We start from the raw sequence: 72089 nt of genomic DNA, 5'->3' as shown, positions 1-72089 counted from the left end.
TATGTAGTACACATGCAAAATTTGACATCATATTTACCTTACAATCTTCACCAATGGCAATACACTTGTAAAAACACACAGGCTTGAAGCCAGGGTTGCTAAGACGTACTCACAGCCATAAATGGCGTACTTACAGTATTTTACGCTTTATTTACAATACAGCCTTGTCCGATGGCAACACACTTTTACAGCCACACAGGGTTGAAATAAAGGTTGCAGGAAAGTCCTCATCACAGCATTTACAGTCATATATGGTACACTTATACATTTTGGAAAAGGTCGCAAAAACAGTATGGTTAGACAAACTCTACATTTCGAGCATACACTCTAAACAAGCGAGAGTGAGCCTCACCTTTCCCTATCCAGTTGTTGGGGAAGGCAACAGTAGGAAATGTAGAAGTGCTGAAATCAGCTGTCCTGCCATAATCATTCACTCCCAATGCCATTATTTCTTTAGCGTGCATTTCTTGTGCATTTCTTTAAGGGGGGACGTGGGGATCGGAGTAAACGTTTTTTTGGCGTAGAGTAATGAAATTCGGCAAGCACATTAGAAAGCACTCCTTATGGTGAAATTTAAATGTTCATGATGATACCTTCAGTAGTTCTTGTGTTATAGGGGTTTACATGTTGCCCGCTCGTGAAAACCCTAGCAAGGTATTGACACATGCTAGGAAGTTCTGAATACTCAATTGTAGTCAAAAGAACACTACAGGGCAAGATAGTGTTCAAATTTTTTACACCCTTCATTTCTTACAGAAAAGAATAATTTCACTTGTAACCTATAGGACATAATTGACCTAGCCATAAATTCCACATTAAAAATAACGAGGCCCTAAAAGGAAAATCCAAGACTGTCTCGCAGTGCAGAACTCTTCAAGGATCAAAATAAAACAGACAGGGTCAAAATCCGCCCCGTGATTGGCATGCTGGAATGCCAATCCTGGGATGCCTTCCTGGTTCATTGAAGGTTTCTATGTGCGGGCCTTAAGATTGCAGAAGCACCAGTTTTACGCAGAGTGTACCAAAAACTTTACTGTGGGCTACTAGGGTACCTATATTTTACTTCATGTATGCCTAATGCATAGCTGTCTCCAAAATGAAGAGTAAGGCATGGTTTTTTTATTAATGTGCCAGGAGACCAGCAGACTTTTAGCTTATTTCTGGGTGTCATAACCTTGATGAAGCTACAGGATAGTACATGAGGCTGTTCAGTGTCAAAAATTATATCAGGGGAATGCATGCATAAGATGAGCTATTTGAAGGCAGAATATACATTTGTTTTACATAATTACAACATTTATTATTAAAGAATACCATGCTCTTCTTCAGGCGAAAAACGCATTGCAAAATGGACATCACAATTGCAAACATTGCAAAAATAGAAAAACATTAGTGACAATAATTTTTCTTTAAACGCTGCAACATTACGGCATCTTCTCTGAATTATTTAACACTGAAGCTATAATTTTGCAATCCCAGACTTCATTGTAGGAACTAGTTTAGAGCCACGGCAAAAGTTCCCCAAATACTTGGGTGACGTGGTTCATTGCACTCCCCCTTTCCTACAATCCCCGACGCGCACGTTCACCACGATCGTAATTTAGGTAACCTTACTATGTTTAGCAACTTTACTTTTGCCATGAAATTACACTTTGCGTACATCAATTATTATTACTCGCGCGCAATAGCAACCGATCCCGCTATCGGCCGCTGCCCGAACACGTCGCGCCAATGCAGCGCGCGCCCAAACTTCTAGCGAGCCGGTCATTCCATTCCTGAAGCTCGCAAGGTCGCTGTCAAACACAGCAATAACTAAGCGTTTTATAACACGGCAATGCGTCGAAAAGTTCACTTTACGAACAGCAATTGTACACAGACTCACCAAGTTTCAAACTCAAGGACGCACCACAGCGAGGTCGCGGGCACGTTTTCGATGCGTCTTTCAGCCGCGCACTTCCCTATCTGGCGAACGATCTCAAGCATTATCTCAAGCATTATCGCTGCGACAACCATAGCGTAACTTTACAGAATCGCAAAGCATGAAACCACAGAAAGAGAACCGAGCCGAGCGCGAAACCTAGGAAAACATTAGCGACAGTGAGTGCGTGCGAACTGCGGGTCAGCCTAGTCGCCCAGCGGCCATCTTGTTGTGGCCATGGCAGCACCCAATCCGGAGAGCCGTCCTAGCTAACGCGGCCGGAGGGCCAATCGCGTGTTAGATTCTATCGGTTGCTTCGTTTCACCGTCTCTCCTTTTCCGCCGTTTGTGCGTTTGTGAGTGAGCGACAATGACAGCAGCTACAGGAAATCGGAAGTTGAAGACTCTGCCGATCTAACGCGACGAAGATGGCGGCGCCTGGTGCCGTCGTTCCGGAGATTCCGGAGCACTGCGAAAACTGCTGGTTTTTTTGTCATTTGGCGGAAATAATTTGTCACCTCAGCTGACATAAATATTTTTCTTTGGCACTTCGCGATCGTTTTCGAAGGGGAAACTTTGTAGACGCATAGAATATAAAACGTGCAATCCAAAAATGTGACTTCCGAAAAAACGATTTTTGGTCACTTTTCGCCATCTGATCCCCGCGTCCTTCCTTAAGTAAAAAAAATCACTCAACTCAATATGATTGGGAAAACATCAGGTGGTGTGATTATTTTGCCACTGAGGAAATTGAAAAAATCTGTCCACTAATTTCAAGAGCTCAATAAAAAAATTAAAGCCGTTCCACCCAACATGAAAGCTGTTGGAAGTGCAGAACAGGGATTTGCCACACAGGCGGTGGCGTCGTTCTTTGCATTCTGCTATTACCATTCACGCTTTTCCGCTGTCTATCTCACCGCAATTCAATTTTCCCGCAATCACATTTCTCGCGTTCCTTCTCCACGAATAGCTCGCATTCTCTTCTTTATGATTTCTTTCTTGTTCTGTCTAGAACAGCAGTACCGGCAGTTCTGTTCTTTTTGTGCTTGCGGTGATGTCGCATGTGCTAGAGCATTTCTGCACCATTTTGAACGTTCCTTTTTTTGTTTGTGGTGACACCATTTTTTCACTTAGTAAACACTAACCCAACGAACATTCCTAACTAAATGAATCCGGCGAATGCCAGGTAATTACATATATGTTGCCTCAAATCTGCCAGCAGTTTTCTTTGCGCTAAATAATGGGAGGAGGAGGAGGAGGCAAAACGTTTTATTGAGCAAAAAAAAGAAAGAAAGAAGGTTGGTGGCGTCCTCAGTTCAGGAAGCCGCGCGCTTCCGCAGCCCGTGTGGCCCGGTTGATCAGGCGTTGCTGGTCCTCCGGGTGCAGGCTGGTCAACGCGCGTTCCCACCGCTCAGGGGATGGGGAAGGGAGGGGATCGGGATGGTGCGGGCAGAACCATACAAGATGGGCTGTTGTGGCGGGGAGGTTTCAGGAATGGCAGAAGTAGGAGAATGTGGTAGGGGAGATGTGCGACAGTACGGTACAGTTGAAGTATGTGCCTGTCTGTAGCCGGCGCCACGTCCGGGCCTCTGCTGTAGTGAGCGACGGGTGGGGAGGGGGGAAGTGGAAACGAGTGTGGCGGTAGTGGGCAAGCAGGTCGGTGTATCTGAGCGGCAGAGGGTGGAGGGATGGGGCGGATGCCAAGTCGTCTGTCTTTGGACGGGAATCCCGGAAAATGAGCTCACGGGCAGCGGCATGTGCCGCCTCATTCCCTGGTAGGAAGGCATGCCCAGGTGTCCACACTATCTGGATGGTTGGGGGAGTCTTGAGGGATTGAAGTATCTTGAGAGCCTGGTAGGGAATGCGGCCTAGAAGGTAGTAGCGGCAGGCCTGCTGAGAGTCTGTTAAGATGGTGAGGTGGCCCGTACTTGTAGTGGTGGTGGCTGCCAGGGCTATGGCGGTTGCTTCTGCTGTTGCGGTTGTGGTGTTAGGTAAGGTGGCCGAGGTGATAAAAAAATTTCCCCGCATTTCCCCGAGGGGAAGAATGTGAAAGTGCGAATGCACGAGTTGATTTTGCGCGGTTCGGTAATGTTCGCGAAAGAGAGATCACACACACACACAACTACAAAGAAAGAAAGATACATTTATTCACAGACACCTATTTGTGTTGTCCTTGTACTTGATTGCTAGAGCGGATCTCAGCTTTGAAATTTCGTGTCAGTACTCCTTTAAGCGGGTGCATTAGCCCTTCTCACGCCCGATTCCTGGCCAATCCCCCACGTGGGTATGTGCCATGTCAGCGGCCAGGCAGCGCGCGCCCATCTCCCCCCGTTGCAAAGGAAGACGAGGAGATTCCTGGCCAATCCCCCACGTGGGTATGTGCCATGTCAGCGGCCAGGCAGCGCGCGCCCATCTCCCCCCGTTGCCAAGGAAGACGAGGAGCGCGCGCACCCGTAGCTGTTGCTATTTGGACGGACGGCGGTCGCCGGAATTCAGGGTCGCTTATAAAGTGCATTCGCACTTAATATGACAAGTGCTAGCGGTTCAAGGAGCTTCAATAGTCTCTACATATGTAAGCCTTTTGTTCAAGTATTCTTTAAACTTTTGGCCGGAAGGCTGAATCCAGGGACAAGCGGGTACCTTTTCAAAGGCTCTGTTTGGGTGCATGACACTGCAGGGCTCTGTTTCGGCGCGTACCGCCGCGTGACTGCAGTGGGCAGATAGCGTGACCCCAGATAAGCTATGACAACAAGCTGGGTCTCTGAAGGGCTCTGCACATAAAATAAAGTATTATAAGAACAACAACAAGCGAAACAACAACAAAGAAAATGAACTGATGTGCATCTAATCCATTTGAAACACAGCTTTTCAACACATCCTGTGGTGGTAAGATTGTGAGCACACCCGAAACATAGAAGAAACATGACCTAATGTGGTTTGGAAATGACGCAGTTTTCAAAAACAGAACTTGTCGGCATAAGAGCAAGCATTTGTCCCCTCCCATAAACGATGGTCGAAACAATTTTTCGATGTGGAAAAAAACCTTGGGATGCTTCCAGAAAAGTGGTCTCCCTTTCTTGGCCTTTTATATAAGGCACTATGATAACTTGGTCGTCAAAGATGTATCTGTCATAGCACCCTATGTCACCATAGCCCACCCCCTTCAATGCGTTCCCTTCAGCAACAGTAAGCGTCGCATGCATGTATCGTCACAACAGTGTAGCCCCCTCATGAATTGCATTAGAGACATGAGCATGGCTAAAAAAGTTTGTGCGTGGTTCTTTCGGTGATGTCTCCAGCTGAAACAAAATTCTCCAGACACTGTCCCACAACCACACGCTCAACATTTTGATGAGGTCGTTCGTTAGCTACTGTGATAGACTTCACAAACTTTTTATTCCCACCCTTAAATAGAAACATGGAATTCGCCCTGAGAGGACTAAAGTCTCGAACATTTGCCGCCAAATGCAGCAAAGAGTGCACAATGAACACTGGGGCTGCATGGCCGTAGAGCACTCCGCAGCGTTCAACAAACGACAGCAGTGGCCGATCTGAAATGAATAAAAAGGAATGTTTCAGAGACATGGGTATGCAAAAAGGGGGTGTGGCCCCCTTCTGAATTTTCACGAGGGGGAAGGAGGCAAGGAGAGAGTCATAAAAGGGTGTCGATCAAGGCCGCCGACCCTGCCGATCATCAGAGAAATGTTATTGGTGGCTATGTTTTCATCTAAAGCCACGCAGGTAACTTATACCACTTCTACGTTCGCACTTGTTTACGGCTACATCGTATTTGCACCTCTTTCTTCGCTTTTGTTTCTTTGCAGTTCTGCATTCAGTATTTCGAGTGGCTTTTTTTCTACTCGTGTGCAATTTGAGGTGTGACACTACCCGCACTATTCTACAACTTTTACATTTCCTGTTCATAGTGTTGTGAAATTTATAAAGTGGGCATAACAGCCCCTCAAGGCAAGCTCCAGAATCCCCGCCAATGGTAAAGTGAGAACACGCAAAAAAACAAGAGATAATGATAACTTTTGTTTTATTGCAAACGTGCCGAGATAATACACTGGTAACACATTGGGCTGATATGCACTGCTACCGTGGAGACCCCAATAAAATGCCACCGCATCACACACATTTTTTAATTTTTTTAACCCTTTTCAGTGGCAGAACATTTCTTTGACTGGACATAAAGACTTTTTTTCACACTTTGGCACACTTAAGGCTTTCACATTTCAAAAAAGGGGTCGTGAAGAAATTACAAAAAAAAAACATGTGTGTGTATTTAGAACTGTGGAACCTTGATAAACAAACTCTGCATAGCCGTTACGCTGGACGATGTCGGCCAACAGGTAGAAAAACGCAGTTACGGTTTCCCCGAGGCTTTGTTCTTTGAGTCGGGAGGTGAAGTCATGTTAGGAACTTAAGCGGCCAATCATAGCTTCCCTCGTCTGCACATATCGGCGTACAGCAGGCTTGCAAAGAGTCTGGAATGGCTACCACATCGAGGCCACCAAAAAATTTTGCCACAATTCAACGGGCAATGTGTAATCTCTGATACGACTGATCAACATGGTCGAACTCTCAGTCAACAATGCGGGCGAGTGGCGCAGGCAGAGGCAACCAGTAAACTGGGTATTTGTAAAGTGTTTACACTGTTTCCCCCTAGTCTAATCTGTAAGCCAGTATTCTTGCTCAAGCTTGGTGATGTCCATCTCACATAACCTCTCATGTGAGTCACGCAAACGTGAGCTTCCTGACGTTAGGAGCGAAATTACCTAAAGCTAAATTTTGATGTATATGTGCGTCTCATACCCAGCATATTTTTTGTTTGCTTGCATTCCTCGTTGTTCAACGTCTGAGCGTATTCTCCCATGTAATAAAAAATGAGAACCCTGCATCTGTGGTCTAGTGAGTAAAGTGTTCGACTTCGATGCAGAATGGCCCAGTGGCCGCACGTTCGAATCACACACGAGGCACCTGTTTTTTCTGTTTCTTTTTGCTCGAGTGGCTTTGCGCCGTTTGACACGAAAAAGGTAATGTTTGGAAGAGAATTCCTTTAAATATGTTGAGCTACGGCAGGGAAACTGAGTACAATAAGCCAGTAGGTCTGATTTCTGCTAGAACAGTTGCAGACAACTGAAGCAGTCCCGCCGCTGGTCGCTTGGATAGAAAAGTATATCGGGCAACCAACAAAAAGATGCAATATTTTTAAAATATCGAGTTTATAGCTTTACAAAATATTATACTCAAAAAGCGTTTGTCTCTCAAATGTTATTAACAAGACGCCTCTGCTAATTTCGCTGCCGACAGACGATGCACACATGGTCGCTTGCGATGCGCCTGAAAATGAGCATTACAAAGGCGTGTCCAAAATTCCAAAAGCAATGAATTGTGAAACCATTTCGTATTGATGTTCTTAAAAGATTGTTCCTGCAGATAAAATTAAGCAAAGGGAAATGTACGTTCTGTTTGCCACCACATTAAGAGCAATCATTGATTGATTGATTGTAGGGCTTAACGAGCTGATGATCCCAGGCGATGAGGCACGCCGTTCTGGAGGGCTCCGGCTTAATTTTGACCACCTGGGGATTTTTAACGTGTGCCAAAATCTCGTACACATAGGCGTTTTTGCTTTTCCCCTCCATCAGAAAAGCAGCCACGGCGGCTTGGAATCGAACCCACATCCTCGTGCTCAGCAGCACAACGCCTTAGCCACTGAGCCACCGTGTAAGAGTATCAAGTAGGCTAGCTATTTAAAACAGGGCCCAACTGCAGCATTCAGTACATTTGTTTTGTTTAATTCAAATTTTTTTTGTTCTTTTTATTATGCTCTAACAGATATTTTCTTCCGTGCGTGTAGTCCAGACCTATCTAAAATAAATCTTGCGTACACGACTGGTTTCAGATCACAATTCTGACAATGCACCTCAGAGGCTGAAGGTCCTAATAAAGTGCTGAATGACATGTGCAGATAAGAATTTTCACCCTAGCATGGAATCGTTCAGAACAAGTCTTCTAACATTATCACCATACACATACTTTCTGAAGAATGGCTGTGTGTAAACTCTTAAAGATGGGATGAGCTACAGTACACGCCCTATAATGGTATTCAGATTCAGATTCACTTTATTTCATGTACAAGTACATAAGAGGATTGGAGAAAAGCTGCAGTACTGCAGCTTGACAGAGCTCCAACCCGGTGGACCTGGACAACAGTGTGTACAACGCAAATACAGCAGCAAATATTTGCATGTTCAACATTTGATTCCAATTTGTGTAAGTAGTATATTCTGGATATAGAAAACGTAATATCGCAGTGAAATAAACAAAGAAACAATCGCCATACCAAAAAATGGCACGACGGTATACATATATAACCAGAGAAAAAACAGTACTCTATAAAATACAGTGCAGGGGCATTGCAAGTAACAAAAATGCATTAGGCTGAACATCACTAAAGAAACACTGCTAACAAGTTCTTTGGGGTTACATTTGCTATGTCGACAGAATTTTTAGATAGAGTGTTGAGTAATCTTGGTGTTATGGAGCTGAGCATATTATTCCCATAGTTAGACCGGCTGGTAGGTACCAACCAGCGTTCAAGGTTTCTCACGCTGTACAAGAATTATTTCGAGTCAAGTTGGCCAAGTTAAGTAATGTATTTGTGTTATGGATTCGCTCGTTTATTATTGCTTTACAGAGGCGATAGTCGAACAGTTTTTGTAACCTCAATTAATTCGAATTGTTTCAGTAAAATACCAACCGAGTAATCCATTGGAGTATTGGTTATTATTTTGATTACTTTATTCTTCAGTCGGGAAAGTTTAGAGATGTTTGACATTGTAGTGGCACCCCTTACTAAAAAAAATAGCTAAAACATGACTGAAAGTGTACATGGTATATTGCCGCGAACCATACATTGGGTTTGTTTATTTGTGTTTTGCTTTTACCGCCCGGCTGGGCCGGTCTGCGTTATGTCTGCGCCAAGGGAAGCGCGTGTTCCATTCTTTCTTTCTGTGCCACATGTGTTATCTGTTGGGATAGGGAGAGCATTCCGATCTAACGTGAACAGCCCAGAATAATCTTCTTGGATCTACTATGTTCTCGATGCGAATCGACGTTTCGAGAACCACGCACGCCGAAAGCCTGCAGTGCGGACGCCGGGGCATTCGATTCGACGAGGCTCGCCTGTGCAAGTCACTTTGTTGACCGCTGCTTCGCCGCCTCTGTATTCTTTTGAGTTGTTAGGGGAGCACAAGTTCGCTCCAATAAACGTATTTCTCATTCAAGACAACTGCTTCGTCCTTGTCTTCGTGACATCTGGTGGAGGTGCGGGGTACGCACCCTTCATGCCCACTACAACCTCTGGAAGCCGCCAAGCCAGTCCAACAAGAGCCAGCCTCCGCGTGCAAGATTTACCACCCGAGTTCGGTCTACTACCGGAGAAGACGAAGAAGAAAGACGTCGCAACCAGCACCATGCTCAACCAAGCCAATCCTCCTGTCGTTCTGCAGCAGCCACGGGAACCGCCATCATTCCGAGGAGCCCCCGCAGAAGACCCAGAAGAATGGTTGGAAAAACTAGAGCGCGTCCGGAAATTCAACAGGTGGGACGACGCAGAAACGTTCCGGCACGTTTTCTTTTACTTGGAAGATTCGGCTCGCACTTGGTTCGAGAACCACGAGAGCTCCTTGAGAAACTGGGCTCAGTTCAAATGCGAGTTCACTAAGACCTTCACTACCGTGGTCAGAAAAGAACGCGCAGCGCTTTTACTCGAAACTCGAACGCAGCACCCCAACGAAGGGGTAGTGATCTTTGTTGAGGAGATGAAGAGGTTGTTTCGACGTGCGGATCCGGAGATGACAGAAGAAAAGAAACTAAGGTTTCTCATGCGAGGGGTAAAGCAGGAGCTTTTTGCTTGCCTTGTCCTCAATCCTCCCAAGACGGTGGCCGAATTCGCGTCTGAGGCGGCCGCGATGGAGAAGACGCTGGAAGCTCGAACGAGGCAGTACGATCGCACGGTCAACGTGATGGTTTCCGAGACGATCGGTGCCGGGGCTACAAGCTCCGACACACTGCGTGAGACCATCCGAGCAGTGGTCAGGGCGGAGCTTCGGAAGCTTTTTCCGACGACGCCGCAACCTCAAGTCGCTTCCCTGACTGACGTCATCCGCGAAGAGGTTCAACACGCTTTGGGCACTTCTATGCCATCCGAGGCACCCCGCGAGCCACAGGCGATGACCTATTCTGCGGCTGTTCGTCGACCCCGCCCTGCTCCAACCCGTCTACAAGAAGCTCCACCGTATCGCCGTCCACTCTCGCCGCCGTCCCCACTCTCGCCACCGTCGACCGTACCGCCGTACACAGCCCAAACCCAGACGCCGAGGAAGACTGACGTTTGGCGAACGCCAGATCATCGTCCGCTGTGCTACCATTGCGGGGAGGCCGATCACATCTATCGTCGCTGCCCGTACAGGAGACTCGGACTGCGTGGTTTCTCCGTCGACGCCCCACGCCCCCGACCCGGCCAGCGCCCTACTGAGATCGACGAATACCTGTCCAACACCAACCGAGGACCAGCCCGCTCACACCGATCGCCATCGCCTTACCCATACCAGTCGCCTAACCGCCGTAGCAATGCTGATTTCGCACGCGGAAGGTCCCCCAGCCCACGCGGGGGAAACTAAAAGCAGCAACTTCTGGAGGTGAAGTTGCTCTACGGCGAAATACTGGAAATCCTCCAACGACGCAAGGACGCACCGAAGACAGTGATTCACGACATGCCCTCATCCCGACGACCCGACCCAGCCCTGACGAGACTCCTGCACACGACGACAGCTACACGGCGCGACGCGTACCCGACCTGACCGAGACGTCCGTTGAGAAGACGACGACAACGACGATGCCCACTGCCCGACCGTCAACACGTACAAGCAGAGATACGACGCCCCGACGAACCCGGAACTCGAGGAAGACTGCATCTGACGTCAAGGTGTCCATCGACGGCTTTGACGTAGTCGCCCTCGTAGACACGGGAGCTGACTATTCGGTAATGAGCGGACCATTTGCGTCTAAACTGAAGAAAGTTATTACCACATGGGACGGTCCGCATATACGCACAGCAGGAGGCCACCTCGTGACGCCAAGTGGAACGTGCACATCGCGCGTCACCATAGACGGCACGGCGTACCCTGCCGCGTTCGTCATCTTGCCTAACTGCTCCCGCGACGTAATTCTCGGAATGGACTTTTTGACGGACAACGGCGCAATAATTGGTCTGCAGACCAAGTCGATAACTTTTTCCTCCGATCACTCCATGACGCCGGAACCGAACCCCGAACACCGTGCAGCTGTAAGGATAGCCGATGATCATGTCACCCTGCCACCCCGCGCAAGTTTGATGATCACCGTCTACAGTGAAGGTGCTGCTCCTGACGTTGACGCTATCGTGGAGAGTGGCCAAAGGTTGCTTCTCGACCGCGGTGTGTCTGTCGCAAGAGGCATTGCGCGCTTCAAGGAACACCAATCCCACATTTTGGTTACTAATTTCACCGAGGAGTACCAGCATTTAAACAAGGGCGCGGCAATTGCATTCCTCGAAGAAACGCAAGAAGCAAGTGACGTGATCGCGGTCGCCGACTTTGAACGCACCCCCGTAGAAACCTTCAAGCTCCCGCAGCCCTTCGACGTGAATCCGGGGCTACCGCAAGAACAACGGAACAAATTATTGGCTTTGCTGCGTCGCTATAGCGAATGTTTTTCGTCGAGCGCAAAACTACGTCAGACCCCTCTAGCGAAGCACCGAATAATAACCGAAGATGGAGCCCGACCTACCCGACAGTCACCGTACCGCGTCTCTTCACACGAACGGGAAGCCATCCGGACTCAAGTCGACGACATGCTCAGCGACGACATTATACAGCCATCGAAAAGCCCCTGGGCTGCGGCCGTCGTACTCGTAAAGAAAAAAGACGACACATAAGGTTTTGTGTTGACTACCGACGACTGAACAAAATCACGAAAAAGGACGTGTACACCCTCCCCCGAATCGACGACGGCCTCGACCACCTCTGCCACGTGAAGTACTTCTCATCGATCGACCTGAAGACCGGCTACTGGCAAATTGAAGTGGACGAGAGAGACCGAGAGAAGACTGCATTTATAACCCCAGACGGCCTATACGAGTTCAAGGTGATGCCGTTTGGGCTGTGCACAGCACCAGCGACGTTTCAAAGAGTCATGGACACTGTGCTAGCTGGCCTGAAGTGGCACACCTGCCTCGTATACCTCGACGACGTAGTGGTATTCGCCCGGACTTTCGACGAACACCTTGCAAGGTTGGAGTCTGTACTCGAGGCCATTCGTACGTCGGGGTTGACGCTGAAGCCTGAAAAGTGCGTTTCGCATACGAGGAACTCAAGTTCTTGGGCCACGTCGTCAACGCCGCGGGAGTCCTACCTGACCCGGCAAAAACTTCAGCTATCGCGAACTTCCCTAGGCCGAAAGACAAGAAGGGCGTGCGAAGATTTCTCGGGCTGTGCGCATACTACCGGCGCTTCGTCGCAAACTTCGCACGCATTGCAGAGCCACTCACGCGCTTGACGAAAGACAGCACCCCTTTCAGCTAGGAAAACGACCAAGAAAAAGCATTCTGCAAGCTGCAAAAACGCCTGCAAAGCCCGCCCGTGCTCGCTCATTTCGACGTAAATGCCGAAACGGAAATGCACACGGACGCCAGTGATATAGGCTTGGGTGCCGTCCTTGTCCAAAAGCAAAGCGGCTGCGAAAGGGTAATCGCCTATGCCAGCAGTGGTCTGTCGAAGGAGGAGAAAAACTATTCTGCCTCTGAGAAAGAGTGCCTGGCTATTATATGGGCGATTTCAAAATTTCGCCCATATGTGTATGGAAGGCCATTCAAGGTTGTAACAGGCCACCATGCGCTGTGTTGGCTCGCCAATTTGAAGGACCCCCCTGGCCGTCTTGGGCGGTGGAGCTTGCGCCTGCAGGAGTTCGACGTTACAGTCGTTTATAAATCCGGCAGGAGACACTCCGACGCCGACTGCCTGTGCCGCGCCCCCGTCGACCCACCACCACAAGACTCCGATGAAGACAGCGCGTTCTTCGGGATCGTGACGGAGAGCGACCTAGCCGCCCAGCAGCGTGCCGACCCCGGCTCACGCTTCATAATCGAGTACCTCGAGGGATGTAACGTTGCCGTTCCTAGGACCTTCAAACGCAGCTTACCAGCATTCAGCCTGAGAAACTCCGTCCTCGTGAAGAAGAATTTCAGCCCCGGAACAAGAGCGAATTACCTTCTCGTCATCTCCGCGGACCTTCGTGACGAAATTTTGGAAGCGTGCCACGACGACCCGTCTTCCGGACATCTCGGCACAGCCCGCACTATTGGAAAACTCAAGGCGAGGTACTACTGGCCCGGCCTTACCTCTGACGTCACCCACTACGTCCGGAGCTGCCGTGACTGCCAGCGAAGAAAAACGCCGCCGACAAGACCCGCCGGACTTCTACAACCGATCGCCGTCCCATCGAGACCATTTTAACAGATTGGAATGGACCTTTTAGGCCCGTTCCCTACGTCACGATCACAGAACAAGTGGATTGTCGTAGCGACAGACTACATGACGCGCTACGCAGAGACCGCCGCTCTTCCGAGGGGGACTGCACAAGAAGTGGCAAAGTTTTTTATAAGCCAAGTTGTGCTGCGACATGGAGCCCCGGAAGTCCTAATCACAGACCGCGGAACGGCATTTACTGCGGAGCTGATGCAAGGAGTATTACGCTACAGCAACACGGGTCACCGAAGAACGACGGCGTACCACCCCCAAACGAACGGACTAACAGAACGTCTGAACAAGACAATCACAGATATGCTGTCAATGTACGTTGACGTTGAACATAAGACTTGGGACAAAATGCTCCCGTATGTCACGTTTGCGTACAACACGGCTATCCAGGAGACGACGCAGCTGACGCCGTTCGAGCATGTCTACGGTAGAAGGCGGACTACGACGCTCGACGCCATGCTTCCGCACGTAGAAGACGACGACCTCAACGCCGACGTCCACGGATATCTTCAACGTGCGGAGGAGGCCCGCCTGCTCGCTCGAGTTCGTATAACGGACCAGCAGCTGGTGGATGCGGGCCGCTACAACCTCCGACGCCGAGACGCCGAGTACCAACCAGGGGATCGTGTGTGGGTTTGGACTCCCATCCGACGACGCGGACTCAGTGAGAAGCTCCTGCGACGCTATTTCGGACCCTACCAGATTCTACGACGTGTTGGCCAACTTATCTACGAAGTGATCCCTGATGGTGACTCCGGCACATCACGACAACGCAGGCTGCCTGAAGGCGTCCACGTGGTTCGCCTAAAACCTTTCTACGAACGATGACGAACTTTTATTTTCATTTGTTCGGACTGTCGCTTATGTTAGCATCGGGTCGATGCACTCTTAGAGGGGGTAATGCCGCGAACCATACATTGGGTTTGTTTATTTGTGTTTTGATTTTACCGCCCGGCTGCGCCGGTCTGCGTTACCTCTGCGCCAAGGGAAGCGCGTGTTCCATTCTTTCTTTTTGTGCCACATGTGTTATCTGTTGTGATAGGGAGAGCATTCCGATCTAACGTGAACAGCCCAGAATAATCTTCTTGGATCTACTATGTTCTCGATGCGAATCGACGTTTCGAGAACCACGCGCGCCGAAAGATAAAAAGCCTGCAGTGCGGACGCCGGGGCATTCGATTCGACGAGACTCGCCTGTGCAAGTCACTTTGTTGACCGCTGCTTCGCCGCCTCTGTATTATTTTGAGTTGTTAGGGGAGCACAAGTTCGCTCCAATAAACGTATTTATCATTCAAGACAACTGCTTCGTCCTTGTCTTCGTGACAATATAATAAACCAAGTTTTAATGGGAAGTAACTCACGATTTCGATAAAGAAGTCCTATTTCTCTAGAAAGCTTCATTGCTAACCGGTCTGTTTGCAAATTCCAGAGCATATCCTCTGTGAATATCACGTGAAAGTCTGTGAATATCACGTGAATATCGTGTGAAATTATAGCCTAATTTAGGTGCGGGAACTTTTCCTTGTTCTGGAAACATTTTTTTTTGTCACAGCGTCCGGTGTATTTGTTCAGAAAAGAATTGGCTTCACTGTCATTACAAATGTTTTTTTGTGTCTGGTATTTCAAGATCACTCTCGGTCAATATTTGAAGAAAAACATGTAAATTTTTATCAACTTTGTTAGCTTACAAACACGACCTCTACTATTGAGCTGTGACACAAGAACAAAGATTCTGGAGAACGCGATACAAGAAAGTAATTTTAATAAATGAAATGTAAATTGTAGTTTATAAACAACACTGCTCAGTTTATTCGAAGCAAGACGGGCCCGCTTTTTGGCACTGATAATAAACGCAAAAGTGGCACACTATACCTAGCTAGGTCGGCCGACACGCCTCTACTAACTCTACCGGAACGTGCCGACACCATTCATCCAGAGCCACCTGGTTCAGCACGGTTTTCCGATCGAGCGAGCAGCCGTTGAGCAGCAGTTCTTTGGGAGAGCCAATGTGCCAAAGAACCACTCGGAGCAGGGAGCCAAGAACCGCCGATGAACTGAGCGGCACAGAAGATCCGACTCGTTCCTGACTCGGACTATCGCTGAGCGCACAAATGTAACTGTGGTGAATCACAAAGGTCACAGGAGTGTATTTCCTAATTACTTTCAAAATTCAGACGGAGTTCAGTCACTGCTGCAATTGCGGCCTCCCGATCTGTCTTTCGCATTCGCGGTACCTCAACCGCCGTTCTCAACGATCGGCTCTGAAGATCCGGCTATCCTAAGACTGTCTGCTCACACGACAGGTGGCGCTAAAGGGATTTCGAAAATTAGCCCTGCCTGGCCTGGCAGGGAAGTTGCTTTCGCGCGCCGTTAATAGATGGCGCGAAACTTGCACCAAAGAGGCAGCTCATTTGACCCAAATTTTCGGCTCAGTAGGCCCTTCTTCCTCCATGGTTGGCTATGCTGTGCCTTGCCCCGTTCAACACGGATCACTGAGTAAGCGAGAAGGGGCTCCCTCTCTCCAAAAAAACCACCGCTCACTTTCACTGAGCCGCCCTCACCTGCTCTTCAAAAAAAGCGGCTCAAGAGATCCGAACCGCTTCTCAGCGACGCATCTCTAGGAGGCGTAGCGGACGTAGCATACACAAAGCGGTGGATACCCGTGCTGATCTATATAACAGAGGCATTTTTTGTACCTGAACTGGCTGCACTGGTGTAAGCAGTGAGGTGTATGTTCATTTTCCCGCACTGGTCTGCATGACACTTGACTAATCTGCACCAGTTCAGAGTGCACTTACAAATTTGCTCGTCGTGGAGCCAAATAAATTATCTGTATGTTGGGCCCTCTCTCACGCAATACTTTGACTGTAAATATACGAGTAAGTATATTTTAATGCTGACTGACCGTGGTCATATGCAATTGCATGACCCCGATTAGCGTTATGAGAGCCTTGGATGTGAGCATTGACCGTGGCCATATGCAATCGCATGACCAGTATCAGCGTTATGAGAACCTTGAATGAGAGCGTTGCACAAGGGGCTCTCAAGTTGTATCTAGAAGTGTGAGCCCAGTAGAACTCGCTAAACCGGGGGGGGGGTCGAGGGGTATACGTTCACTTCAGTTAAGTTCAGCTGGTTTCCCCCGGTTGGACGTAAAAAATTGGATTTATAGCGAATTGATTCACATTATAAGAAATAACGTGTACAAATCTCCAATTTTTAGTGGTCGTCAAAATTGCCCATGCCCCTTTTTGACAGGGAAAGGAAAATCTCTGCAGGATTGATGGTACCGGGCCAGATGCAATCAAACATTGCTGTGCCAATCATTCTAGTGGCGGGAACGTGATCCGGAAGAACTTTTCATGACTAGCTTTACGTGTATTGAGGCAACGGTTGCAAACCCGATTACTAACTTGCGTACCTCGTACACTGGACTGCGTGCACCCCTGTACGGAACGCAAGTTCAACTCGTGCAGGTAAGTTTCAGCCGCACCGTAGCTGGTCTAATAAAACGCTTGCTGGTGGATGTTAATTGTGTGTTCCTATCGTCGCTATTGTGTGTTACACGCTTCGTAGAGCTGCATTTCTCCATGACTTGTTTGAAGACGTGTAATCCTGGGCCGTATTTCGAAGGCTGCGTACCCAGGCAGCCGTGAGAATTTCCTCCGTAAAATTTTCACGGCAGTTTCTATAAAAGCCTTCTGGCCTAAAATTCGCTGAATAATCTTTCCTCCTAACATAACTGTAGTGTTCTTGCTTCCTATAAACCCCACAATAACCTAACATAAACTAACTTCAACGAACCTAACGTAACCTAATTTACCTACTGTAACCAAGGTATTCTACTGTAGTTAACGTATCATAACTTGCCAAAATCCAGCCCAACTGCAACGAGTCCAACCTTACCCAGCCCAACTACACTACCCAACATGTATTAAACCTAATACAACCCATTTTTGCAGTCGTTCATCTCTTGAGTAATAACCAGAAGGAAAAAAAACTTTTACGAAATTGCGAGTGAAACTTCAAAAATTGCAAAAACTAAAAAAAAAAACACTTTTCCTGTGACGGCTTCGAACCCGAGCCTTTTCATAGCAGACTTGACCACGTTATAGAAAATAAGTAACCGATTACAATTAAAGTTACTTCCTTTAAAATGTAATTGATTACAGCGGTAAATTTCAGACCCAGAATGGGAGGTGAGCTGTGGTGATAACTGACAAGATGGGAGGTCCCTAAGAGAGGTTGCATATTTTTTGCGATGAGCACTGCCGTAGAAAACTGATTATAAGTTGATTTTGGAAAAAAAGTAATTTATCACTGGTAATCACTTTCAAAAAAATGTCATTGAATTACCCAGAATGCCACAGTTTTGAAAGGGTAATCGATTAAGTTACAAAATTAAAGAAAAATGTAATTGATTACAAGTATTCGATTACTTATAACGCGTTACGTTCACCTCAGTTTGAAAACAGATGCTATACCCCAGCGCGCCACAGGAGCAGCTGTGGGATGGAGTTTTCGGGGATTGTTTGTCCCAGAGAATCTCTGGGTGTCTTGCTTAGCCGATTAGAGACGACTGCCATGAGAAATTTCTGACAGGTGTTCTCACAATTGCCGTGATATTAGACACAACTGATTTCGAAACATAATAGATGAATGCCATCCAGGAGGCATGTAATTTGTCCCACATAGGGTGCTCGCATCAGATTATCAGTGAGTTTTTGTGATTTCTGTGAAATTATTTTGGGGGAGGACTAACTTGGGGTGTGTGCCTCAATAGCAGGTGGTGACCATTCAATCTTGTCGGGACTTAGCAAAAGTGGCCTGGTGACGCAAAATTTTCTTCTCCACCACATGTGTCCTTTCGTCGCACCATGATAAGTTGGTGTCACTTCTGCAGTTCCACAACTTCGATCAAATGGACAGAATATGTGTGCCTGAGACCACTATTATGCGCCTGATGGGACAAACTGTTATGCATGCAGTGGGACTACAAGCAACGGGTAACTGGAATTCTGTAACGACAGCGGGCAGCAAGGTGCTGCTTTACCCGCCGCGGTGGCTCAGTGGCTAAGGCGTTGCGCTGCTGAGCACGAGGTCGCGGGTTCGATTCCCGGCCGCGGCGGCCGCTTTTCTGATGGAGGCGAAAAGCAAAAACGCCCGTGTGTACGAGATTTCGGCGCACGATAAACATCCCCAGGTGGTCCAAATTAATCCGGAGCCCTCCACTCCGGCGCGCCTCATCGTCTGCGTAGCGTCGGCGCGTTAAAGCCCACAATCAATCAATCAAGCTGCTGCTTTCCGCGTATACAAGCAGCTTGAAGTAGCGCATATAAATAATCATATTAGCACAGCTTGTCTTTGGTGTGTGCGCCTCAGCCCTAGACATAATTAATTGGTAAGTGAAGCGTACAGCACATGACATGCAATGTACGCTGCGTATTGCGACGTTTTTGTCCAGTTTTTCGTTCCATGTTGCCCAAGTTTAAATGAAGACGTGACTGTTCACCAATTCAATAGGCAACCTGTGTAGAGAAGAGGTGGAAACGTACTTGATCGATTGGTGTAAAATTAGATGCTGTAATACCAGAATATCAATTGTTTATCAATGAGTTCAGTGATAGCACATATTGCCCTTAACTTGTGTTGTGCAAATTGTTTTGTATTAGTGCTTGCGAACATGCTAGAGTGATGTACCCCACTGCCATATGACGTGTTGTTCGACTTTTAGAGCTGAAATCTGTGAATGTAGGCACACCTAAATGTTATTGCTGCTATTTATTTTCCTCTGGCTGTCTTTACAGCACCTGATGGAGAATATTTGTATTAACGGGTCACCACCTATAAAAAGCAGCACTTTATCAATGTAAAAACAGAGCAAGAGAAAAGCATTTTGTGACAGTATGTACTATGTGCAACCGGTAATAAAAAGAAGGATGAGGTAGTTGTCATTTGATGCTTTCCTCATTCAACTACAGATAACTTTGCAGTCCTCGCTTCATACCTGATAATAACGCCGCATTTAGGATGTTGACATTTCGCTTCCTCGAGCAGCTTCTGTTGCACTCCTTTTTTCAATACAATACTGATACCTTTACCCTTACAAAATGCATTCAGGCTGTGCAGTGCTCAGAGTATGTATGCAAATGCATGACAACAACTGCAATTTTGTGGTTGGTTTATTGCTTGTAACTTTCTGGCATTGCAGAGACAAAAGCGCAACTTCTTCAAAGAATGACGAAGCGGCGGATGAGGTGGCCAAAAGTGGTATTTGAAGAGCCCCTTCCTACCAAAGAACGACCCCAGGCAAGTTTATGGGAGTTACACCAGTACCTAATCCACAAAAGCATGTCCTCTCTTCTTCCTCTTTGCCTTAAACTTACCAGTGGTTAATTTCCAGTTTATTTGCCCATTCAGTCCATAGTGAAAGTGCACTGTGCTGCTATGGCTTTTATCGGCCTGCTAGAGCGCAGCTTGCTATTTGACAGTTGCTACTCATGTTGTTGAGGCAAAATGCATATTGGGGGATGTATTTTTTATGAGAATGGCCACATAAAAATTTTTTTTTGACGTTTTTTAAGCTTTCAAAACTTTCTTGCACTCATGCCGGCGTAAAAATGAACCTTTGCCCTTAATGCTTCCCTTGTATTTCTAATTGAAATTGTGCACTGAATCGTGATGCTTGAGCATGTGTTCTGCATTTTAGAAGCAAGTATTCAAGAAGGAGCTGCTGAGAAGGAAAAAGCTTGGTCGCAAACGCAACATGCAGGCCATTGTTGATGGCAGCTCTTAGCCATCACGTAAAAAACTCCTCTTTGCTAAGGAGGATGAGGTGAAGGAACTGCAGGCAAACTGGAGGCTGTAAAGAAGGAGCTGCGAAAGGAGTGGAAGAGAAATTTTGAATTGCAAGAAACCGTAATAAAAGGAATGGGTAAAGTATAATTCGTCATGTCAGCTCATAGCAGTGGTGTGTGAAGTCCAGAGTTTTTTTGTTCAAGTAAACATGATGCATCAGGATACCAGTTGTAGCTCCAAAACATTTACAAGCTACAGAATTTTTGATTGAGACAGCCTAGTATTATTTGTACCCGGAGTACAAGATTTGGCCAACACTCAGCACTGTGACAATGAATAGGGCTTCAAACAAAAACTTGCATTTTTTTTTACTTGGTAAGCAACCTGTTTAACCATGCTGCCTGACCTGGTGGTATGCCATCCTGCATCATTTGTAGATAGAGAAACTTTGTTTGGCATGCAAATTTTAATGAACCAGGGGTTATGTTAAAAAACCAAGTCAAATAGACGTGCCATGAGCTTAGCTTTTGATTGTTATTATGTGCGGAATATTCACATCATCTTTTTTTGCAGAAGTTTCAACATAACTCAAGCTACGTGGGCTGTTCATACAAATGGGTGTTCTGCGGGTTTCTTTCCATGTAGGAAAAGTGCAGCTGCAGTTGGCGGCCTTGCAGGGTAGCATCAGCTTTACGGCAAGAATGGTGGGTACAATTGTGAAGATATGTGGAAATGTTGAGTGAGCAGTTGTTTTGGCCACTTCCTCTGTAGGATTCTCTTGAGGATGCACAGGTGCAAGAGCCCATTTGTCACCTCGAAGAGGTAGGTTGCTTTCTCAATGCAGGAAGTAACTAACTGAATGCATTCATGTTTAAAACATTACTTGTCGTGCAGGATCCATTTGAAGATAGCCAGGCATTGTTAGATGTACATAATCCACAGGTGACCATTCATTGCTCATATTTAGCTATGAATTCTTGTTCCGAAACTCTCTCTTCCTTTGTTGGCTTTGCCCCAGAAAAATCCCATAATCATCTTAAACTTAGTTATGTTTTTTACTGGCGTGTTTTCTTGACCATGACTGCTGCACGTAGGTGACCATTGAGAAGGGCTTTAGTTACTTGAAAGCACTAAACCAAGGGCTAGGGACCTTGCCACCATTCAGCTGGTATAAGCACAATGTGTTTACAGCTGTGTGTTACTTTTGCTACTTATTGATAGCAGCATATTTTGGGGTGTTTTGTTGACAAGCTTAACTTTTATTTGAACTATGCTCCTTTGAACAATGCATTGGTTTACCCCAAAGATCGCCGTTTATATTATATGGCTACATCTACATGCTCAACAAAAGAGATCAATTGCAACCAGCCTGAATATAGGCTTGGTTTGAAACGTAGGGCTCAAGGATTTACAGTTGTCTGTCATGAGGCTAAGCATATGTACATTTCAAAAAAAATGTCGTTTGTGTCCTGAACTATGTTCTGTCTTTTGCGTCACATTTGGAGTACTGGTGTTCCTGCATTTACTGCTGTTTTCTTAGCAGGCTACACCTGACGTGCCGAGATCAGCCCCGTCTTTTGACTCGAGTGTGCTGAGAATGCCCGGGACCCCTCGCCATCACACAAATATGAGTGTTTACGTGTATGTCACATATGTTTCAAGCTGTCTTTGTCATAAGATGAGAAGCAGGAAATAATGCTTTAATAATCAAAATAAACTTTCATGTAAACAAATAGTTCTGTTTGTCTTGAATAATGTTATTTCGGTTAATTCTACCCTAGTGAAAGATATTTTTCAGTCTCATGTTGCTGTTGTTGTGTCAGGTGGCATCCAGGCCGTCAGCAGTGGCATCACGTGGTGGGTCTTTCAACCCTAAAACAACTCGCCACCATACAGATGTAAGCAGCTGCCTTTGTGTGTGTCACAAGAGCTCTGTCTGTGACGTAAGGCTCTTGAGTGCTTTTAACTATTTCGTTGGTGCACGAAATTGACTGATATTTAGTGGTTCAAGAAAACATTTGTGCACTGAACATTGGTTAGGCGAAATTTCAGCTACGTAAATTGCAGATCATTCGACGCTGCCTACGTAAGTGACAAATATGAAATATGCAACACAACAATGAAACCAAGACTTGTAGACAGGCTGAAAATGCCCAGTCACATTGTTAGGCATGTAATGAACCTTCAGAAATGAACTTTGGTGGAATAAAACCACGTGGACTCGAAGCAAAAGCTCAGTGAATAGCTGGTGACATTTTCAAGTAAATATCACTGATCAAAGCCGTCAGATTACAAAGCCGACAGCATAATTTGATATTTGACCGGTGGGGCCCTTGTGATTATGAAAAGTTTTTGGTGATGAAGTGTTTCTTTTCTACTTCTCTTTCTCTTGCTTGCCTACCTTTCTTCTGTCTTTCCATTTTTGCACCTCCTATCATTTGCTGCATGGCAAAAACACTGAGCAAAAAAGAACCGAGCATGTTTATTTGTCAAGCGCAGTAGTCATGCCCCCTTTTGCAACAACATACACACCTTAACTTGCAAGAAATGTCATCAATCACAATGTCGCCAGAGCGGCAAGGCTTAGACTGATTCTAAAAGTGCATTGCCTAGACTATCCGCATGGAGGGCCCCAGGTGCAGCTGGGATGACTACATGCAATATGTCAAAATAGGCTACTGGAAGCACTGATCACTGCTGATCGATCTGAATAGGCGTGGTAATGGCGTTAAGAAATTTCTCTCAGGCAAACATAACCTTGTTGATGTAGTGATTTTCATATTGTCTCAGCTGCATGCCCTTTAGGGAAAAGACATTGCTGAATGTTGCGGTCTCTTTTAGGCTGCGGTACCTTTGTCACAGGTGATTGGATTGCCAAGTGAACGCAGCTTGAACCCTGTGCCGCCTCGCCACCCCACAGAAGTAAGTAGCTGCTTTTGTGTGTGTCAAAAGTGCTCTGTCTGTGGCATAACACTCTTGAGTGCTGTTAAATGGGCCATGCAGACAAAATACAAGTTTGTTTTATTCCAAAGTTTTCAAGTCTTATAGTGCCCCCAATGCTTGTCCAGCAGCAAACGATGCCGGAAATAAGAGAAATTAATCAATTTAGGTTAAAATTTTGGTTCTCACACCCGATAGTGTATTTTCATGATGTCTGCCATGAGACACAAGGGCCTGTATTTAAACAAACTTCAACTGCATCATTATGGTGTGCAGCCTTGCAGTCAGTCCTCGCAGATGGCCCTACCATACTCAGCCGCAGACTGCTGTACGTGTTTTTTTCACTGTATTTGAACTTGGCTTGTTTTTGTTATGGTAGAAAGCAATCGTTTCATGAAACATGGGGTATGCTTGACAAACAGGGCCACATAAGACAGCGTCACTTAGACAGAAAACTCTAAAGCGCTGCAGTGCTGGGCAGCTAAAACAAGCGTAGTGTGCCCAGTACCAACAGCAGCGCACATCGGTACTTCTATGTTTACGTGCATTTTTTAACTTTCATTGTTTACCCCACCATTCGTGCTGCTGTAAAATGAATATGCATTACATTTAAATGCAAATAGCTCATTCGGAAAGCTTATAAGCCCTGCCTAATTTGTGTTTTCTTTTGCCGGCCTCAGCCAATCGCAGAGCTGGCTGGAATGACATCATAGCTTTTGTTGTGGGAAATGAGCTAGTGGGTGGCATAGCCATTCCCTTTTTTCCTCATTATGTAGCTTATTTGAGTGAAGTGTGCATTAAAACTGGTGTCAGTATGATTCTAAGGAGGCAACCTTTCAAATGAACCAAACCTGTGTTTTGTCTGCATGACCCCTTTAATAAGGAATCTCCTTTTAAACAAACGTAACCCCTTTTCATGTAGCGATTTGCATACAATCTCAGTAGCATGCACCGCGGGGTAAAGATGGTGCTAAATGTTGCTATTACATTTCAGGCTGCAGCACCTGGTCCAGTTGGGTTCAGGTCGCCCAGCTGCAGCCCTGGGCCGTCCCTCCACTGCACAGAAGTAAGCCGCTGCTTTTGTGTGCGTGAAAAGTGCTCTGTTTTGTGACAACACTCTTCAGTGCTTTTAAAGGAGTACTGACACAAAATTTTCGTGTTGCGTTTTTTTCACTGCTATGCGTGCCTACCAGCCCAATAATCATAGAATGACGGATTAGATGGTTGAGCGCAGCGTAAACATTCATTTACAGCGTCGTTTATTCGTGTCAGTTTCGGTTTCGACAAAACAAAAACCAAGCGGCCGCCATGACAGGAGGTATCACGTGACGTCACCATTCTTGCCGTATCGCTGCCGCTCTGGAAGCGTGCGCGAGCGAGCGCACGCGTGCACCCAGACTGGCCGATGTCTTCGCCGTCCCCACTGGCCCGGGCAGCATGATGTCAGTCCCAAAACCACGACGTGTACATAGCCCGAGCAGCGCGCGCCAACCACAGCCAGCGCGTTGGCTTCGTCACGGGAGCCCCGATGTCGGCAGCTTGGGGCAAGTAGCAGATGATGTCAAGTCTGTTTACTCTAGGCTTTGTCGTGCGGGCGAAGATTACAATGGATTTTAAATATGTTTCGCTGCACGGTTGCTGTTGAAACGTGCTGGGAGATATCTCCTGATAAAAAGGAAGCGTTTTACATACCGTAATATTCCGAGCAAGCGCCCCCCCCCCCCCCCTCAGCAAGGCGGAATTACCGACAAAGTGAAGGGGGGGCGCTATCCCGGAACGGCACCGAAATTCATGATGGTGGCGACAATTGTTTTTACGAAAAAAAAATGCAGTGCGCGTGGTTTTAAACTTTCATTAGGAAAATGAACTTTATTACGCAAAATTTGTTAGTGTTATATATTTTGGAAACCATAGGAAAACTTAGCAGCAAAAAAAAAAGTTCGCACCACTCTGCTGCCTCAGTCTTCGGGTGCCACGGCTTGATCTTACTGCTGCTCGTCACTTTCGAAACCATCAAAAGGCTCCTCAGAGTCTGTAGCAAAAAACAGTTCGGCGCACTCGTCTTCCAGTCCGCCCCGGTCTTCTGGCACCACCGCTCCGACATCTGCCAGCCCGCTGTGCAGGTCACCGTCTTCGGAGCCGTCGATTGCGTTTGCAATGCCGCACCCCTTGAAGCAGCGCGCCACAAGGACCTGCTGCCGCGACGGCTTCTTAAAGTTGCCTTTTGACGTCATTTCACCATCGCAGGAAGTTCGCGGAAATCTGGAAGGCGCTTAAAGCCTCCGCAGATTCCTCGGGCGTCCTCTGGCTCTCGTTCATGGCGCGGCGCATTGCAACGCCGAACCGCTGCTTCCAAACCTGCTTATGTAGTGGCTGGAAGCTACAAAGTTACCTAACTACATGGTGTTTGCTATTATCACAGCCTCTTCAGACAGCAGCCGGTTGCTAACGGCGCGTCCCGCGCTTCTTTCGCGCTCTAAGAACTCGAACAGCGCATCGTCCACGTACTCGCTGAACACTGGGGCACCGTTGCTTAGCCTCCGTCGAAGATTTTCTTTTCCGAAGTTTTGCTGCAGGAGATTGTCGAAATTCTTAACCTATTCCCGTATGCGCTTTCGGTCGAACTTGAACTGTTGAGAGATCTGGTGCACGTTTTTCCCGTGCTCTCGGTGCCATTGTATCGCCTCGATTTTCTTTGCAACTGTGTAGGAATGCATGACCTACCACCGCCAAAACAAAGAAACAAATGGCGTGTAGCGTTCGGTTGAAGCAGATTGGGTTGGATTCTTAGACTGGCTCCAGCAAGCCAGTGTTGCCTGCACGTGGTGCGTGATAACTGCGCGGAGGGAGGGGGGCGCTTTCCCGGAATGGCGTGGACATTTGAAATTAGCACTGAAATGGTGGGGGGGGGGGGGGGCGCTTGCACGGGTGGAGGCGCTTGCCCGGAATTTTACGGTAGTTATCTCAGCTTTCAAACTTCGTGTCAGTACTCCTTTAAGGAATCTCCTTTTAAACAAACGTAACCCCTTTTTATATAGTAATTTGTATACAATCTCAGTTGCATGCACCACGGGGAAAAGGCAGTGCTAAATGTGGCTATTTCTTATCAGGCCGCAGCGCCTGGTCCAGTTGGGTTCGGGTCGCCCAGCTGCAGCCCTGGGCCGTCCCGCCACCGCACAGAAGTAAGCAGCTGATTTTGTTTGTGTCAAAAGTGCTCGGTTTGTGACATAACACTCTTGAGTGGTTTTAAGGAATCTTTTTTTAAACAAACGTAACCCCTCTTCATGTAGTAATTTGTGTAGAATCTCAGTTGCATGCACCGCGGGGAAAAGACGGTGCTAAATGTTGCTATTTCTTATCCAGGCCGCAGCGCCTGGTCCAGTGGCAATCGGGTCGCCCAGCTGCAGCCCTGGGTCGTCCCGCCACCGCACAGAAGTAAGCAGCTGCTTTTGTGAGTGTCAAAAGTGCTCTGTTTGTGACATAACACTCTTAAGTGCTTTTAAGGAATCTCCTTTTAAACAAATGTAACCCCTTTTCATGTGGTGATTTGCATACAATCTCAGTTGTATGCACTTTAAGGAAAAGACGGTGCTAAATGTTGCTATTTCTTATCCAGGCCGCAGCACCTGGTTCAGCGGCGATCAGGTCGCCCAGCTGCAGCCTTGGGCCATCCCGCCACCACACAGAAGTAAGCAGCTGATATTGTAGGCATCAAAAATACTCTGTAAGGAATCTCCTTTTACACAAACATAACCTTGTTGATGTAGTTATTTCCATAATCTCTCATTTGCGTGCACCACAGAAGAAAGACGGTCCTAAATTTTGCTATTTCTTATCCAGGCCGCAGCGCCTGGTCCAGTGGCGATTGGGTCGCCCAGCTGCAGCCCTGGGCCATCCCGCCACCGCAAAGAAGTAAGCAGTTGCTTTTGTGGGCAATACACACGCTGCATAAGGCATAGAACAAAATACTGCGGAGCACCGAATATGCATTGCGGTCCACTTGTAACAGTGCCAAAAAGTGCGAAGGATAAGCAATAAATAAAACTGATGATTGCTATATCTGTACTACTGTAAAAAATGGCTCCGAAATATTTCTGTGGAGCTCATGTCTGAAATTCTTTACTTCGTTAAATAGCATAACTTTCAAAACGTAAGTTGTGAGAAACAAACTCTTTATTACATTTAGCAAGTGCCTCAAGCTTTTGCTACATTATAAAGTTGCTTGCGTGAGAGTTTTTGTGTTATTTCTGCCTTGTGCACCCTGTCGAGATACTATGTATACCTTCGCAATAGCCGCTTATCTTTTCTCACCACTTCAGTTATTTTGGTCTCGTCACCAAGTGTCCGCGGTGCTCATTCTCATCACATCGTACGCGAGGAAAAATAAAAACCTCGTACATTCTTCTTAGATCATGAAGTAATGTTCAAAACAGCTGAAGGCACGTGCTGTTTAGGGAATCCCCAAGATACCCTGAAAAAAAAATGGAGACGGCAACAAAGGAGAGCTCACTTTCTGGCAGTAGGCAAGCAATGACAGTATGAAGAAGCGGCAAAAAAAATTGTAAAGAAAAGCCAACAGGACAATGTGCTGTTGAGATCAGCATGAAGCACAGTGATAGCAGGGAAAGAATTTGTTAAAGATCGGAAAGAAATGAGGTGAGGAAGAATGGTGGATACACCATTGAAAAGATTATAATTGGAGAAAGGCAAGCATATGTAATGAGAGGGGGAAGAAAACAATGTGAAAGGTGGGAAGAGGGGTCGTTTCCCAACCGTCATGGGCATTTTTGGTCATGTGAACTGTGATGGGAAGCAGACTATGTACTCTGCATAAGTGGAATATTTACTGCAATGTTTCCTGGTAAGTTTTCTGAGACAATGGTGAGTCGTAAGAAGTGGTCGTGGAATAATTGGAAAATTTGTAATCAGGGTTTCACTGTAATCGTTTCACACTTCCAAAGCATTTTGAAAAGGTATTCAACTTTATGCTCTAAATTGCATTTTTCCTGGCTTCAACCAAGTGTTGCTGATGTAGCCTTCAATGTTGATGCTTTATGGCAGGATGCATTGTGGATGGCAGCCTCCTCAAGCCTCACTGGTTTCCACAGCTCTGGACTCCCTGGCCACCATTCTGATGTAAGGCTGGTTTCACTACCGCTTTGTGAGGAGTGAAAAAAATAAGCTGATACAATTGTTAAGCCTCAAAGTGGCTTTGTTTTATTTACGGCATGCATTTAAGTTAAAGCTGATCAAAAAATAATAGGTTTCTCTTAGGTGTGCTTATGTAAAACTGAATTGGATTTTTTCTTGCTTTATGAGTGACGTTCAAAGTAGAGGCAAATGAGGCAATCAAATCTTTAGTCTATATCACTGCGTTGATGTGTTGCCAAAGGAAGAAAAAAAGGCACTTACCTGAAGTGTGATATTTACATTTATGCCCACAGGAAGAAGCGTGGGGCTCTGAGCGGTCCGGAGGAGATGAGCCAATCGGCAAGGACGAAGTATGTAGCGTGTCCTTTTGTTGAGCTTACGTGCATCTTAGCACACGATTTGAATTCTTCTAAAAGAGCAAAGCATACTCAGTTGTAGTTCGGGAGGGGGTGTTTTTGCTGTGAATAATTGTTTCAATAAATACAGCAGATCCCGACCAAAAGACTCTAAAACTAGAAAAAAACATTCAGGGCACGTTCTGGATTCACTACAGAACCCTTCTTCACAATTGGGTAACTGAGATTCATGGAATATCTTGTTCACTATGTGACGTAAACACGTAATACAGAATAGGGGTTCCCTAATTTTGATTGAGTGTGTGGCACTGAAATATTTCATAGTGAAGCTGAAACATTTTCTGACTGCTCGTTTTTGTACGTTTTGATGGTTTTGTTTGGACCATGTCTGTTGTTTTTATTGGAATGTGTCGTCCTGACCAGACAGGTTTCCGTCGAACCCTCGACATCAAATTGAAATTCTGGCCTTGAGCTTCAAATAGGATGCATGGAATCTAAATTATGAGTATGTTGCAAAACAGACTTGTGCTGGGAAGAACACATTTAAATCCCATATTCTCTTGGAATGTAACAGTGACGCATAATTGAAGTTTGCTGGCACTTGTCGTTGTTGATAGTTATGAAGAACTTTCAAGTGCAGGGTAATGCTCTACAAGGTCCTCTAAGAACTTTCGAAAAGATTGTCAAGAATTTTTATAGGGTTGTGAAAGATGTTTTGTCGCATTGTTTGACTTACAAAAATGGATGAGTGCCTTCGGCATTTGGAGTCTCATTACACAATTTCTTTAAAAGCCACAGCAACCCTTGGGAGAAAGGCATTAACTTTACACGTGCCAATAAATATTTGTACAGTGCCACTTAGCATCTGAATTAAAGCAAAAGGAGTGTATCATGTGGGCAAGAACAAGGGTGTACATATTGCAATTGGAAGGCTTGGGCGAGCTGGTGCATAATTACAAAGAGGGGAACAGTGCAACGCAGATGAAACACAATAAGAAACTGGCAACCATGAGCGCTGTTGGTGGTCAGAGCTCGTGGTTGTCACTTTCGTATTGCGTTTCGTCTGTGTTGCGCTGTTCCCCTCCTTGGTGTACATATTGAAAAGGGGCAGCTAGCCAGGGTGAAAAGGCATGAAACAGGTGACAGCAAAGAATGGTGCACCTATTGTTGAAGAGGAAATGAAAAAATATCCCCGGGCCATCTCCACTAGTGTGAAACCTGGGGAGGAGTGAAACATGCGGTGTGTAAGTGTATTCCTGGCACCTTGATGTTTTTGCCTACAGGTGAAACCGTTGTGGGGTAGCCCATGGAGATGAAACGTTCTAGTGCGGGGCGTTGGAAAACGCGTGGCCCGGTGTGTTTTTTTAGTACAGATTATATTCTAGCGTGAGGCGTTGGAAAACAAGTGTCCCGGTGGTTTAGTACCATGACTACATCAACAATGACATGAGACGCCGACATGAGACGCCGACAGGCCGAGACCTTAGGGGCTTCACCCCTAAAACTAAGCAAGAGTGTAAACGTACCTATGTGACAGCTGCCATTGCTATTTAAACCAATGATCAGTGCCATCTGAGACATTATGTTTCGATTGGGCAGAAAGCAGCTGGGTTGCTGGTTATTTGCGGTGTGTTGTATTTGCAGGTTGGCGTTGGCCAGGGTATGGTGATACCCAGCGAGAAATGGGAGTGGATGCTGGAGGAGCCCAAAGATTCCATCTTTGTGCGGGAAACAGCGAAAGCGGTGTGGGGCACCAAGAACCTGTATAACAGGAGCGTGACAGGGGCCCCTTGTCGTCGCTACCTCCACAAGGAGGAAGAGGGGGGTGTCGCAGCGCCCAATAAAAGAGCACTGACTCCGAGGAAGCTGCAGGTTCTTCACGGTAGGCTGATTTTTCTTCCCTTGCAACTATTTAGCTTTTTGTTGCGCAGTCGGGGAAAGAGAAACAATGCACGACATCATTTGATGTTCTATGTTTGGATGTAATTAAGGTATGCCATTTTTTTAATTTTGGGGGGGCTTGTAAACAGTGTTCAAAGGGGGCTGTATTGCATAATACTTCATTTAGCATGAAAAATTGCAGCTCCCAAAAACAAAACATATACACTGTTGGTAAGCATTCAAATTTTAGGCTACTGTTATCACCAGGTAGAATAGAAAAGATGATAAAAACAATCTGATCAGTCTGTTACCGGCATGTTAGCATTCAAGTAGTATGATCAGATTAAATTTCTTTCACTGCTATTTTACAGTTGTATTTTTGGGTGGTAAGTTGAGCCTGCAACTGTCAGCCACCCAAAACTAACTGATGTGACTCATGAGAATCCTGTGTGAAAGCGGCTTGTGACTCACCACAGCTTCATTTTTTTTTTAAATATATCTGGCTTAGTTGTTGGAAGCTTGCGTTATAATTGGCATCATTGTGTCTGTGTCAGTGCAGCCTATGATGAACCAAGCTTGTATTTTGTCTTCATGGCCACTTATGCTCACAGAGGCATTGTAGCAGGCAGTTGGCTGTAATTACATTTTTATGCATTGAAAGCTAGTTCTATGAAGCTGGAAAATTTTCAGGAATTTTAGATGAGACGATGACTGCAAGCTTAGTAACTGGAATATGGGTTGCGGCATTTTTAACGCATCTGAAAGTAAGAAACCTAAGTTTACCATTGAATTGTATCTGCACAATTTCTAATAAAGAAAATACCTTTTTGTGTGGTTTTGTCTTCCCTTGTGCATTTTTCCATCCAATTGCTCCTTTTCCCTCCCCAGCTTAAAGCCATGCTTGCTCTGTTTTTCTATTTTTCAGCGGCATTTGAGTGCCACCTTCAGGAGCACGAGAGTGCTGTGGATTCTCAGGTGCAGAGGCGAGCCGTCAACCGATACCTGGCAGATATGCTTAAGACGCTCGTAAAAAAAGACGATGCGTGTGTCGGGGTGCACGAGAAATAAATGTTCTTGATGTCAATTCGAAATTTGGCAGTTCCTCGTTAACATTGTGCAAATTCACTGCACAGATTGCACAGGTACTGCAAGCCCTTATGAGTGTGGGCTACAAACCTTTGAGAGACCTACGGAAGCCGTAATACCCTACATCCATGGTGTGAGCCACAAGCTCAAGAAAATAATGGCGCGGTCGGGTGTAGACCTTGTTTTCTCTGCTCCCGACAAATTGAGCAGCCTTTGTCGCAAACTAAATAGCGATTGCCCAGTGGTCAACAGGTGCACGAAGAAACATGCAAAGCCCTTCGTTCAGTGCCGGCAAGAAGTTATCTATGAGATACCATTGTCATATAAAAGGTCGCACATGGGGCAAACGGGGCGCTGACTGAATGATCGGCTTCGAGAGCACGCGTGCGATGTAAAAAATGCAATAAAAGCAAAAGATGCAACAGGGAGCACGCTCGTTGCGCACATTGTGAACTGCTCAGGTTGCTCGCCTTCGTTTGAGCAGTGCCACGTGGTGGCCAGGTATCGGGACAGGCTACGGCGGGAGATCAGCGAAGCATGAGAAATATACAACCGTAAGCAGGATTGCATCAGCGCACCCTCTGTCGCCCTTACTGGGAAAGAAATCGATTTTCTTGGCAGATAGGAGAGATTTTGTTGAAGCTGCGGTATAAATTTTGCTGGTTGCTGCAAGTATAGCAGTAGTACAGATCATTGCACCATAGCAGATATTGTAGTGTTTGTATTTTTTGTGTCTTTTTTTTGTATTTGTCGTTCCTAGATTTGTATATCACGTGTTTTTCTGTTTTTTCCTATTTATTGCCTGGACACGACAATAAACTTCAGTTGTTAGTCAGCGCCGTGTTTGTGTGATCATCCTATCGTCTCGTTCCTGCGCTGCTTGTGACTCAGTTATGTACAAACTGGCCCGCCTAGAATCTGTGTGGGAGTAGGATGCCGTATTTGTGCGCTACGAACGCGCCCGCAATGGTAACGCTCGGGTAAGTTTGCGCAGGAAAATCCGAAAAAAATTGTCACTGACGGTACTATGCCGGTGGAAAAGACATGACACCGCGTACCTGGAAGAGGGAGATTTTATTTGGCGTATGCAGCCGTGGAACTAAAAATTGGTTGTGCTTAATAAGTTTGCTTATCCATCTCCTCCTGGAAAAAATGTCAGAGGGAAACAATGGAGGTGTTGCCGATTGCAAGTACCTTGATCTTCATAATACCAAGCGTTACAGGCTAATTGTGGCAGCATAAAAAATGTGCAACTGCTGACCAAGGTATGCGGCATGTCATTGAGGAATTAATGCGCGACATTCACTCACGGGGTGTTGACGGATTATATTTATTGGATTGAGTTGGATTTTGCGGGGACTTTGTGTCCGTTCCGCATGGCAATGCTGCTGGCCTCTTTAAAGCCTATTTCGATTTTTAGGACGACCGTAACGCCCACACAAATATTAGGGCTGCCTTTCAGCAAAAGAGGCTGCGCGTTAGAATCGCGCAAATACGGTAGCTCCTTTTCAGGGAACTCCTCAGCTCCCCTCACCTCGATTCTTTGGGCGAGGTGCATATAAACGCGAGAGGGGTCGAGGTAGCTGAACCCGCCAGTCGACTGTACCCTTTCTTTTCGAGTCCATAATATCGGGGGCTCTACTCACACACCGCAGCTTAGAGTCCTTGAGTGAAACTTAAGCGCAACATTTTTTCACAGGGACGAGAAAGGGAACGACACAGGCGCTTACTATCAACTGAAAGTTTTAATTAAAACGAATACACATTTATACCGCCCCCAGACCGAACAACCCAGCACGTGCGCCCTTCGCACATGCGTACGGCCGTACAAGAGAAACCGCCCCATTCCCTTCTGGTTTCTCTTCTCCTTTCCCTCATCCTCTACCCCGTCTCCTTGAGAAGTTGCAGTTCTTTATCTAAAATACTCAGCGACGGGTGACTTATACAATCGGGACCCTTAATCCGGATATGGAAGGCTTCTGCAAGTTCCCTGGTGGCACGGTCTCTGTGCTTAAAAACTACTACCGTGTCCGTGAAGTGTGGCTGACAACGTGGCTGATAACCGCATTTTGAACAGTGCTGCGCCAGGTGTGTGTAGGGCTTTCCTTTTAAAGAGGAATGATGCTCCCTCAGGCGTACATTAAGACAGCGGCCGGTCTGGCCGACATACACCCGGCCACAGGACATGGGAATGCAGTACACAACATTGGTCATGCAACGAACAAATTGGAGCCCGTGTTTTATCAAACAACCTCGTGGGGGGGAATCGCCCCGGGAATCGAGCCTGTTGCTCACCATGGCGCATAAAGTGCCCAGCTTGTTTCTGGCCGCGAACACCACCTTGACGCCGAATCTCTCAGCTGTCTTCTTGAGGCGATGCGACAGCGCATGTACATAGGAAATGACTGCCACTTTTTTGCTCTGGTCGGTATCTGTTATGTGATGCGCGAACCCTTTCAACTGTTTCACAAGACGCTGACAGATTGCCTGGAGGACGGAGAGGGGAAACCCTGCGTTCTCCAGCCGAACTACTTGTGCATTAAAGCTTTGTTGCGCCAAATGATAACAGGACTTGCTGACTGCGGATTTGAGACACGTGTGGGCTATCCCGTTCTTAACCAGCTTGGAATGAAAAGAAGCGAAGTTCAAGAGTGGCTTATTAGAACGGGGCGCGTACATCCAGCATGTATGGTGCCGTGAGAAACGAAGCTCGAGGTCAAGAAATTTCAAGTTGGCTTCAACTGGAACCTCGGTCGTGAACTTCAAACCTTTACCTTTTAAGCACAGAGACCGTGCAACCAGGGAACTTGCAGCAGATTTCCATATCCGGATTAAAGGTCCCGATTGTATAAGTCACCCGTCGCTGAGTATTTTAGATACAGAAGTGCAACTTCTCAAGGAGAGGGGTAGAGGCTGAGGGAAAGGAGAAGAGAAACGAGAAGGGAATGGGGCGGTTTCTCTTGTACGGCCGTACGCATGTGCGAAGGGCGCACGTGCTGGGTTGTTCGGTCTGGGGGTGGTATAAATGTGTATTCGTTTTCATTAAAACTTTCAGTTGATAGTAAGCGCCTGTGTCGTTCCCTTTCTCGTCCCTGTGAAAAATTTTTGCGCTTTAGTTTCACTCATGGAAATTGCGAACCAACTATCTCGTCTCTCCATTTTGCTTAGAGTCCTTATCAGCGTGAAATTGCGGTTCAAGGAAGGGCTGCCGGAAAGAAAGTGTCTGCCACGTGCCAGATGTGTTTTGCACGTATCCCCCTTTTACCCTCCCTCTCTTAGTCCCGGTTATCGCCGATTTGCTACTTGGCAACTTGGGGGAGGATGTACAGGCACTTTGACCGCGTGTCCGGTCACTGTCGTGCTAGTCGCGGTGCGCTGAAGTTGGTTTCCTTGGTGCTCCCTCCGGTAGGAATGGCGATGAACCTCAACGAGTTGGAAGCGCTGGCGCTGGAGCGGATGAACAAGCTGAAGGAACGGAGCCTGGACCATCGTAAGTTCCTGTTACTCAGGCTTCTTGTCATCTCCGCTTGCCGGATGTCATCTTGTCGGAGATGATGTTCTTGTCATCTCCGCTTGCCATCTCCGCTCGCCAGGCAACTTTGTTGGTTCGTTTGGTGGTGCATGGATTCCGAGAACTGTCGGAGACACTGTGGAGCTCACCTCATGAGTGGACAACGGCTCTATCGTTTCAGGGGCAGAAGTGTGCCGCTGAAGATGGGTGAGCGCGCAATCAATGATGCAGGGTTGTGTCAAGGAGGAGCTTGTTCCAGTTTCAGTCAGTTGAGGTGGATTTGGCGTCTTCATTTTGGCTTGGCCAGAAGGGGTTTCGAGATTTTTGTCAGTCCCGGTGATTGGCAGCGACAGGAAGCACGATTGCGCAGTTAGCGACGTCCCCATAGGCACGCCGTTGTCATTGGGTCCGGGGAAATTGGTAGGAGGCTCGATTTTCGGCATAGGCGCTGGCGGTTGTGCTTTCGAAGTGGGTGAGCTGGGTTGGGTCGCGAGTGGCGGAAGACGAACCACTGGTATGCCGAAGCACTCTAGCACGGCGTCTTTAAGGTCGCAGTAGAGATTTGGTCCCGATGGTTCCACGCGGAGTTGGGTAAAGACCTCGCTCGGGAGAGCCCGGCATGTGATGTTGTACCTTGTGGCTTGGCTAAAGAAGCCGCGGATGTAAAAGCGGCTCTCCATGAGCGCGAACCACAGCTCCGGGTCTTTGGGGTTGAAAGGTGGTATAGGAGGGAATTACGAAGATGGCGTCTCGCTGTTGAAGCCTCGCTGATACCCCAGCGGTGAATGTATGGTTGGGTTGAGTCCGGTGTCTCCGGGTCACCACTTTTGTAGGCTGGGCTGTCCATTGCTTAAGGAGGCTGGCCGCCCGCGCCCACAAGTTCTGCACTGCGCTTGTGGCCGACGGGCCAGGGCCGCGGCGAAAGGAGACGCAGACGCAGTGCTGGCGTTCCAGCCTCAGGGGGCCTACTTCGTTCTCTTCTGTATTAGACCATGCAACCGCATAGCGATGACAATGTTGCTGTTGCGGATGCTGCTACAATATCATAGAATAAAGTTGGCCGTTCCTTCGTGCAGACGCTCTTTTTGTTCAGATAAGCGTGACCGTGCCTTACATGCACATTATCTGTGTCGCATCGGAAGGGCACGCGTAAGAAGAGCGCCCGAGCAGACGATGTCGCGAAATTGGCTGCGCGGATCACCGCGCGGCTACTACCGGCGCACAAACGCACTCTAGGCTCGCAGCGCACCGCTGTCGCTGTGGGGAACCACAGCCCCGCTCATTGGCAAACGGAAGCAGTAAGCCTACGGTCAACACGCTCTCATCCTCGCGGCATACCACAATGCAACACCTAGCTTCCACGGGCGGCTCTGCATGTATCACAGGCCACGCGCTCGCAGTGTCGCGTTTCCATCCGTGAGCACTGTACAATGGCGGCCCATGACGACACAGACGGCCTTAACGTGAGCCGCATAGACGCTAGCGCCGGATTCCTCTCTGGTGAATATTGTAACAAACTCTATTGCTCAGAGTCGCCTTCAAATGCGTGTGGTAGAGTCGCGTTTGACACTGTTGTTCCCACAGAACTTCCACTTAGGCGCAATTCCGGCATCACGTTGCTATCAATAGAGATAGCAACACGATGCATACCTTTTTTTATTTTTTTTTCATAACTGCTGCAGTAACAATCCTTAGCATTGCGAGTAAAAAAGCGATCCCTGATTTACAAAGCCACTTGCTCGTACGATATCGAAAAGCAGCTTTCGTTAGCCGGCGCCTCAGCTACCACATTGCTCTCTTTGAATGGAACAAACCACATGCTGGCGGATATCAATCCCTATTTCTACTACACATTACTTACAAACAGCTTCGCGAATATCGGCGCAGGATTTTCTGCTTTGCTGCACATTGAGAATCGAATTATAAAAGCGGTGTGTAACTATAACCCAGCATCCACAGATTAATGATGCACTAAAACACGAAAACGTTACCTTTATACCGCTCTTTTCTACTTTCGCAGGAGACATGTGTAGTTGAAAACATTTTTCTATTAAGTAAACTACATCAAATGGTCTACCAAAATAAATACTTCACTTCGGAATTGAAAATAAAAAGCTAGTTTATTGTTTACGAGAGGAGAAGTTTTGTTAGTTTTCGAACTTCGCGAGGATGACAGCCGAAATCTGGGCGGATGTATGTGCTACCACGAGAAAGGCTGATTTCGGTTCCCTTAGCTAGTGAGGCAAAAGTCACACAAATGTTTACACCCGCGTGTACAACAACTCTAGCTAGGTCGTCAAACCTTTGGAAAGGTTTACAGGATGGAGGCGGCGCTGGGCCAGCCGAAATATGACAAATATTGGACGCGTGAGTGGAATTGGTCAAGAATTTATAATATATCGTTTTTTTCAGGGGTAGATACAATAGCAACGACAATGTAAGGCAAGTGCTCGTTTAGCGCTATTTCTTTTGTTTTAATAAAAATATCATTTTCAAGTAAAAAAGTTTTGATAACTCCAGAACGTTCCCGAGCGCGTGAGTAGTTTTTAGTCTTCTAATCTCTCTTGTTGCATAAAAAAAAGAAATGTGCGGATATTTCTACATATGCGTTTAGTTTTAAACATGTGGTGGCGACGGCGGTACCACGCGCTGGTATAGCCCCGGGCGAATCCGCCTGTTTCAATGCGGTGTGCTGCCACCTAGTGTGCCTAGCGGAAATTGAAGCGGCAGGGTTCACCGGCGTTTCCTCCGGCTGTGGTCTCGTTGCATGCACGGTAATCCCTCATTACGGCGAGGAGCAGCCGAAGTTTTAGATGCGACGCTCAAAGCAGCTCTTGTCGGTGGCCCTGTCCTTCCTGCGTGCGTCCGTTGTCCGCAGCCACTCTCCCGCTCTCCTCTCCGATAGCAAACACTCTCTCATGAGGGGCATTGGATTGGATTAAAGTGGATTGTGTTGGATATTGTTGCGTCATAGCCGCGGCAGACGCAGTGTCGCCGGCGCGTGCCCAGGTGGGAGCGTGTGCGACCCAGCGCGCTCTCACTCCGCCGGTGGGCGGCGCTGCGCGCGGTGCTGCGCATGTGCAGTACTCTCTCTCTCCGCGGTTTCCCCTCCTTCGGGCGCGCTGCGCATATATAGTACCTAGAATATAACCGGTGTGCCGCTCTCCGGCGGCCTTTCGGTCGACGGTTGCTCACCGTTGCGCTTGAACCCCCTCAGCGTCGGATCACACCAGGTTTCCCGCAAGGGGAGGTGGGCGTAATTTTTTCTTCTGTGTTGGTGTTATAACACCTTAAGATGACAGCCCCTGGTCATCACATAATACCAGGCGTCTTCTTATCCCTGAATGAGGGCTGGCAGAGAAATCTCGGACAGATCCGTGTGCCGTCCGAGCAGCAGAGCGAGCACTTGGGGTCGTCTGGCATGAACTGCGATCGTCAGCTCAACAAAGGCTTGCAGTTCGCACACGGCCTTTAAGCGCTGGACACATGTAGGATTGGTACACGCGATTCGCATGCGACTGATCGTTACGACTGTCGCCACGACTGAATTTGAGACACATGGCCCGATGCGCGCATGAGATGCGTCGTCGGCGTCGCTCCGCCCACTGTTTTTGCTCCATGGTCAACTACGACGATCGCTGAGCTGAATTTCTAGATTCTGCGGGTTTGTTCGCAAGAAATAGATAAAGCAAGCAATCGCGAAGCGTTTTCTGCCTTCGGAAACAGGCCGCGCCTGCCAGCTCGGCACACTCAGCGGCTCGAACCGGCGCAGACCACAGCGCTTGTCGGTGCTCTTCTGAATCAATCTGATCGCTAAAAAGAAGTTCAACATGCGAGAAAGTAGGTGTTTCTGTGGTGAAAAATTGTGCTAGGGATTGTTGTCAGGGCTTATTTTAAAGCGGCGATGAGATATCTGCCGCGACGCTGACCGGTCGCCGCGGTGCGCCGAGCGGCCGAGAGATGGCGATACCTGCGCAGAAGCATCGAACCAGGCTACGCACATGTCTTGGTCACTGATCGCTCAAACGGCAGTTATAGCTTAAATAAAGTTCCATATGCGAGAAAGCGGATGATAGTGGGTTGAAAAGTTGTGTTACGGATTTTCATTAGCAGTTGAACAGGTAGCGGCGATCAAATATCCGCCTGAATGCTAGGCCTAAAGTTCCCATCACTCGAGCCGACCCGAGCAACCCAAGCCGCCGTAGCCGATTGCGTGCGGCCGATGGGAAGCGATAGAAAGCGACATCGTTCCCTTTTCGGCACTCCGAGATACAGCGGAACGTAGCACAAATTGTGGGCATTGTTCCGTGCACAACGAGCACACAAAAAATCAAACGATGTAAATACAACAACGACCCCTTCCCGCTTGTGCGGGAGCTGTGGGGAATGTCGTCTGCTGCCCCTACCGGACTGCTTAGGGACTTGGCCGCTAGGGGATTGCGGATGCGCAGTGGGGTTGTGATAGAGGCGGACTCATACTTGCGTCCAGCGGAGCGCCATGCAAGTCTCCGGAAAAGCGCGAGCTTCCCGGAACAGGTTTCCTAACCTCCGTCACAGGCCTCTCCGAACTCGTTTCGGTATCTCTCCTCCAGGTGCCAAAGCAGTCCGCTCGGAGGTACTTTGGGCGACAGTACCTAGCGCGTTCTGAGATTACGATGCTTAGGATTTAGCCATGGTGATTTTATTTTATTATTATTTATTTATTCATACTGTAAGCCTAATTAAAGGCTCAAACAGGAGTGGTACAGTGCAAAAAATACAACACTTTAACAAATCTCTTCAAAGGTGTTAGCATACAAGGGCTAATAATGGCGATGTATGTTTATATTTCACAGGTCAACACACTTTCATTATTATTGAGTTATACAATATTTCAACTTTAGCAACAAACATGTCCACAGAACGCGCTTCGACAATTTCACTAGGTAATTTATTCCATGTTTCTATGGTTAGTCGAAAATAGGAAAATTTGAATGTGTTACTACGAGGAACAAAAGGCCTGATATTACAGCAATGGCTGGTTCTACGTGAATGATATAAAGGAGGCCGGATATACGAGTCTTTGTCTGTGTTTAGGGCGCCGTGATAAAGATGATAAAGAAACTTTAAGGATGACACCTGTCTGCGGCATTTTAATGTTGGTATGCAAGCTTGGTTGCGGAGTGCGGTTATGCTATCGTACCGTGAATATTTCGAGTAAATGAAGCGGAGGGCCATATTTTGTATGTGTTCCATCTTATCAATGAGGTATGCCTGGTGACGGTTCTATACTACGCTCGCGTATTCAAGAACGGGGCGTACTAGCGTTGAGTACGCTGCTAGTTTAAGATCACAGAATACTTAATTGGATTAAATTCTGGCGAAAAATTACGCCCATCTTCCCGCGAGGGAACCCTGGTGTGATGCGACGCATCGGGGGGTTCAATTCGTGTTTCCGTTTGGTTGATGACCTAAATCGCGTAAAACGTGTTGTGAACGCGTATGATGCATTTCCATCACATGCGGGTGTTCCTATACGCGGGACGATGGTCGTACTTTTACTTTTCATGCACATGCATACGCGAAATGAGATAGTATACGTGTTTTAGCGGCATTGACCACCCCCAAGCTCTTTATTACATTTAAGAATGATGGTTTTATGGTCAGTGAAGTGGACCTTCAACGGTCGCTGTAGCAATTGTCGGTCAAGCAAGGCCACGTCAAGTGCCATAGCGAGCGCTTGACTGAACCGCCGCAGCGCGATACCCATTTTATTTTCACAGCACTTGAAGGAGAGAAGACAATGGAGAATCGCGCATGCGCGCACTTGCGCGCGCCGGAGCAGTTGTTAATGCAGCGTTACGCAGCGAAGCGCGCCCAAACAAGCGCGCCAGCTGTGGTATGCTAATGAGTCAGAGTGAGAGTGTTGCACGCAGCTGTGGGAGAGAACGGAGGAGGGATGCGGACGGACGGCGCGACGACGACGGAGGAGGGACATGCCTCAGAGCAAGAGATGCGTCGCATCTGAAAAATTACGCCCATCTTCCCGCGAGGGAACCCTGATGTGTTGCGCCGTATCAGGGGGGGAGCGTTTGGACTGACGCTGGTATTGGATTGCGTCAGTCCACTCGCTGAAGGGACTGTCGCTTCCATCACGTCTTCATCGGAAGATCTTGCACGGAGGTATCGTCAAGCAAAGTCAAGTCAAGTGCGAGAGCGAGCGCAAAAGTGATCCGGCGCCGTGCGCTCCCCCGCTCATATTCCCGCTTTTGAAAGGAGAGGAGCCGGGGGCATGCGCACATATGCGCGCACCCGTAGCAGGGAAGCGCACACGCGCACGTGTTGTTATGATAATGAGACGGAGTGAGAGTGCGCACACATGCGCGCACCCATAGCAGCGAAGCCAACGCGCGCAACTGTTGTTATGATAATGAGACGGAGTGAGAGGGTTGCGCACAGCTGTCGGAGAGAATAACGGAGGAGAGTTGCGCATGTGCAGTGAGCGTGCGGACAACGCCGCGACAACGACAACAATGGAGGGACATACCCGAGAGCAAGAGATGCGCGGCATCTAAAAAATTTGAGTGCAGTTGGCCTTTGCGCCTAACATCTAAGCCTGTTGTTTTTTCTTGTGCCCCCCCCCCCAACGCCCTCCTCCTTCTCCTGGTTGAATGGCTGGCAGGCGCTCTGCGTACGGGTTTTCCCCTTTCTGCCACGCCGAGCACGCCAAACACAACGGTCCCTCATTCTTTTCTTTACCGCTCCTCACCCACACCCTGCGCAATAAAGATTAATATTATAATCTGTATGCGGGCCTGGAAACGGACTGGCCGGCTGCTCCATGAGCACGTATTTTCACCCACTGCCTCCGCGTCGCGCGCCTTCCTCTACCCGCGGCAGAGCCTGCATCGCGTCTACGGCCAATTTTTTAGCGGCTGACAAGATCAGTACGTAGGGGCTTTAGCACAAGTTGCCGCCATTGCGGAATCGGCGGTGCTACGGCAGCTGTGGTTTAGAGATAGGCGACTGCAGACAGTGATGTCCGTCCGACAGTGGCATTCTCCGGGTGAGCGAAAGAGCTGGCCGAGAGGAAGTCCGCCTGCCGTGACGTCCCGACCTCCCTCGGATTTCTCCGATGAAACGCTCCGTCGTGGGAATACCCCTTTACTGACAGCAGATCTGAGATAAGGGGTCAGAAAGCGCAAGCCTGTGCACAATATTCGTGCGGCGAGCGGCAACTCAAGGCTGTCACTTGACATTACAGAGCTGTAGTATAATGTATACTGAGTATCCTATGTTCGGGACCCGACTGGGCATGTGCGCCTTCGTTCCGGTAGTGTGGCTTAGTGGTCTGACTGGAGGCGGCCTCGGCTGTGACCGATCATTCGTTCAGCTGAGCGGTTGCCCAACGGTACATGCGTTGAAGGAGTACTGACACAAAATTTTCGTTTTACGTTTTTTTCGCTGCTATGCGTGCCTATCAGTCCACGAATCATAAAATGACACCTTCGTCGGTCCAGCGCAGCGTAAACATTCATTCACGGCGTCGTTTATACGTGTCAGTTTTGGTTTCGACCAAACGAACGCCGAGCGGCCGCCATGACGGGATGTATCACGTGACGTCAGCATTCTTTTGATTTGATTGTAGGGTTTAACGCGCCGACGCAACGCAGGCGATGAGGCGCGCCGTTGTGGAGGGCTCCGGATTAATTTTGACCACCTGGGGATCTTTAACGTGCGCCGAAATCTCGTACACACGGGCGTTTTTGCTTTTCGCCTCCATCAGAAAAGCGGCCGCCGCGGCCGGGAATCGAACCCGCGACCTCGTGCTCAGCAGCGCAACGCCTTAGCCACTGAGCCACCGCGGCGGGTACGTCACCATTCTTGCGCTACCGCGGCCGCTCTGGACGCGCGTGCGATCAGACCGTCCGAAGTTTTCACCATCCCCACGTGGCCCGGGCAGCATGAAGTCAGTCCCAAAACCATGACGTGCACACACGCCGGAGCAGCGCGCGCCAACCACAGCCAGCGCGTCGGCTTCAAGGGAACCCCGACTAGCGTCACTAAATATTCTACGCTTAAGAGTACTGCCACTTCGTGCGCCCAGAAGCGTGTGGGGGTCATTTTGTTTCTGCCGTGCAGTGTTGCCATCAATCCCAACGAAACCGCCGCTGGTTGTGACGGGAAGAGTGTTACTGGCCGCTCCAGCGTCCGCGCAGCAGAGAGAGAAAGAGAGAGAGAGACAGGAGAGGCGCCCAGAAACAAAATGGCTGCGCCCATATGGAAACAACTATCACGTGGTGTCGACCGACCAATGAAAATCCTGGCGGCACATAAATATGACAGAAAAGAGTGCCGATACTCTAAAGCCTTTATTTAGTGACGCTAGCCCCGACGTCGACACTTTGGGGCCAGTATACTCGGGAACAAGTTAAGAACAGCAACAGCTCATGTAGGGTATCACTCCGCCTAAGCGACGGACCCGGATGTCAACAGGCGCGCGCGTTTTGAAAGGGGTTTGCTATGAAAACGTGATATCGTCTGCCTTGTCTCACGCAGTTTGTTTGTGGTCGCTGGAGCCGTTTACAAGCATATAAAGTCCAAAAAATCACGGGAACGGCTCACGCCATGTTCAAAATATTCCCAGTAACGCCATACTTGCGCCGCGCGGAGTTACATCCTGCTACTGTGATGAGGTACAGCGGCAACTTCCGTTGCCGTTCTTAAAGGAGCCATGAAGAGAAAATACAAGTTGGGTTTATTAGAAAGACGGCTTAGTTCCGATAACAATGATAACAATATCATCGCAATCTTCGAACAAATAACGGATATATTAAAGAAAACATGGGAAGCAGTCGCGACCCCCTAGCCAATTTCGCGCACCTTTTCTATGACGTCACGGAACATTGTTTGTGCGATTAGTGGCCGCCTAACTGACCTGTCGTGACGACACATGACTGGACGTCTGTAATGGGGCCTCTAGTTCCATTTGACCGCATCACTTGAATGATAACGTGCAGTTAACTCACTGAAAATTATGTTTTATTGTTGGCCCGTATGACATCATTCTTGCTCATAAAACGTGACTGTGGCGCAAAATTTGAAAGGTTTTAAATATTTATTGTTTTTTTTTCTCGTTAAAAAAACATCTTTTGGGCTGTAATGGAGCTGAGTGAGATACTAAATCCTAGTTCTTTCATATTACACGAAGTTGTAATTTCTCTTTATGGCTCCTTTAAGTTGTAACCAAATATAGCAGATGATGTCACGTCGGCTTGCTCTGGGCTTTCTCAAGCGGGCGAAGATTAAAATGAATTCAAAATATGTTACGCCAAACGGGTGCTGTTGAAACTTGCTGGGAGATATCTCTTGATAAAAAGGAAGCAATTTACATAGTTCTCTCAGCTTTAAAATTTCGGGTCAGTACTCCTTTATGCTGACTTTCTCAGTAAATGGCCGCCAAGATGTTTTCGCAGCCGACCTACTGAAGCGCGCTTATGTCGCCTCCCTTTGACCCCCCCAGTGTTTTCTCATATCAACGACCCAGGCACCGAATTCCCAGGCTCAAACAAAAGCAAAAGCTTTTTACAGGGTGCAAGCCCACGCGTTGCGTGGGCTTGCACCCCGTGAGGAGCCTGGACTACGCCAGACGCTCCTCACGGAGCACACACTCACGTGCGCTGCGTATTTTTTCTATAGCCACCGTGCGAAGGTCGTGCCGGGCGCCTTGCACCAGGGGCTTTTTTCTTGGTATTTTTCTTATTATCATTTTTTATTTACTCATACTGTTGGCCGGTGAGGCCGTACAGGGTGGGGTTGCGAAATTCTTGTAATAACATATAAGCGTGCATAAGCACGCACAAAAGCAAACACATAATCGTGCATGCCTATATTATTGCACAAACAATACAAACAAATAATGCCAAACAAACGCAAAAAATGCAGACAAGCGAATGAGTACAATAAAGAAATCTATGCATATACATATACCTATACATATACATATACACACACATGTGTGCAAACATTCATTTTACACTGCTAACAACGTAAGTTAGGTTCACTTGTACTTGGGCTCGCAAGAAGGCGGTTCTCAAATTCCGAAGCTGTCCGAGATAGAACGACAGATTCTGGTAATGCGTTCTAGTGACGTATTGTACGTGGAAAAAAAGAATATGCCTAAGAGTTGATGCGGAGTTGCGGGACCGTGAAAGCGCGACTATTTGCATTTCGGATGTCTCTACCTTGTCTCGGAATTAGGTATTCGGTTGTTTGTATTTTAAAGGCAGTCTGGGTAAGTAGAAAGAAAAACTTCAGGCACGCATGAGTGCGGCGATCTGCTAGTGTTGGCAAGTTAAGCATTTCAATCATATCGGAGACAGACTCAGTGCGTGAGTAATGTGATAATATGAACCGAGCCACCTTTCTTTGCACTTTTTCAAGTTTATCAATTAAACCTTTATGATGCGGATCCCAGATGATGCTAGCGTATTCTAATGTTGGCCTGACAATTGTTAGATAGGCAGATAGCTTCACCGATGGGGGGCCAGTTTTAGTTTTCTACGCAGAAACAAGAGCTTTCTTTCGGCAGCTGAACATTAGTAATATGAGAAGCCCAACTTAGGTCATTGTTAATAGTCACACCCAATTGTTTTACTGCGTTGACTATGCTTATCTCGCCAGTTTTTAGTGTACATGGGAAATTATGGACATTTGTGGTTTTGTTAGTAACACGTAAAGCAACCGTTTTTTCTTTATTTAGTTGCATTTTCCAACATTCACCCCACTTTTCAATCGATGCAAGAGCTTTGCTAAGTTGCGCGTGGTCGTTGCTGTGATCATTTCCCGGTATATTAGACAGTCGTCTGAAAAAAGACGTACAGTAATTGTCTCACCTATGTCAGAAGCAATATCATTTATATACGTCAGAAAAAGGATGGGACCCAGAACTGACCCCTGCGGGACCCCAGAGGTAACTTCTAGCTCGCGCGATTTGATGCCATGTACCTCTACAAATTGAGTCCTTACTGAAAGATAAGCGGTTATCCACTTTATTACAGTGCAGTTAATTCCTAATTGTATTTAGTTGTGGATTAGGTGTTCGTGTGGTACCCTGTCAAATGCTTTTTACATATGTAAAAATATTGCATCAATTTGCTTTTTATTCTTTAGGCCTAGTGAAAGGTCATTTATTACCTCTAAGTTGCGTGATCGTCGAAAGCTTTTAACGGAAGCCATGTTGATGTTTGAAAAAGAAACAAGTGTTTTCGAGATACGTAGCAATAGATTGTGATATATGTTCGAAAAGCTTACAACACACGCAGTTTAGTGAAATGGGCCTATAGTTTTCAATTTTGTGGAGGTCACCTGACTTATGCACCGGGACAACTTTCGCCACCAGCCAATCTTCCGACGCCGAAGATAGGGAAAGCGATGCCGAAAAAAATCGCGGCAATCGACCCCGTGAATGTTGTTGGAAAACAAAGCTGTAAACGGCACCCATAACGATTACCCATGCGACGTCACTTAAATTCGCTCACATCGCTCTACAAATAGTAAAACCAGAGAGAAGTGAAATGCACCTAACTGCACCATTTATTACTTCAAAGAGATATTCTTGTTAAGGTTAAATCAATGCATGAAGCATGCACGGTGTTTAGTTGAGTTGTATTCGTGTAGCAGAAGAGTGGAAACTTTTTTTATAAACTTCAACTAAGCTCCAACCCGGTGTTAGACGATCTGTCTTCTCCGCCTCTGCGCCGCGGACGCAGGCGATGACATTTGCGGCGGCGGAGGAGGAGAAGAAGGAAGAAATACTTCTGTTCAGATTTCTGAACGGCTCAGAGTGCAGCCCTGGGCAGTGATTTCTTCTTCTTTGGGGACCATATGCAGTCCGCGCGGCCTGTGTTCTGTCCACCCGCTGAAGCTGGGTAGGTAGAGAAGGCCTGCGCAGCAGCATATCCCATTGCTCTTGTTGGGTAGTTGACGGAAACACAGGAGGGTGCTCAGGGCTAAAGTCGCACACCCCGATTACGGGGCGGAGTGTTCCTACTTCTGAGCAAAATTTACATTCAGCGTCGTAGCGATTGGGATACATTAGGTGAAGACGCTTAGGCTGTGGGAAGGTGACAGAATTGTATGAGCCGTAGGGTAGTTTGTTGTTCTCTGGGAAGGTCAGGGTAAGGCGAAGGTACGGTCTGTCTCAGAAGACGATAATGCTGGGTTATCTCCCTGAACGTGACAAACGGGTGACTGTCCTCGTGCAGCTCCGTAGCACGGGAGGTAAAAGCGCGGGCTTGTTGGGTGGGCGTATTTGTTGCCCTCCATTGAAGCGTGAGGGGGTGTCCAGATGAGCTGAATGGAACCGTTTGGGGGGGGGGGGGGTAGCACGTGCAGTGCAGGTCAGGACACCAAACCCTACTGGTAATTCCAGTAGGCTTGCTGGGAATCGATGACTACCCCCCGAACCCCTGGTTGTGCGAGAGCCGAGGTGATGGCTATCTCTTCTGCTGCTGTCATTTCTTGGGTCCTAAGCGAGGTACAAGCAAGGAGATTGGTTCTGGAGGTAGCCACGATGATGGCGTATTGCCGGCCTCGATGTTTGGAGGCGTCTGTGTAGATAACTGAATGATCCCCACGGACGGTGGTGTTTAGCGCTTGGGCCCGTGCTTTTAGGTGACCCTCGTCATGTGAGGGGTTCATATTTCTAAGCAAAGGGAGCATCTTTAGTTTACGTCGCCAAGAGTCTGGGAGTACGTCAAGCGGAGTGACATTCTGGGCTGCCCAGCCAATCTGGTGAAGCATGCGGTTACCCATCGCAGTTCTGAGTCGGACCTTCTGGTTAGAAAGATGGCCTTCTATCAGCTCTTCCAACGTGTAGTGGAGCCCCGTGCTAAGCAGCCTCTGTGTGGACGCTTGCATGAGAAGACCAATGGCCTGCTCGACTGCCTTTCTAATCATTATATAAAGCATCTCTGTCTTCCTTGTCGAGAAGAAGACAGGGAGTTGACGTAAGTAACTCTCGAGAGGAGAAAAGCTTCAATTAATCGAAAGGTACCGGATTCCTTTAGGCCTCACTCCTTGGTGGCAAGTTGCCTGATCATGTGTACGATTTGATTAATGCTGTTTTTGAGGCGCTGCAAGGAGATGTCAATATTGGTGTTAGACTAGAGATGTAGGCCTAGCGGGGGCTTGGAGTGATGGCCTGGCCATCAAGGAGTATTTGCATGTATTCCTTGGTTTGACGTGAGGGTGAACAACAAGGAGCTGTGATTGTTTACGTGAACACTGGAGTCCGCAGGCTTTAGCACATTGGCGTACTAGAAGTGAGATGCCATGCATTGGTGTGAGCTTACTTTAATTTTTGTAACTCTTAGCACATGAGCAAGGTGCGCACAGGGCCGCTAGACGGGCGTGAGTGGTCACGGGACGCTTTCACGTCGCATTCAGCGAGAACGCATGGGGTAAACACGTAGATGTGCTTGGTGGGTACACCACCTATCGTCCAAGTCTTCGCGTTGGTTCGTAGCTAAATCCGTAAGACAACGGGTTCTTGCTTTGTTAGTCTAATTAGTTCGAGGTTCGATTCCCGGTAGTGCCAGTAAATTCTTTTATTTATTCGCTTGAGTTTTCTGGTGACACCAACGGTCGCGAAAGAACCCTTGGGGGGTACAGGTAGAAATCTTTGCTTTAAAAATAATTTAGAGATACCGAGCAACCCACTCTGCATATCTCTGCAAGAATGCACTTGGTATGCCATCCGGCCCGAGAGACTTTTTATTATGGATGTTGAGTAGAAGCGATACGATACCTTCGTAGCTTATCTCGACCTCAGGCATGTCTGACATACATGAAAAGCTTAATGTTGATGCGCAGCCGTTGAGCTTCGATTCTTGTGAGAACACAGATTCGAAGTATTTGTTGTAACAAGACGCGATTGTCGCATAGTCAGATATTGACTCATTGTTAACAACAATATTTTTCTGTGCTTTGCCAGTTTGTGATAGATGACGCTAAAACTGTTGAGGACAAGATTTCAGAAAATTCGTTAGCGTGTCTTCATATTTTTGTTTAGCTTATTTAATTATTTATTTATTTATTCACAATACCCCTAAAGGCCCCCGTGAGGGGGTATTACATAGGGGGGTTACATAGCACACGTGTTGTATTAGCACAATTAAGAGAAAAAAATAATCAAAAAGAAGCAGGAATGTTCATACTGGAAACGCAAATAAATACACATTGTAAACTTGAAAAAAGTGATAACGCAGTAATCAAATCATTATAGCAAACAAAAAAGACAGGAATATAATACAGATGGTTCAAATTTAAGCACGACACGATGTACAACCTATCAGAACAACAACAAAAATAAATTTAAGCTGGGTTTTAGAAACGAAGAAAGCTCAGTTATCTTTTGACGATTCCTTAGTGGTTTCCTTCTTAGACGCCTTATTTTACTGTTAAGGTGTATGAGGTAACAAGTAATCCATGGGTTTTGTTTGGTTCTTACTTTCTTCCGTAAAGGCACAAACGCCCTTACGCAGTGCAACGCTATATTTTTAACCTTGACCATAAAGTGTCAACGTCATCCTCCGAACAAAAACTATCCAAGTGAAAGGCTAGGTAATCAGTAATACTCGTGTCATCTGCATTTTCAAAGTCCGGAACATACGCGATACTTTTTTTAACTTTTGGTTGTTGTACATCAGTCTTCAGTGGAACAGAGACAAGTTTATGGTCAGACACTCCGTTTTCTAATACAACATCATAATCCGCGAAACGGCCATCAAGAAATACTAAATCTAGTACAGATTGCGCAACTTCTGTTACCCGTGTGCTGTCTTTTACGATTTGCGTTAGTTCATGACAGAAAGCGAAATCGAGAAGAAATTCGCTATCTGCCCGTTGGTAGGAACTAATGCTAAGTGTGTCCCAATTTATTTGTGGCAAGTTGAAATCTGCAGCCAGTATCAGCCGCTGGCTGCGCGTTTTAGCGCTATTCAAATACTTCCGAAGTTCCACGAGGTACTCGACTGGAGAATTAGGCGGTCTGTATATTGCACCTAGTAAAATGAGCATGTTTCCAACGTTAATTTGACACCAAGCGCTTTCGTGGTTTGGGATGCCGGGTAGCTGGATGAATTCGATATTTTCTTTAAGTAATATCGCCACTCTCCACCTCGTCTAGATCCAGGATCAGTACGTACTACGTTATAACCTGGCGGTACCAACTCGCTGTCGAGATTTTCCGGCCGTAACCACGTTTCAGTAACCACAACTATGTGCGGATCATGACTGAGTAGCACATGCTCTATTGCTGTAGTTTTGTTTACCGCACTTCTTGCATTAAAATTTAGAAGCCTCAGATCTGTTGATCGTGGGAGGGAATCGGGTCAATCTTCGTCTGATGCGTGAACATCTGTCTTGACACTGCGAATTTTCACTCGAGTGTCCTTCGTAAAGTCCCAGCAGTACAGATCATTTTCGATGAGTAGCTTATCACGCTCTAGGCGCACTTTCTTTCCCTCCTTTTTTTCTTGCAATGCAGATTGCCAGAGAAGCTTTCGCTTGCGCAGTTTCCTTAGAATAGTCATCAGCAACAGACAAACCAGTACCTATTAATTTTTTACAGTTAGAAAAAATTTTATGCTTTTTCTTGTAATCGTGAAGCCTTAGAATGACTGGACATGGTCGTACGTCCTCCCCAGGAACTGATTTCCGGAGTGTTTTTCCAATCCGGTGGATTCGTTCAAGTGATGTTACAGTGACACCAAGTTCTTGCTCAAAAAGTTCTGTTATAACCTTCTGGCTGAGGTCACCTGGGGTTTCTTTTTCGCTCTCTGGAATACCGAAGACTATAAGGTTATTCTGCCTGCATCTATCCTCTAAATTAATCAGTCTTTCTTCTTGTTTTTCGAAGGCTTTGTTCATATCGATAACTGTCTTTTGAAACTTAGTTATACTATTTGCTTGGTTTCTGCAAAGATCCATGACTTCTTCTAACTTCTGAAGCCTGTCATTTAATTTCCCAAGGTCTGATTGTATGGCTTTCTGCCCGTCACAAAGTGCTTTCAGCAGCACCTTTGTATCGGGCCCAGGGTTTACTTCTACATCCCCTGCCAATGTCGTAAGATAGCCAATCTTACGACATCCATGGCTACAGAACGTACGGCCATCCGTAGCACTCTTCACGCCATCGAGCAAAGTTTGTGCCGTAGATGGGCTATCTTCTGTGATTCGAAGCCTGCACTTCAGTCACTCCAGTCAGCGCTGTGCCGGGGACCTCACGAACAGCTCCTGACAGAAATAAGAATGGTATACGACCGTGCTGCCCAGGCGGGTCATGATGTCACCCTACAGTGGCTTCCTAGCCACTGCGGCATTGTCGGCAACGAAAGTGCGGACGCTGCCGCCCGGCTGGCGCATCAAACAGCGACAACTGTACTCATCCCATTGTCTAGGACGGACGTAGCTAGGGTCCTCCGAATTCTTGCCCGGGAAACAACTATCTCCCAATGGTCTCCAGAAGAGTTCACATGCGCACGCATTGGTGCCTTTGACCCGCACCTGCAACGTCCCCTTCCACTAGGCCTCCCACGGTCTGACGCAACTCTTCTTTGCCGTCTCTGGTGGGGGGTGGCATTCAGAAATGCTTACTCGTACTTAATAGGAATGGCAGCAAGGGCGGAGTGCGAAACGTGTGGCACATCGGAGACGATACGCCACGTTTTATGCGAGTGCCAACGCTACTCAGCTGAAAGAAAAAAGCTGTCGTCAGCGCTGAGGAACCTGGACTCTCGGCGGCCATTTTCGGAGGGAAAGATTCTGTGCCACTGGCCTTCTCAGTCATCCGCTCAGAAGGCGACTAAGGAACTATTACGTTTTCTACGGGCGACGAACTTGAACACTAGGCTATAGACTGAGAGCCTCCAGTGTCAATCACTGTCAGTGCCTCAGTGCTGGGCATACGTGTCTGGTCCAACTTCTCCTCTTTTTTTCCGCTCTCTTTTTTGCCCATTTCCCCTTTCCCACGTGCAGGATAGCAAACTAGGCTCTAGCCAGGTTAACTTTCCTGCCTTTCTTCTACATTCTTCCTTCTTTCCTTCCTTCCCCTTCCAGCAGCAAACAGAAAGATGCAAACCTGGAAAATAGCACTCGTCGGCACGGCAGCACTACAGTAAAGCGATCATCGTTCTTGTAGCCGTATGAACAGCAATAACCAACCTGTTCAAAGACGAAGAGCAGTTTGTCAGCACGCATTGCTTGCCGAGTGCTCTCGTGCCCACTGAAGATTCCTCATTTGTCTCCTTATACGCCAACTGACCAAGCTCAAACAGCTATGGTGTTAAAATAATTCCTTAGGGACCACATGAAGCAGAAAGGCGAAAGCGACGAATTTGGGCGCTGAGGCGTAAAAAAATGTACACAATGCGGACTCCTGGCCATAAACAGTTTGTGCTACTGTTTTGCGCGAATGTGACTTATATTCTGTTATGTCGTTTGTGTGCAAGTGCGCGATGAGCCATGGTCTGGCGAATTACGCATATTTGCAATGCGTATTACAATGGGAATGAACAGAGCGCGGTTCAGTTTCCCCTGCTTGCTACGAAATACGAGAACAAGTAGCGGTTGACCCGATGCTGTAGAGATTTCACAGGTAGCCAGCGCAGCTAAAAAAATCGCGCCAGTCCACACCGTGAATCTGGTTGGAAAGAAAAGCTGTAAACGGCACCCATAACGATTACCCATGCGACGTCACTTAAATTCGCTCACATTGCTCTACAAATAGCAAAACCAGAGAGAAGTGAAATGCACTTAACTACACCATTTATTACTTCAAAGAGATATTCTTGTTAAGGTTAAATCAATGAATGAAGCATGCACGGTGTTTGGTTGAGTTGTATTAGTGGAGCACAAGAGTGGAGACTTTTTTTTTTATTAAATTAAAGTAACCTCCAACCCGGTGTTAGACGATATGTCTTCTCCGTCTCTGCGCCGCGGACGGAGGCGACGACATTTGCGGCAGAGGAGGAGGAGAAGAAGGAAGAAATACTTCTGTTCAGATTTCTGAACGGCTCCAAGTGCAGCCCTGGGGAGTGATTCCTTCTTCTGTGGGGCCCATATGCAGTCCGCGCGGCCTGTGTTCTGTCACCCTCTGAAGCTGGGTAGGTAGAGAGGGCCTGGATAGCAGCATCTCCCATTGCTCTTGTTGGGTAGTTGACGGAAAAAGAGGAGGGTGCTCAGGGCTAAAGTCGCACACCCCGATTACGGGGCCGAGTGTTCCTACTTCTGAGCAAAATTTACATTCGGCGTCGTAGCGATTTGGTTACATTAAGTGAAGACGCGTTGGCTGTGGGAAGGAGCCCGGATTGTATGAGCCGTAGGGTAGTTAGTTGTTCTCTGGAAAGGTCAGGGTAAAGCGAAGGTACGGTCTGTCTCAGAAGGCGATAATGCTCGGTTATCTCCCTGAACGTGACAAGCGGTGACTGTCCTCGTGCAGCTCCATAGTACGGGAGGTAAAAGCGCAGGCTTGTTGGGTGGGCGTATTTGTTGCCCTGCATTGAAGCGTGAGGTGGTGTCCAGATGAGCTGAATGGAACCGTTTGGGGGGTGTTTTTTTAGCACGCGCAGTGCAGGTCAGGACACCCAACCCTACTGGTAATTCCAGTAGGCTTGCTGGGAATCGATGACTACCCCCCGAACCCCTGGTTGAGCGAGAGCCGAGGTGATGGCTGTCTCTTCTGCTGCCGTCATTTCTTGGGTCCTAAGCGAGGTACACGCAAGGAGGTTGGTGCTATAGGTAGCCACGATGATGGCGTATTGCTGCCCTCGATGTTTGAGGCGTCTGTGTAGATAACTGCATGAACCCACCGAGGGTGGTGTTTAGCCTTTGAGCCCGTGCTTTTCGGTGACCCTCGTCATGTGAGGGGTTCATATTTCTAAGCAAAGGGAGCATATTTAGTTTTGGTCCCGAAGAGTCTGGTAGTACGTCAAGTGGAGTGATATTCTGGGCTGCCCAGCCAATCTGGTGAAGCATGCGGTTACCCACCGCAGTTTTGAGTCGGATCTTCTGGTTAGAAAGATGGCCTTCTATAAGCTGTTCCACAGTGTTGTGGAGCCCCGTTCTAAGCAGCCTCTATGGGGACGCACTCATGAGAAGACCAATGGTCTGCTCGCCCGCCTTTCTAATCATTATATAAAGCATCTCTTTGTCTTCCTTGTCGAGAAGAAGACAGGGTGCTGACGTAAGTTACTCTCGAGAGGACAAAAGCTGCAATTAATCGAAAGGTATCGGATTCCTTTAGGCCTCGGTTCTTGGTGGCAAGTCGCCTGATCATGTGTATGATTCGATTAATGCTGTTTTTGAGGCGCTCCAAGCAGACGTCACTCTTGGTGCTAGCCCCGAGATGTAGGCTCAGGATGTAGGCTGGGGTTTGGAGTGATGGCCTGGCCATCAAGATGTATTTGAATGTATTCCTTGGTTTGGCGTGAGGGTGGACGACAAGGAGCTGTGATTGTTTACGTGAACACTGGAGGCCAAGCTTTAGCACATTGGCGTACTAGAAATGAGATGCCATGCATTGGTGTGAGCTTACTTTAATTTTTGTAACTCTTAGCACATGAGCAAGGTGCGCACAGGGCCGCTAGACGGGCGTGAGTGGTCGCGGGACGCTTTCACGTGGCATTCAGCGAGAACGCAGGGGGTGAACCCGTAGATGTTCTTGCTGAGTACACCACCTATCGCGCCAGTCTTCGTGTGGGTTCGTAGCTGAATCGGTAAGACAACGGGGTCTCGCATTGTTAGTCTATTAGTTCGAGGTTCGATTCCCGGCGGTGCCAGTAAATTCTTTTATTTGTTCGCTGGAGTTTTCTGGTGACACCAACGGTCGCGAAAGAACCCTTGGGGGGTACAGGTAGAAATCTTTTCTTTAAAAATAATACGTAGCACGGGAGCGGTGGCCGGAGCTGGCAAAACTGCATGCCAGCGCGATCTATGCGTAGATGCGCCGCAGATAGCGGGAGTGCGTTGGCACGTCTTGCTGGCCTCTCTCGATGTCCTGACGCTCGCCTTATCGCCGGCTCAAGCGAAGCTTCACTGCTGCCACCCCTGCTGTCCAGGGGCGCTTTCGGAGCTTCATGAAGGCCTGTTTACGTAGAGCCAGCAAAGAAAGCTTCGTCTTCAGCGGGGTCCCCTTTCTGCACCGTCATGAAGGCCACCAATTTCACTAAGGGTGCCTGCCGTGCTGCGCCATCTGCTGGATTTTGAACCATGTGGCTAGAATAATGCTTGGCTCAATCGAACGCATAAAAATGTTCCAAAAACAACTTTCATCCGCGTACTGGCCGCATTGGGTTAGCGACACAAATGGGCGATCAAATAAAATGAGAAGTGATACCATTGGAGTCTATTACCTCAAACGCAAATATACTTTATTACGCGGGAGACACAACATTCACAAATTCACTTTAAAAATGAAGGTGTCCCGGGTCGAGAAGGAAGCGATTGGGCATACAGGGTGGTGCGACGATAAATGGAGTACTTTAAGAAATTTTCCTGAGCGACCCGCTGCTCTGTTTGCGCTCTAACTTAGCTTAGTAAGCTTTGAAATTTCGATTACCTTCATCGCGTTGGCCATCCTAGAGCGAACTACTCACACCAATAAAATTATCCGGGTCGCTCGCGGAGGTTGTTTCTACCTTTTATGACAATGTTCTAAAGACATCTGATTTTGGGATGTAGATAACACGTGCAAGCTTTCAGTTCAAGGATGCAAAAACGTTTTAAATACATACGTATGTGCGCCTTTGCTGTGCGGTTCAGAAGATGGGCACCTTGTTCGTTTGTCTGCGCCTGCGCGTTCTGGCCTGCATCTATAGTAAGTTTTTTTTCGTGCACTCAACTACTATATTTTAAATGCAACGCATCTCTTTACTCGCTATGTCCCGCGTTGTCGCGGCGTAGTCCGCATCCCTCCCCCATTCTCTTCGCCACGGCAGCTGCGTGCTCTGCCGCTCTCACCGAAGCGCCATCTGTGCGTTAGCGCGGTCAGCGCGCAGCTTGCGCTCGGCTGCGCTCACTCCCGTCGCCGTGTCAGCTGTGCGTTAGCGCGCAGCTTGCGCTCGGTTAAAAATTTATACACTCTTCCCGCGAGGGGAACCATGGGGTAGATGCGACGCATCGGGGTTGAACATGCTGCGTAAATAGGATACACAACAACAGCAATCCACACGCTGACATCGCTAGCATAACGGAAATGCAACGGCAACCCCCGATGCGTCGCATCTACTCCATGGTTCCCCTCGCGGAAAGATGGTGTAAATTTTTATGGCATCTCACATTCAGTGTACGGCAGTGTGCCGGCCTTAGGCGTGTTGCTTGGCGGCGTTCGTTCCGTTACCGCATAGTGAAACCGGTGGCATTCATGACGAAGCAGAAAGCGGACCGCTGAAGACGAAGCTTTCTTCGCTGGCTCTGCCTAAACAGGCCTTCATGAAGCTCCGAAAACGCCCCTGGCGAGCAGGTGTGGCAGCAGCTCGGCTTCGCGCGAGCCGGCGATAAGGCGGGCGCCAGAACATCGAGTGGGGCCAGCCGGATGTGCCAACGCACTCTCGCTATCTGTGGCGCATCTACGCATAGATCGCGCTGTGATGCAGTTTTGCCCGCTCCGCCCACCGCTCCCGTGCTACGTAATATTTTTGGAGCACCTGTACAACCGTGGGCCTGAAAATATATGCGGAAAACGAAAGTTATGATCCATAACATCAGGACAGCACAGCGGTTTGAGATAGGTGGCGAGGCAATGGAAGTGGTAAGCGAATATATCTACTTAGACCAACTTGTGGCCCCGGACCCAAACCATGAGGCAGAAATAATTCGAAGGATAAGAATGGGATGGAGTGAATTCGGCAGGCATTCTCAGATAATGAATGGCAGCCTACCATTGTCTCTGAAGAGGAAAGTGTACGACAGCTGCATCTTACCGGTACTCACCTACGCGGCAGGAACTTAGAGGCTCACTAAGAGGGTTCTACCTAAATTGAGGACGACTCAGTGCGCAATGGAACGCAAGGCGATAGATGTAAAATTAAGGGACAAGAAGATAGCGGAGTGGGTCAGAGAACAAACGCGTATTAAGGACGTATTAGTGGAAATTAAGAAGAAATGTCCGTTGTACACGGTGCAAATTTCGCCTGCGAATTCGCAGCAGTGGCGCCGCTCGTGAGCAAAACGGTTTATTCTTGTTGCTGTGACAAATTTCCAAAGTAGGGAACGCTGGAACGTCTCCTGTGAACGTCGCTTGGCGTTTGGTAGTTTGTCGCAGCAGCGAAAAAAATAACATAGATCGTTTTTCGCACGAGCGGCGCCGTGGCATCGAATTCACAGGCGAAATTCGCACCGTGTAGAACACGCAGGAGATACCTCAAACCAATGGCAATGTTGGGCATGGTTCTTTTCTTTTTTTTCGTCGCTCAACCCTCCTGACCGGGACATTAGTGCACGTTTCGTTTATGTCTTAACGATTCATATGTTTGTTTGCTCTCTTGCATTACGGCTCTCATCCCTGCTTACCCCGTTCTGAGTGAGCGCGGAGCCTTGGTCTGCACAGCGTTCGGCGGCTGCCTATAGATGTTGCGGCCGACATGAATTCGTTGACCCAGAGAGATGTGACACGGGCGCTATTACCGGTGCTGAAAATCAGAAGTCGCTAATTATGGGCCGATAAAAATGTCAACTGCACCAGCGAGCTTACACGACCGGCGCACCCCGCTGCTAACGTTATATTGGATTCACAAAAGTATTGGAAAAAGAAAGTGATGTGCGAGTGTGCTCACAACAAAATTTTTAACAGTTCATTGTACACGCTTCCGCATGAACGTCGTAGCTCGGTAGCTCACCTAGCTTTAGAACGACTGTTAATTGGCACTGTTGGTACTGCTTCATGATTAAAAAACAGCGCAAACACGACGGACTTAGAAAAGACGGGAGACAAGACGTTGTAATGTTTCATATATGTATGTGTTTTTCCTGTGGATAAACAAAATTCACTTGCTTGTCACCGCGTTTCCTGTCTCCCGCCTTTTCTGAGTCCGTCGTCTTTGAGCTGTGTTTGAATGATGATCGCACCTAGCTGTTATGTGTGTAACGCCCTTGGCGAATATTGGGGCAGATCCGATGCGCTGGTTGGCTCTTCCCGGACGCAGTAAACATGGTTGAAGATGTGTCGCAGGCGACAACGCAATGAGGTGTTGTTATTTAGAAGACGTGCTTATATTTATATTTCTCAACAATTTACAAAACGAACATGTGGTGTTGGGCAATCACTCGACGCACCGTACTGCGGGCAGTGCAGGAAAGGGCGCTGGCGATCGCCAATCAGTTTACATCCGAAATGGAGGCGCTGGTGGACGGGTCTGGCGCTAGTTGTCCACGCTCCCGTGACGCCACCATACAAACGGATGGAGCCTGTGCGCCTTTTATCAATTAGACATCATCATCTATCTACTGAGGGCCACACTTAGCGAGTTCATTTTGCCAAACAAATCAGTCATTAAATACGCTTCTTCGAATTGTTAGCTGCTGTGGCGTGTTCGTATTTCTACGGCCGCCGTCAAAACGAATACAACCATTTGGCGTATCCAACACAGAAATCCGGATTGACGGAAAGGCCAACAGCACTGAAACCTTATTTTGTTCAGATTTGACCTAAATAAGTTGTCTGTGCTCGTAAAATCACCACGACGAAGTTTATGCCCGATACCTACATATCACGGTAGCTGCAAGCGTTTACAGTAGATCTGTAGCAGACGTTTGCCCCTGGGGGGGAGTAGCCGATGCAAGTTTCTGCACGCACGTCTGGGATAGATCGGCGGCGCGCGAGCGTCAACAAAGCGCCCACCGTCGCTCTATCCCAGACGTGCCGCACATTAGGGAGGTGAGCACTGCTCCTCCTGAAATCGGCCCGGTGCATTTTCCGGGCAGAGAAAATTTGTCTGCAACATTAGAGAGTTTTAGCACAGCGGCTACCGGGGGCTCACGCTATGGCTGCGGGTTACCGAGACCCGACTGCACAGGCGCGCGCGGGGAGGTCGAGAAAGTTGCCCCTCAGCAGAGCGAATGCGCGAGAATGGCGAAGGCTGGAACTATACGGTAGGGTGGAACTAATCCACCCTGCCGTAACGAATGTGCTTCTGCCCAGTCGGACCCCGCTACACGTCACCGTAGCGTTAGCGGACGGTACCCGCTATGCTAAAAGTCTCTATTAGAGAGTTTTAGCACTCCGTATGCTCCGTGTTGTGCGTGGTTACCGTGTTGAGCGGAACTCGTCTGGGCACTAGCGTATTCATCGCGGTTAGCTGGATTAGTTCCGCGGGCCGGCTTTAGCCATGCCCGTGCATTCGTCACGGTGGGGTGCGCCTCCTCGCACTTCCCTCGTGCGCAGGCTCAGTCGGGTCCCGGTCAAACGGTAACCACGGGACACACAAATCATACGCTCTGCTAAAATTCTGTATTGCCGCGCCGTACCGCCATTGGTGTGTACAAACTTGCCCCCCCCCCCTTGATATTTTGGTAATTTTTTCCGTGGTTGAAACCGAAATGAAGGGTTACCGTTTTGCATGAATCAGGCAAAGTAATCATGGCTCTTCGATGGAGCAAAATTGTTTCATTGAGCGTCCGTGAATTTGAGGAAGCACAGGATGTTTTGTCCGACATTCTTTTAGGTTGACAAATCAATAAGCACTGGCCGATATCGGCGCGATAGTTCACGAAAGTACGCTAACCGTGAAGTTTTGCGAAAGCGCGCGCATTGGGGTAATAGTGTATACTAGAGACTTTGCAGAGCGAGGAATAGCGCTGTAAAGTGGCTTTAGACGTTGATTGTTATAATATGAATATTTTTATACCGAAGCTGGAGCACGATAAATTTAGAACCTCGACAACCCCAAACATTTTACCGAACTCAGCTAATGATCGCAGACCAGGCCTTGCAAGTGCACCTAAGGAAATTGGCAAATAAAGTTGGCAAACAAACCTAAGGCTCTTTGCAGATGACTGTGTATTATACCAAACCATTCACGCCGCCGATGATCATTCTAACCTGCAATCAAACTTAGACAGCATTTCATTATGGTGTACAAAATGGCACATGCCATTAAACCTAACAAAATGCAAATCACTCTCATTTTCTCGGAAACGTGTCATATCTCAATACACCTATCACGTCAACAATATACCGATCAGCTCAGTCCTATCATATAAATACCTCGAGGTTCACATGACGTCATCGCTTTCTTGGTCAACGCATATCGACACCATTTGCTCGGAGTCCTCACGTACCCTCGGATATCTTCGCCGTAACCTTAAACTTGCTTCTCAAGAAATAGAAAGACTAGCCTATCTAACATTCGTAAGGCCGAAGCTGGAATATGCATCGGCCATCTGGCATCCATCACAAACTGTACAGCTCGAATCCATTCAAAACCGCGCTGCACGCTTTATCACCTCGCAATATTCAAGTCATGTCAGCATTACTGCCCTTAAACTGTCTCTCTCCCTTCCGACCCTTGAGTCACGCCGCGTTATTGCTCACCTATGCCTCCTTCATAATTTCTTTTATCGACCAGAATCAAGACACACGCTACTAATGCCGCCTCACAGAATATCTCCCCGCTTAAATCACACTTGCCCATTAGCTCCGACAGCCGACGGAACATCAGCATTTGCTTCGTCATTTTTTCCTAACGCTGTTACTCTATGGAACGCTTTACCCGCCGACATCGTCACATTCACCAATAACAAGCAATTTAGAGATAAGCTTGAAAAGATGTTCGCATAATGCATTAACGATGTAATTCTACTCTTCTGTCTTGATGGTCCTATTGATGCTTCAACTGCTTTTTTTTTTAATTCTGTTGCTGACTTCACTGTTACCTTCGTACATTTTTTTTGTAATTTTTAGTTAAGGTATTCTTTGTTTGTATTTTCCTGCCTTCTTGTTCACCTTCTTGTTTTTTTTGTTCGTTCAATTGTACTCCTGCAAACCCTGTTATCCCCCCCCTTATGTAATGCCTCCGGGCCCTTAAGGGTATAATAAATGAAATGAAATGAAATGAAATGAAAAACATTATTGAATAAAACAGTGGTAGGCCACGTTGTAATATTGTCACGTACCCCCAAGAATCTGAATGAACATTTAATTTGTGACATGCCAGCCAAGGCGACGACGACGACGAACGAGTGCTACCCGGAACCCATCATCATCAGTGTTTTACTCTGGCAGCTAGTTTTTTTCCCCCTCATAATTGCCAACATCACTTCCCTCACATTCCACAGCTCTATTTTACCCTTAGTTTGAATTTTCCCCAACCTGACTTGGCCAATCCCCCAAAGTGGGTACGCGCCACTCATTTTTGGTTCCAACCAACCAACCAGCTGGAGTGCTTCGAGGTCAAGGGCGTCCTTCTCCGCTGCTTCTTCTATTAGCGTTTTAGTAAAGCTCACCAACACCCCCAACGCGCATTTTCTGTAAGTGACACTGGTGGAGGTTGCGGGGTAAGACAACCCCATGCAAAGGACCCCTTCGGGCAGCCCAGAACGGCCTAGCCTTGTCCACACACCTGTCCATCGGGCTAGTCGTCGCCAACGCGGACTGTCTCCAAAGTGCGGTTACCTTGACTTCACCGCACGTAGACGTCAAGCCCCAGCACCCCAAGTAATGGCGCAACACCTCACCTCCCAGGTAACTCTCCAACAGCCGCGTACGCCGGCCATTTTTCACGGTGAGGTATTTGAGGACGTCGAGGACTGGCTGGAGCAGTTTGAGCGGGTCGCATCGTTCAACCAGTGGGACGCTCGTCATAAGCTGCGTGATGTCTATTACTCACTAGAACATGGTGTAAGGACGTGGTTCGAGAACCGCGAAGCGAGGTTATCTACTTGGGAGGAATTTCGCCAGGAGCTGCTGGAGTCATTCGCCAGCACCGACCGCCGTGACCACGCTCAGCGCTTTTTGGAGTCTCGTATCCAAAAACCGAACGATACGGTGGCGATGGCACTCCTCTTACGTAGAGCCGACCTTGAAATGTCAGAGCCGAAGAAACTACGGCATCTAATGCATGGCGTGAAGGAACAACTGTTCGTTGTCCTCGGACGAAATCCACCCCGCACAGTGAAGGATTTCATTCAGAAGGCCACAGCCATCGAGCGTGCCCTGCGGGACAGAGGCCGGCAGTATGACCGGGTTACCGGCGGTTCTCCAAGCGCTACTGCTGCAGCGACTGTATCCAGTGACAGGTCACTGCGCGAGCTCGTGCGATCGATAGTTAGGGAGGAACTACAGCTGCACAGGATAGGCTCTTCGCAGCCTTCGCATGCTTCTGTCCCCGACATCGTGCATCAGGAGATCCGGCAAGCCTTGGCCATTCCGGAGAGCCAGCCGCAGCAGCTCCAACCAAGCTATCTGTCGGTTGTCCGTCGTCACCCACCTGTACCGACTATTCCAGCGCCTCAACGGGCGCCCCAGGCCGATTCCTGGCATCAGGGAGTGCACACCAGCCCGCATCCTCGGCCTCGAATGGAGACTTCAGCTGGACGACAGGCACAAACGTCCGACGTCTGGCGCACAAATGACAACCGGCCGCTGTGTTTTCACTGCGACGAAGCAGGCCCCATCTACCGCCGCTGTCCGTACCACGAAATTGGGCTTTCTAGATTTTCTCCTACGGCTCCACGCCCTTGCTTTGGGCAAAGACCCCCTGCTATCGAGGAATACCTTGCTGCGAGACGAGACTTTTCGCCGAACCGTCGACCACGTTCACCGTCCCCAGCGAACGACGTCTCCCGTAACCATCGGAACTTTGGCGGGATACTGCGAGGCAGATCCCCAAGCCCTAGGCGGGGAAACTTAAATAAGCAACCTATGGAGGCTGGGTTGCTCGTAGCCTACCTACACAAGACCTTCAAAACCCCTCGACGTCTCCGACGGAAAAGGATACCGCAAGAATGTCTTTCGCCGAAGCTGGAAATGCCGACCTCCTAATTTGAATAGATGGACATGAAGTGGTTTCTCTTATTGACACCGCTGCAGACTACTCTATAGTTAGTCAGACCCTCGCCGATCGGTTAAAAAAAGTGAAGATGCCGTGGTCTGGACTTCAGATTTGATCTGCTGGAGGCCATTTAATGACTCCAGTAGGGAGGTGCACCGCCAGAATTACCATTGGTGACGCTAATTTTGTCGGCAGTTTTGTGGTCCTCGCGGAGTGCTGCAAGGATCTTATTTTGCGGATGGACTTTTTAAGGGAATACAACGCTGTGATCGACGTTGGTGAACGCCTAATTATACATTCTCGTCGAACCACCGCCAACCACAACTCGCAGCATGCCGAGCGCAGTTGCGGGTTATCGACAAAGACGTGAACATACCACCGCGGTCCTGCATGTTAGTTTCAGTTCACTGCGACATGTTTAGCACTGTTGGCATAGCAGAGCGAATCGATGAACTTTTGTTCCGTCATGGCATCGCAGTTGCGCGAGCCGTGTTGCATTTAACCGATGGCTTATTTTGATTTGATTTGATTGTGGGGTTTAACGCGCCGACGCAACGCAGGCGATGAGGCGCGCCGTAGTGGAGGGCTCCGGATTAATTTTGAACACCTGGAGATCTTTATCGTGCGCCGAAATCTCGCACACACGGGCGTTTTTGCTTTTCGCCTCCATCAGAAAAGCGGCCGCCGCGGCCGGGAATCGAACCCGCGACCTTGTGCTCAGCAGCGCAACGCCTTAGCCACTGAGCCACCGCGGCGGGTGGCTTATTTTGCGAATAACGAGATTGCGGGGGTGATGATGTTCATTTACAGTTTGTATCATGGATCACCAGAACCTTGCATTTGAAAACGTCGTTGTCGTATTCACTACATTTGAGAGAGGGAAACAATTACCTTTTATTGAACCCATTTGAGGTGACGCTCGCAAGCGTCAGACGGGGTGGAACGCTATTAACGAGTCCCATACCTTCACTGCAACCGAGTGCAGTGTTAAAGTGAAAGTTAAATCTTTCAAGCCACACTTGTGAGTACCTTAGATGTCACTAACACTGCAGTGGTTCAAGAGCTGCTTGTTTAAGCTCCCTGATACCGTGCAAAGGATTAGGCGAAAAGGGTGAGTTAATTTGCTGATAAGCCAAAACGCCAAGAAAAGACCTCTGCATGGTGTGAAGACCTGTGGTGAGAAAAGACCTGTGGTGCCAATTAAAATTGAAAGCGCTGTATTGACAGACTGAATTAGCTTATTTTCTTACTCAGGAGGAAATGCTGGTTTGTGCAAGTATACCCACGTACTTTTTCACTCTTCGTACGTCTTTGTGTAAATGTGAAAAACTGATCACCGTAGTTGAAGATGTAGAAATTTAATTTTTTGTCATCGAGATTGAGCACTGCAGTACTCAATTGCAAACTTTTCTATTGCATTTACAGTTCAGCATTGATATTTGTGCATTTAAAAAAAAAAGGTGCGTTTATGGTTATTTCTCACCGTATTGTTATTTGTCCTAATCTATTTTTTATTTACTTTCAGTAAAATGTTAGCCGCCTGAATATGTACAGGACAGAGATTCTGTACGTCAAACCTGGACAATTTGTTCCTTGTACTAGTTGAAGTGAAAGGCTGTAGTCGCAGATGCAGACCCCCTGAATTTCTGTTTCCGTGTAGTCGGTAGTTGACATTCGGCATTAAAAATAGCAGTTTTCGTGCTTTATGTGTTTATGCGAACGAGTATGGTCTCTTCATTGTATTTTGTCTAAAATAACATCAAGTGCAGAATGGTAAGCGTGGAGTACAACATGGAAGTCGGGAGCGCAAGATGCGTGACATTCGGTATTGCATAGGTTATGCGTATCGGAACAAAACGCGTCGAAGTGTTCAGTGAGAGCTGCGAGGTATGTGCCACTCCAAACTACACACGTGCTTAGTAAAAGTACACTTGCGCGTGCGGCGAACTTCTGCTGGTTTGCGCTTCCGCCGCGCGCCGAGTCGTAGAGCGGGTAGCCAGGCGGGCAGCAAACTACGGAAAGCAGCGCAACCGCGCGCCAGGCATGAACCGGCGCATCGCTTTTGACCGGCCCTTGGCGCCACCTCCCCCTTCTAGCCACCATAACACAGCTGCTCGTGCATCTGCATCCACCGCACAACACAGGACAAAAACTCTTGAGCTGTTCACACAAGCTTGATGTTCCCACACAATCGGCTACATTGCATTTACACCCGCTATGAATCTAGAGAGGAATGCCTGCATGTCAGGGTGGGTGGGGGCAAACCAGAGTCCAGCCAATACACGATGCTTGAGTCTGGCAGCAGGTGGCAGTTCATTTAAAGTGAAGTGAAGTGGCCACACGGACGTCTTAGACGATTTGAATACTGCACTTTCGTCTGTGTTCACGGTGAACATCAAATCAGCCGGTGTTAATCCTTCCACCTGCTGCAGATAACTGAATGCTGCCTCATTTGTAATGTCGGTGATTACATTGTCGCACTTCTCATTCCGTGCTGCAACACCACCTGCAAGGACCTCTTTGTGCCTTCAATAAGCGTGTGTAGCTGTTTCCTGGTGTCAAGAGTGATGAAGAAGTGCGACTTTGCGTGGAGGGCCGATGCTGGCACTTCAGTATCGTAGACTTCGCATACACAGTCACCATTCTGGTCTTCTTCCAAGACAGATTCCTATTGTATGCACCGGTACCAGTACTGCACTAGGTCGTTCTTTTGTGTTACCCACACCTTTCTAAACGTGTACTGAATGCGGGGCAATACTTCCATACCGGCAATGTTATTAACCAGCTTAGCGAGGTCACCTAGGCCTGTCCAGGTTAGGCCGTGCGCCACACAGAACGACATTGCCACGGCAGTTGAGCCAGCTTTGGAGGTCCCCAGGTTGGGTAACTTTTCCGTCGGCAGTTTCGAAAAAGGTGAGGAACCTATTTCATCCTCACTCATCTGAGGAGTCAAGTCAGTTGCACTTTCCTCACACGCGCTGGGCCCGTCGGCCACGTTCGTACCATCAGCAAAAATAGCGCTGTCCTGTACCAGGTCACCGAATTCATGGGAGGGAAATCTGTCGTCCTCGGCAGGGAACTTCTCTACCGACCCATCTGAATCACCGCTACGAGAAGTAGAGGCCCGTCATTGGGCAAATTTTGAGGCGCCGATTGTAGCCGCTGCCTCTTCAGCCTGTCGTAGTATGTAGACTTGGGCACAAGGAAGTCCTCACTCTCGTGGAAGTACTCGAGCTTCCACGCCTTTTGTTTCAGCAGTAGCCATTACAACCGCACACAAGACGTCCAGTTAGTCTGAGTCTTTCATCGTGGATGGAGGACGCGGAAGGGCGCAAAATCGAATTCCTATCACTTAAGCACAAGAGCAGCGGGCTTGATTGGCTCCGCCACTTCGTCCGTCACTGTCACTCGTGCCTCAGCTAAAGAGATCACTCATCTGTCTAAACTGACTCATGTGAGCTGCTCCAATCCATGTTTTTTTTTAGTTTATCTTACCGACAAAGTTATGCTTCTATCTGCCTTCATCCATGCATGGAGAAAAAAAAGATCCCCAGCAATTGTTTCCTTCATTTTTTGAATTTGCGCAATCAGTGTTGACCTCTTGGATAAGCAAATAGGCTCCCAACCTCTTCCCTTTTCCTCGACCTAATACCGGGCCAGTCTTTTAGGAGGCATTGACCCAGCACACAGTAAGGTTGTTTTCTCTCTTTCTCTTTGAGAAATATTTTACAAGGCTATAAAACTATGCCAGGGAGAGCACAGTAATTAGCGTAATGTTCTTTTTTTTAGTCATAAGGGTAAGCAGACCTGAAAGTTAAGGAAGGCAACAGGGAAGATATAATTCAGGGTGTCTAGCAAATTGCCTAATTCAATTTCCCTGACTTTTCCATGTTTTCCATGACCATTTTAAACGAAATTCCCTGACTTATACAACAGGCGCCATTTTGTGGAAATGGTCTATGAAGCACTTAAAAAGCATATACAAAACACATGCTATCATAAGGAAAAACACATTAACTTCAGTTTCCGGTTTGCTTGCCTTCTGTTACGGCTTGAGAGAGTTTATTTCATCTTGCGGGATAGAAGCTTCAAGTTGCGCTTCAGCGAGCACCATTTGCTTTTTTTTTATTGTCCTGGCTCGACATGCAACGTGAACCGCATGGTGGGTTTTTGCACGCGATTCGGGCGCGTAGGCGTTGCGCGTGCGATTTTTTCACGCCTGCGTCGACGATTCGCGCGCGCGGTAGCTTCTGCCTCGCTCAGAAAATGACGCGCGTCGCGCGAGTAAGTTGGAGGAGCCTGCCGACTTGCGCCAATGGAGAGCCGCACGCCTCATGGCGGCAGTTTTGAAGCTCTCGAGACAGCCCATGGAGGAAGTATTCTTTCCTCCATGAGACAGCCGGATGGGCCCGCAAGAGGTCGCTTGAGCTTACCACCCCGGCAGGTATTGCATGGGCGCTAACACTAACGGCGCGGATGATGTATTATAGTACCGTTTTCGCCCACATTATAAGCTCCTTTACTTCACAAGCAACTTCGTGCGTGCCTTGTGTGGCATTTTAAGCGTGAACCGCATGGAGCGTTTTTTCACGCGATCTGCGCGCGTCGGCGTTGCGCGTGCGTTTTTTCGACGCCCGCGTCGACGATTCCGCGCCCGCGGCAGCATCTGCCTTGGCTAGATTTTGACGCGCGTTGCGCGCAGCAGTGGGAGGAGCCTGGCGGATTGCGCCAATGGGGAGGCGCGCGCCTCATGGCGGCGGTTTCAAAGCACTCGAGACCGCCGGCTGGCTCCGCCGGTCATCTTTAGGCTTACCACCCTGGCCGATATTGCTTGGTCGCATTCAGTAGCGGCGCGGATGATGTTTTATAGTACCGTTTTCACCCACATTATAAGCTCCTTTAACTCTCAAGCAACTTCGTACGTGTCTTGAGCGGCATTTTAGAGAGCGCTCAGAAGCGGTCGCTCGAGCTCTTGACGCCACTTCGCGGCCGAAGCCACCGCCATGTTTCCGCCGCCTGCCGCGCCGCGCGCAGCGTGCGGGCGGCTCCGCAGCAGCGGCAGCGCGCCTGTGGCATGCGCGGCGCGTTTTCGCGAGCCGTAAACGCTCCATGCGGTTCACGCTTTAGAGCGCGCTTAGAAGCGGTCGCTTGATCTCCCGCATGGAGGAAAGAATACTCACGAGAGGCCCCGAGCATCCCAATGCATTGCGAAAAGTGTGGAGGAAGTGGCGTCATTTTTCTTGAGCCCATGGACAATGTTGCTTACTTGTTTACAACTGCGGTGGCCAAATCTTGGCGAATAGAACGGACAAACTTTTAAGGCGCATGGTATGTGGCTGCCTTGCTACGCTTGCAAACCAGCGCAGTCGCTACGACAAACGTTTTTAGATTAAGCCAGTTTGAAAACTCTGCCGTCAGAGGCGGCCTTAACTACCCCGGACGCAGCGGCGCTTACGTCGCGTCGAGATCGGCGGAGCGAGCCGCTGCCGCCGCCGGCGACCTGCCGGGAAAATCCCCTTCGCTCAGCGTTGGCGAGAGCCACAGTTCGTTCTTTGCTCACTTTGCGTTTCTGCGTTGTGAAGTGAAGTGAAATTTATCGCTGCTGAGACGTAGCGCGCAAAGACCGCAGTGCTGTACGACCCCAAACAATGCTCCCGTCGTCTGCGCTGGCCATCCCGCGAGCCTGTTGCTATGACGACGACAAACGCTACTTTGCCAGGCTTAAGAGCTGAAAAATCGTCCTTCTATCTCAACAACGAAGGCCGTTTTTCTATTGAAACTTTGGGTGAGGGTTAGAATGGGCAAATTGAAGGCAAAATCAACAGCTTAGAACATGACACCGCACCGAGGAATTAGCGACGAAGCTGTTTTCGCTTCGAAGCGGGAGGGCAGGGCGACGCCATGTTAGTCAAATCAAACCGGAGACAGCAAAGGATGATGGGATAGAGTGCTGGGCTCCGTGGGCTCAAGTCATGGCGGGACTCGGCTTCACAAATTTGACGTCAGGGCCTCTCCTAACCTTTTCTTTCCTCCATGATCTCCCGTCACCAGTTCGCGGTCGAAGCCGCCGCCATGTTTCCGCTGCCGGCAGCACCGCGCTCAGCGTGCAGGCGGTTCCGCGGCAGCGTCAGAGCGTCTGTGACGTGCGCGGCGCATTTTCGCGAGCAGAAAACGCCCCACGCGGTTCACGCTAAACCACGTCATGTTCTTTTTTGATTAGGTAATTCTGGCTACTGATGCCATAAGAATGAAGTTCTTTCAAGATTAGCTCTTCAAAAAAGCGCTGATTTTTGAAATTCGCTGAAAAAAAAAAGCGCGTTGTGCGTGGGATTTGGGCACCACCTACATCGCCCCTCTGCGCAAGTGCAACCATCAACCTAAGCCAGCTGTGAGCTGCGTGAACAGCACGGCGAGTTTCTGCGCGCGATTCGTCCGGGGTATTTTCACGGTCGCGTCGACGATTTCGTGCGTGGCTCCTTTCCTGCACAAGCAAGTGCGTTTGTGCCTTGAGTAGCATTTTAAAGAGCGGTTAGAAGCGGTCGTTGGAGCTACCGCACTACTCCGCGGCCGGTGCAGGGTGTAGCCGCCATGTTGCCGGCGCCTGCCGCTCGGCGCGCACCGCTCAGGTGGTTTTCGCGGCGGCGTCAGCGCGCCTCAGGCGTGCGCGGCGCGTTTTTGCTTGCAGAAAAAACAGAAAACGTTTCATGCGGTTTACGCTTTCGTCGCGCGCGAACGTGTTGCGTTCGGTAACTTCTTGGGGGCCCCCAACACTGGTTTCCCCTATTCTGAAACTGTGGGCAGGCCCCGAAGTGGTTTTCCCTGACTGGTACTACTTGATTTAAAAATTCCCTGACAATTCCCTGACTTTTCTCGGTGGCGCGAAATTCCCTGACTTTTCCCGGTTTTCCTGGATTTCCCGTCGCTAGACACCCTGAATTGTACGTCATTTATTTATTCTTGAAACAGGTATAGCATTTTTTTCAATGTTTGAAAGATAGAAGGAAGGTGAAAGTGAAATGCCCGCCGGTAATTGCATCGGACGCCTATTCTGGAGATCGTTAGTTGAATCTACCAGGTGTGGGTTTTTCCACTTGCCCTGCTAGGCCTGCCGCCACTCCTCGACAACATCCCGGGAGTCCGTCTTGGCCTATAGGACGACGACATAACCATCTAGCCGTCCACAGGGTGGATAAGAGAGTTGGAAAGCCGCCTACACGAGACAGCGGATGTGGTGGCTGCCTATGCTGAGTCATGTGGTCTCAGCTGCGCCCCCTAATAGACTGAGCTACTCCTGGTTTCACCCCGCAAAACACACCCTCCAGGTTTGCCCACTATCACTCTATGCCTAGAGGGCCATATCATTGCACCATCTCCAAGCGTCAAGATCCTGGGCATGATATTCCAGGCGGACCGCTTCAACAACCTTCTGATCAACAAGCTTAAAACCACAACAGACTAGTCACGGCCAAAACCAGAGGCATGAGGAAAGCGGACACGATTCGCCTCGTCCAGGCCTTCATCGTGTCTAGGATTACGTACGCTATGCTTCGCGCCCTGCAGTGATGCTACCGCTGCAACAATTGCGCCAAACTGCGTCCAAGTGCCCTGTCTGCTACATCCTGCTACATGTCCTCAAAATTTGGCGAGTCTGCGCCAAACCTGCGCCCAACGGTGTACGCCGACGTTTTCAGAAACGAAACTAACTACTTGTGGTTCCCTATTGAAAGCGACATCGCGGCTCGCTTGCGTACGGGATGCAATCTGCGCCAAGCCAAGGCAAATTGATCCCCGTTGGTAAGGTTGCTGTGACGGCAAAGAGGCGTTCTGCAGAGTGAACGGCAACTGGTGTTGTTGGGGACGACTGGGTGCGGAGCCCGTCGACACTCGATGGCGTTTTCAAAGCTGAAAGGTTCGTACCTTTTCCTTGTATTTTGCGTTTCTTGAACGTGGGTCACTGAAGGTCGATGGCGATCTCATTTCATGGCCGCGTTTAGGCATAGCAGCGTGAATGAAAACAAATGACGGAGCGGTTCTTTTTTGCCCTTACTTTGAACCCGTTACACCAGCACTGTAACGGCCGTTACAAAAACGGTAGTCGGCCTTAACGGCAGTTACGCGGGGTTACATGACTGCCCCAGCGCCGTTTGAAAGCTAACGGTGGTCGCGCCAACGGAGGTCGCCGGTCTCCGTTCTGTCGGCAGATGGGCAAGATGGCTGTGCCTAGCAACAACGTGTCCCCTGCTGATAGCAAGCGCACTGCCGCAAAAACGCTTCGTGTGGACACCGTCGCTGACGCATTTGCAAATGAACTTGTGGTTGGACAGTGGTGCTCCGGTTAGCACTAGCGATTTATAATGAATTGGGACGCTTCACCGCGTCAAAAACAGAACAAGCGCAGCATTTGCAACGCCGTGAATCGGATGGTTGCAGGGGTTGCGAAGAGTGAAATAAATACGCTGTGCAACATGGAGCGCAGAAATTTTTTTTTTTTGAGTTCGCGAGGTAACATGCCAAGCGTAACGTGATAACTTATCCAAACGGACCCGAACTTGGAATGTGCCGTTTGAGCACAGCCACGACCTGCAGTTCCCACGACCGATTCAACTGCCGCTTGCTTTAACGGCCGTTGCGAGTGCCCGTGTAACCTAGGGATCGAAGCGATGGCACATCTACCGTTTATTTTTACCCAACGTTACCGTCGTCGTAGTAACGAGCGATTTTTAGTTTGTGTATAGCAAATCCGCCATTATGTAAAAATGACAGCCTGTTTTTTTTTTCCTTTTCTGTTTTCTTTTTATTGTGCAGGCCGCTGCACGAAGTTCAATGCAGAGATGCT

The sequence above is a fragment of the Haemaphysalis longicornis genome, unplaced genomic scaffold (genome assembly GCF_048455015.1).
Source record: "Haemaphysalis longicornis isolate Haplotype H1 unplaced genomic scaffold, Haemaphysalis longicornis Haplotype H1 scaffold_7, whole genome shotgun sequence".
Lineage (NCBI taxonomy): Eukaryota > Metazoa > Arthropoda > Arachnida > Ixodida > Ixodidae > Haemaphysalis > Haemaphysalis longicornis.
This window is presented reverse-complemented; position numbering follows the sequence as displayed.